The 72089-nt window shown below is 38.9% G+C and overlaps 1 protein-coding gene and 1 long non-coding RNA gene across 2 annotated transcripts in view; one reads left to right on the top strand and one right to left on the bottom strand.

Moving 5' to 3' along the window:
- Positions 1 to 20163: 20163 nt before the first annotated feature.
- On the bottom strand, positions 20164 to 32999 carry LOC104085727 (uncharacterized). Its single transcript, XM_009589841.4, has 7 exons — positions 32649 to 32999; positions 30899 to 31050; positions 29410 to 29658; positions 23352 to 23486; positions 22664 to 22843; positions 21260 to 21421; positions 20164 to 20683 (listed from the first exon to the last, which is right to left on the bottom strand). The coding sequence occupies exons 1-7, from the start codon at positions 32968 to 32970 to the stop codon at positions 20273 to 20275; spliced, it is 1611 nt and encodes a 536-aa protein (XP_009588136.1). The 5' UTR covers positions 32971 to 32999; the 3' UTR covers positions 20164 to 20272.
- A 30211-nt stretch (positions 33000 to 63210) lies between these two features.
- The window catches only part of LOC104085726 (uncharacterized), a 13116-nt gene continuing 4237 nt past the window's right edge, over positions 63211 to 72089 (top strand). Inside the window, exon 1 of the long non-coding RNA XR_011412967.1 lies at positions 63211 to 63375. This is a non-coding gene — a long non-coding RNA (uncharacterized lncRNA). The remainder of the gene's footprint in view (positions 63376 to 72089) is intronic.

The raw sequence follows: 72089 nt of genomic DNA, 5'->3' as shown, positions 1-72089 counted from the left end.
GATGGGGCATTGGTTAGCCCAAAAGACATAACAAGAAACTCATAATGACCATATTTGGTCCTGTAAGTCGTCTTCGGCATATATGGCTCCCAAATTTTCAACTGAAGATATCCTGAACGTAAGTCAATCTTGGAAAATACTCTGGCACCATGTAACTGATCAAATAAGTCATCAATACGAGGCAATGGATACATGTTCTTCACTGTGACATTGTTCAACTGGCGGTAATCAATACACATCTGCATAGAACCATCCTTCTTCTTCACAAATATGACAGGAGCACCCCAAGGTGATACACTAGGCCGAATGAAGCCCTTACCAAGCAATTCCTGTAACTGCTCCTTCAATTCCTTTAACTCATGAGGAGTCATACGATATGGAGGAATAGAGATGGGTTGAGTAACCGACAACAAATCAATGCCAAAATCAATATCTGTGTCAGGTGGCATGCCTGGAAGAACAGCTGGAAACACATCTGGAAAGTCCCTCACTACTGGAACTCGCTCGACTGTAGGGTATTAATACTGACATCTCTCACATAAGCTAGATACGGGTCATACCCCTTCTCAACCATTCGTTGAGCTTTAAAAACAAGAAATAACTCTGCTGGGATTATACTCTAAGGTACCTCTCCACTCTAATCGCGGTAAACCAGGCATAGCCAACGTCACGGTCTTAGTGTGACAATCAAGAGAAGCATAATGGGATGGCAACTAGTCCATGCCCAAAATCATATCAAAGTCCAACATGCCGAGCAATAATAAATCGTCTCTGGTCTCAAAACCACTAAGAACAATCAAATACGACCAATACATGCGGTCCACAACAAGAGAATCTCCCACAGGAGTAGACACATAAACAGGGGAACTCAAAGAATCCCGAGATACGCCCAAATACGAGGCTAAATAAGAGGACACATAAGAATATGTAGAGCTTGGGTCAAATAATACCGACGCATCTCTATGAAAGACCGGAACTGTAATGGCAGAATCAGACGCATCTGCCTCTGTACTAGAAGGAAGTGCATAGTATCTGGCCTAGCCTTCCCCCTAGGGCGACCTCTACCTCTCCGACCTCTACCTAGAGCTGGCTGAGCAGGTGGGGTGGCAGCTGGTGCTGTAATGATAGCCTGAGGACCCGGTGGAGCACGCTGTGGCTGAGAAGTCGGTGGAGGTGCACCCATCCTAATCCTGGGTCAATCCCTCACCACATGGAGAGTGTCGCCACACTCAAAACAAGCTCTGGGAGGGCGTGTCTGCTGTGACTGGCTCGGGCCAGGTCTGCTGGACTGGACACTAGGAACACCCTGTGCAGGAGGCACACTAAATACTGGAGGTGCATAATAAGCCTCATGGGGCCTAGAAGGAGCTGGAACACCACTGGCAGCTGGAAGAGCTGAATGAACGGGGGGAGGGCTCACATAACCCCTACCATGGCGAGCTGCTGGGGCACGAGCTCCAAAATAATAACCGTCCTCTCGAGACCTCTTTCCCTCCCTTTCCTCTCTATCCCGGGCAAATATGCCCTCAAATCTCCTGGCAATACTCACAACCTGCTGATAAGAAATATCCATCTCCAACTCCCTAGCCATACTACACCGGATGCTGGGATGGAGTCCCTCAATAAACCGTCGAACCATCTCTCAAACTGTGGCAACTAAGGCCGGTGCATGTCGGGCCAAATCGTTGAAACGGACTGCATACTCTGACACAGTCATAGCACCATAGCGCAGCTGCCCAAACTCCGCACGCCATGAGTCTCTTAGGCTCTGAGGGACATACTCTCTCAAAAACATGTCCGAGAACTGAGTCCATGTAAGTGAAGCTGCCTCGCCCAGACTACTCAACTCATAAGCATGCCACCACTGATAGGCTGCTCCTCTAAGATGGAATGCAGTAAAAGAAACCCCGCTCGTCTCCACTACGCCCATTGTACGAAGAATATGATGACACTCCTCCAGAAATCCCTGAGCATCATCTATAACCAATCCGCTGAAGGTAGATGGTGGTACTTCTTATACCTCTCAAGTCTGAGTTGCTCCACCTCAGAAGCTGCTGCCCTAACCTCGGGCTGAGCTGGAGCTACCGGCTGCATTGGTAAAATCTCTGGAACCTAGTCGACCTGAACCCGTTGCTCTGGAGTATCGACGACGGGAGTCTGTGCTCCTCCCCCGGCCTGAGATGTGGCAGGAGCAAGTGGAATCAATCTAGCCTGAGCTAAGGTGCTGAACAAGCTCAGAAACTGGGCTAGAGTCTCCTGGAAGGCTGGTGCAGCAACTGGTATCTCAGGTGTCTGCCCTCCAGCTGGAGCTTCTGGGGGCTCCTCTATAGCAGCTTGTGTGGGTGCTCTGGTTGCACCACGTGGATGTCATCGGCCTATATCCCGACCCCGGCCTCTCGCGGCTCTAGACACTTGTACGTGTCCTCACCATCTGTGAGAGAATAGAATACAAAAGTTTAGAATCTTTGAAGTCAACAAGTTTTGCACGATAAGGAATCAAAGTAGTGAAATTTTCCTCACAGTTACATAGCCTCCCGAAGATAAGTACAGACATCTCTGTACCAATCCGTGAGACTCTAATAAACCGGCTTGTGACTCACGACACCTATGAACCTAGAGCTCTGATACCAACTTGTCACGACCCAATTTCCCCTCTGTGTGACATCGTGACGATACATAGTCTCTACAACTAGGTAAGCCTAACATTTTGCGAAATAATGAAATAAAAATATAAGTTTAACCAACTATTCAAAAATACACAATAATCCCAAAATCCGGAACATCGTGAATCACAAACTACAGGAGGAAAATCTAGTGTCTCTATACATCAGAGTCTATCAAAAAAATACAGAAGATAATGGATATGGGAAAGAGTAGAAGGGGACTCCAAGGTCTGCGGACGAGGCAGATATACCTTGAAGTCTCCAAAGCTATCGCGGCTCACTGATAGTGCGGCTAATAAGGAGAACCTGGATCTGCACACGAAAAACATGAGCAGTGAGTAGCATGAGTACACCACAATCGGTACCCAGTAAGTGCCAAGCCTAATCTCGGTCGAGTAATAACGAGGTCAGGTCAGGGCCCTACTGGTAAATATATAATAAAACAAGATAGAGTGTAATACCACAATAAAATAAAAGCTGAAATCTAACAACAATGAAATCATAGAAGGTAACAGCTCAGTACACAGAAACACAACAGGGGATCTCCCGAGATACCGTCTCGTAGTCCCAAACGTAAATGTGCAGTACAGGGGGATCTCCCGGAAAATCGTTCTGTAGTCCCAAGGTAAATATGCAGTGCAAGAGGATCTATCGGAATACCGTTCCGTAGTCCCAAAGTAAATATGCAGTTCATGGGGTAAATATCGCAAAATACGAATACCCATTCACTCACGAGTTCACTCGCACCAAAATTACTCAAATCAGATACCAAAATCTCGATCAAAACCCCAAAATTCGGCCTAAGAACTTTTTTCAAATTTTTACCCCAAATCCGAAATTAAACGATGAATTCAAGCATAGATTAGTGGAATATAACCATAAAGGAGTTAAGAATCGTTACCCAATCGATATCTCTGAAAATCCCTCAATCCTTCTTCCAAAATCCGAGCTCCCAATTAAAGTGTTTGAAAAAAATAGCAAACCCCCCGTTTTTGGAAACATTAATACTGCCCAGACGCTCCTTCTTCGCGAACGCAGCCACACCCTCGCGTTTGCGAAGAACAATTTACTTCTGCCCAAAAATCTTCCATCGTGAACGCGATGCAAATGTCGCGAACGCGAAGATCACTCAGCTTGACCCTTCGCGAACGCGGGACCAACATCGCGAATGCGTAGGCAAAAGAGCCTGGGGACCCAGTTTGCCAATACCTCTATGTGAACGAGGGACCTCCATCGGGAACACGTAGACCAAGTACCTCAGTGCTTCGCGAATGCGGGATCTCCATCCCGAACGCGAAGCACGAAATCTTGACTGCCTCCAGTTCTTCTTCGCGAACATGAGGACCATGTCGCGAACGCGTAGCTTTGAGGTGCCACACCTTCGCGAACGTGAGAACGACATCGCGAAGAGTAATTCACATGCCCTTCCTAGATGCCTTATGCGAACGTGAGAACTCCTTCGTGAACGCGATGAAGAAAATGCCTGCAACAGAACACCAGAAATCTGCTATCTTCCAAAGTCCAAAAGTGATCTGTTAAGCATCAGAAACTCACCCAAGGCCTTCGGGACCTCGACCAAGCATACCAACCAATTCTAAAACACCATACGAACTTAGTCAATCCCTTAAATCGCATCAAACAACGCTAAAATCACGAATCACCCTCCAATTCAAACTTTAGAACTTGAAACTTCAAAATTCTACAACCGATGCCGAAACCTATCAAACCACGTCTGATTGACCCCAAATTTTGCACGCAAGTCATATTTGATATTACGGACCTACTCCAACTTTAGGAATCAGATTCTGACCCCGATATCAAAATTTCCACTACCAGTCCAAAACTCTAAAAATTCGACTTTCGCCAATACAAGCCTAAATAAGCTACGGACCTCCAAAACACAATCCGGATATTCTCCTAAGTCCAAAATCACCTGACGGAGCTAACGGAACTGGCAGAACTCTATTCCAAAGTTGTCTTCACATAGTTTCGACTATGGTCAAAATTCTAAGACTTAAGCTCCCGTTGTAAGGACTAAGTGTCCTAAAACACTCCAAAATTCAAAACGAAACCTCCCGGCAAGTCACCATAGAAGAAATAATTATGGAAGAAGCAGTTAAATAGGGGATCGGGGTTATAACTCTCAAAACAACCGGCCGAGTCGTTACATTGTTTCACTCATATTCCTTGTCAAATATTTATTCTTGAATTCCTACTATAATTGTCACATGTTTATTTGACTTATGTGTCTTAATTTCTATTTGAAATGTAGCATACTAAATATTAAACTGCCTATTTTCTTCACGATTTTCACAATTAATTGCTAATTGTTATTATTTGTTCATAAATAAATTATAATTATTATGTGGCTTGATGCTTAATAGTTTCTCATTGAATGTGGTATTTATTAGAGTAATTTCTATTACATTTAAGAGTTGTTAAAATATATTAGGGGATCGGGTTGCACGCCGCAACAGAAATGAAAGTAAATATATTAGGGGGATCGGGTTCCACGCCGCAACAGACTTATTTAAAAGTCTATATTGGAGATCGAGTTGCACACCGTAACAGACTTATTTAAAGTTTATCTTGGGGGAATGGGTAGCACGCCGCAATGGAAACAAGTTGAGGGATTGTCACTGCTGAATTGATTTCAAATATTAATATTATTTACTGGTCTTACTGCTATTCCTGTTATTATTATTATTATTATTATTATTATTGCGTACAGGTTAATGTAAGTTACTTGCCTTAGCCTCGTCACTACTTCGTCGAGATTAGGCTCGGCACTTACCAGTACATGGGGTCGGTTATACTGATACTACACTCTGCACTTCTTGTGCAGATTTCAAAGTTGGTCCCAGCAGCATACCATAGACTTTCTCGAATTTCAGCTACCCAAAGGAGACTTGAGGTATAACTGCACAGCGTCCGCTATTCTGAAGATCCCGTCTACTTTACTTTAGCTATGTATTTGCTTTCAGACAGCTTTATTTTATTCAGACCCTTATTTGTATCAATTTAGAAGCTCGTACACTTGTGACTCCAGTTCTGGGATGGTATTTAGACATCGCTATTATTATGGATTATTCACTACATTTCTGACTTTACTTCCGCACTTGTTTCTTTGTTATTAATTAATTTAAAATTATTTTAAAATGGCTAATATTATTCTAATGTTGGCTTGCCTAGCAAGTGAAATGTTAAGCGCCATCACGGTCCCGGAGGTAAAAATTTCGGGTCGTGACACAAAACAAGGCAAAGCAAGGCAAATAGGAGATTTTTCAGAGGAGTATAAGTATCAATGTCCTATTTGCTAACCAAACAAGGCAAATAGCACATCTAACTAAACATGTAGTCTTTGTGTTTCAATTTATGTTGGGTGTTGACTCAACATAAATTTAATAAGGAAAGAGTATCACATGAAATGGAACAGAACAGAAAAAGTATGTGTGTATATATATATATATATATATATATATATATATATATATATATATATATAAAGTTAAATCGTTCTTGCGTTTAAAATATATGAAAAGAAATCCAAAGTAAACTCTTTAATTCGACGAGAAACCGTGGAACTGTAGTTGTTCCCGGTGCTAAAAAATGCAATATCGAACAAACACAAACTCTTTCTAAAAGAAACCAACAAACCAAAAGGACCCTTAATGCTCCACTTGGACAATAACACAATAGCTACCCGTATCACTTCGTACATTCAACAACAGTGAGATGCCACCCTTATGCCCCGCATAACAACAATGGTGAAATTTCACCCTTGTACTAGATTCAACGATATCAATATTTTCACAACAAATAGCCCACAACTCAACACAACGTATATAGAATCTTAATAACAATAAAATGAACGGAAAAGTAACTCAACAAGAAACAACACCCCTTTTTAAACACAACTTTGATTAGAATAGATTAATGACTCTCGATAACTTCAATTCCAATTAATTGTTTAAGGATAACCTCGATAGTGATAGTACTTCCATGGAATGGCAAACTTCGAACTCTCGTGTATGAATTAGGCTAACAATGAAAGAGAGGGCACGGACTAGTACTACGTCTAAATGCATGAGAGCAACCCGGAAACAAAGGATATCATGTGACGAAAATTTCAACTAAGAGTAGCTCTACAATAAAAGAAATCACATAATGACACAAAGTGATAACAACTCCCAATAAAGCATATAAGAGCAAAACTCGACAAGTAAAGAATGTGACATGTAACGGCAACTTCAAAAAAAGCATGTGATAGTAGACATGACGAATAAAATATATAACATATGCTAACAATTCCAAATAAGTGCATAAAACATGCCTAAGGGTCTAGACCGGTCAATTTTCACATATAAGCCCGTTTACGTACTCGTCACCTCGTGTACACGGCTTCCACATGACACAAATAGCACAACGACTCAAGTCCTAAGGGGTAGTTCCCCCACACAAAATTAGGCAAGATACTTACCTCAAATAAGCTAAACTGGTACTCTAAAATGAACGTCTCGTGTGAAACAACCTCCGGACGGTTCAAAACTAGCCAAAATAACTTAATATCATAAATAAAAACTAAAGAAAATAATTCCGGATAATATATTTTTCATATTTAATAAAAACTAAAAAGTCAATCCAAAATGTCAACCTCGGGCCCGCACCTCGGAACCCGATAAAATTAATAAAATATGAATACCCATTTCGATATGCGTCTAACCATATAAAATTTATCCAATTCCGACATCAATTTGTCCTTTAAATCATCATTTTACATATTTTAAAGTATTCACAAAATTCTCATTTTTCCCCAACTCAAACCACTAATTTAAATATTAATACAAAGATAAAATCATGAAATAAAATTAAATCCGGGTAAAGAACACTTACCCCAATCCAACACGTAAAGAACCCCTCAAAATAGCTCAAATTCGAGGTCTACAATTCAAGATATGATACACATGGCCAAACCGTTGAAATAGAGTTCTTTATATTTCTGCCCAGGTAACATGGATCGCGATCGTGGAAATTTGTATGTGATTGCGAAGAAGAAAATCATCAGCTGCCAAGGATGTGCTACGCGAATGCGAAAAGGGAAAGGCGAACGTGATGCACCAAAGCCCCAAAGCTACACGGACGCGATGACACTCCGCGAATGCGAAGGCTAACACTCATGGCCTCCCCCTGCCTGGTCACTCACCACGCAATCGCGACCACAATATGCGAACGTGATGAGGTAGCTTCCCAAAGTCAAGAGATCACGACCTCTTCACTGCGAACGCGAAGAAGAAAATCTGCCAGCCACAAGAACATGCTGCGTGAACGCAGCTTGAACCTCGCGATCGCGTATAAGGGAACACCAGATATCAGATCAACAATCTAAAACATAAGAAACTGGCCCGTAGCCCATCCGAAACACACCCGAGGCACCCGGGACCCCGTCAAAACATACGAAGAAGTTTCATAACATAATGCAGACCAGCTCGAGGCCTCAAATCATATCAAACAATATCAAAACTATGAATCGCGCCTCAAACCAAACTTAATAAACTTATGAACTTTCAACTACTACAACTTGCGTCGAATCATATCAAATCAACCCGGAACGATGTCAAATTTCGCATGCAGGTCCTTAATTATATAACAGAGCTATTCCAACTCTTTAAATTGCAATATGAGCTCGATATCCACAAATTCAACTCCCGGTCAAACCTCTCAACCTTCCAAACCTTCAACTTTTTATTTTTTGTCAAAATACATCAAATTAACTTACGGGCCTCCAAATCAAAATCCGGGCATATGTCTGAGTCCAAAATAGTCATACAAAGCTATTGAAATCATCAAAATACCATTCCGTAGTCATATGCACAAAAGTCAAACTCCCGTCAACTCTTACCGCTTAAGCGTTTAAAGAAAGAATCCTTCTTCCAAATCAATCCTGAATCCACCTAATGGAATGCTAGTTTTCAAAATGACCGATCATGTTGTTACACCAAAGAAGTTCACAACTACCCTGGGTCATTGCTCTATATTCTACTTCTACATTGTATCTAGCAACTACACTTTGTTTCTTACTTCTCCAGGTAACTAAGTTCCTTCCCATGAGTATATAGTGATGTAATGACCCGATCAGATATTTTGAGCATTGTAGACCCGTTCCCCCATTTACTTTTTATTTTATGCTTAATTGTTATTATGTGACTTGTCGGGGTAGTTAGTTTGGTCCCGGGGATGTTTCGGAATGAATTTAGACACTTAGTCCCAAGGTTGGAAGCCTAAATAAAGAGTTGACCGGATGTTGACTTATATGTAAATGGCTCTGGAATAGAGTTTTGACGGTTTTGATAGCTCCGTAGGGTGATTTTGTACTTAGGAGTGTGTCCGGATAGTAATTTGGAGGTCCGTAGTTGATTTTGGCTTGAATTGGCGAACGTTGGAAAAATAGAATTTTGGAGAGTTGAGAAGTTTGATCAAGAGTTGATTTTGTGGTTTCCGGGCTCGGATTTTGGTTCCGGAAGTTGGAGTAGGTCCGTTGTGTCATTTATGACTTGTGTGCAAAATTTGACGTTAATTGGGGTTGATTTGATAGGTTTCGGCATCGATTGTAGAAGTTAGAATTCATTAGTTTTTATTTGGCTTGAATTGGGGTGCGATTTGTGTTTTTGATGTTGTTTGATGTGATTTGATGTCTTGACTAAGTTCGTATCGTGCTTTAAGACTTGTTGGTAAGTTCATTGAGGTCTCGGGGGCCTCTAATGGATTTCGGATGGTTATCGGAGTGGAATTGGACTTTGGAGATGGCTGAATTCTGATGTTGCTACGGGTTCTGGTTTCATTCTATGCGATCGCGAGGATAAGTCAGCGATCGCGAAGGGTCATTGAGGGTTGTTGAATTTTTCTTCTTCGCATTCATATAGTGAGGGACGCGATCGTGGAGGTTGTGAAGCTTGTGCATCGCGAACGCGTAGAGTTGATCGCGTTCGCGTACAAAGAAGTGAGGCAGTTGGGGTCACATGAAGTTGTTCTTCACGATCGCGCGGGGATGTTCACCATCGTGTATGTCTGTGAATCAGTGAATCGCGTTCGCGTGCACTAAACCGTGTCCGCGAAGGCCATTTTGGAGGGCAACTTTGTTTTGTTCTTAGCGATCGCGAGGGACTTTCCGCGATCGCGAAGAGGAATCACTGGGCATCAGTGTTAAACACCAAAAATGAGGGCTTGAACCCATTATTTTTTATTTTGAGCTAGAAATCTCGGATTTGGGCGATTCTTGAAAGGATTTTCAAGGAGTTGATTGGGATAAGTGATTCTAACTCGATTTTAGTTGTATTACATGAATCCATCTTATTTTTGTCATAGAATTAGTGATTGGAGTTGGAAAAGTTTGGAAAGCATGGTGAAAGTTCTTAGGCCGAATTTTGTGCCCCGGGTTGACTTTTAGACTTTTGATTAAGAACTTAGCATTTTCATACGGAATATATTTTGATAGATTGTGTTGATTGTATCGAGTTTTCTTTGGCTAGATTCGAGGTATTCGGAGGCCAATTCGCGAGGTAAGGGCTTGCTAGTGGAGTGATTCGATTGTCTTGAGGTAAGTATCTTATTTAAACTCGGTTGAGGCACCAGTTGCTTGAAATATTTTGATAGCCACATGCTATTAGGTGCGCACATGCATGGGAATGAGCCCATGTGTGGGCACCAGGGTAATATATTCATGTTCGGGTTGTGCTCGGGATCTTGTAAGCCTAGAATTGACTGTTAAGCTTTAAACTATGATATCTCGCATGTTGTAATAGTTTATGTGATCTATTTGAGCCGTGCTGAGGCTACATAGAGGTTTAAACCCTGAACGAATTTGATAAATGATTTTCAGTGATGAAATTGTTATTTGAGCTACGATAGCACACTTTGCACATGCCTACGCTTTAACATGTCATTTATACCAGTCCAGGAGCGTGAGAATCTTATTTCATTCATCATATACATGTATACTTGTTTAACTTCTCCTGTATGATATGTTTGGACTAAAGGTTTATGACTTTGCCGGGCGGATTATGTTATTGGCACGTGAGTTATCCGTGCAGCACATGAGTTGTCCGTGCGGATCCATATATTGATATTATTGGCAAGTGAGTTGTTCGTGCGCATCTATATATTGATATTATTGACATGTGGGTTTTCAATGTCACACGTGACTTGTCTGTGTCGCACGTGAGTTGTCCATGCAGGATCTATTGCTACCATGTGAGTTGTCCGTGCAGCATGTGAAATTTGCATTTTCTTGATAATGTTATCTGATTATTATTTCCTTCCTCTACATGCCATGATATTGTCTGAGTAAGGTATTTGAGAAACTGTGCATATGCACACACGGATATTCTTCTTATGAAACTTGATGAGTTAGTTTTAAATATTTTTCTGTGCTGGTTTAAAAAGGCAGAATTGCACTGGAACAACTAGTATCCTCAATAATTTAAGCTTCTCTTACCTTGCCTTCTTTATTGACGATACTTATTGAGTTGATCATACTCACACTACACTCTGCATCGCGTGTGCATATCCAGGTATTTTCGGGCACGGTGTTTGCTGATCTTGGAGTTTATACCCATTCGGAGATTATCGAGGTAGTTGATTTATCGTTCGCAAACCTTGAATCTCCTCTTTTATCTCTCATTTTTACTTATATTGTTCTACCCTCTTAGACAATGTTCCAGACTATGTTATTGTATAGATGTTCATGTACTCAGTGACACCCGAATTTTGGAAAATTTTGTATTCGAGTCGCAATTGTTCATATCGGCTATTTATGAGAGTTATTGTTGTTAAACTTGCTTCATCTTATTTTTTATATAAAAATGCCTAGTTTTATTGTGATTGTTGGTTTGCCTAGTTCTGTGATAGACACCATCATGACATGTTGATTTTTGTATCGTGACAAGTTGGTATCAAAGCCTAGGTTACATAGGTCTCACGAGTCATGAGCAGGTTTAGTAGAGTCTTGCGGATCGGTACGGAGACGTTTGTACCTATCTTCAAGAGGCTGCAGAACTCTTAGGAAAACTTCACATTCTTGTATTATTGTCGTGCGAATTTGTTGAATCCGGACGGCCACCAGTACCCCAACCTGGGGCCACGAGAGGCTGGGGCTGCGGTAGAGGCCCAGATGCACCTCGTACAGCAGCTAGAACAGCACCTATAATCACACCAGTTGCTCCGACTCATGAGCAGTTCCAGATGTGGTTGAGCCGGTGGGACCAGTTCAGACACCAACTGTACCCATTGTGATTCCAGTCCTTGAGAAGGCTTTGGCCCAGATATCGATTGTTTGCACTAGCCGTGCTCAGGCGGTTTCAGTCCAGGCCGCACCAGCCACTTCTCAGGCCGGGGGAGATACTCAGACTCCCGTCACCTGTAATCTAGAGCAGGTAATGCAGGGACTCCAAACGACGGGGGTACTACCAGCCTAGCCGGTTGCAGATGCTTAGGCCTAGGTAGGTCCCGTTATGAGTTATGAAGAGTAGAAGAGACTAGAGAGGTTTGGGAGGCTCAAGCCTCCAACATTCAGTGGGGCTGAGTTAGAGGACGCTCAGGACTTCTTAGATAGGTGCCAGAGGATTCTTCACGCGGCGGGCATTTTGGAGACTAGCGGGGTCTCATTTACTACTTTTCAGCTGACGGGGGCAGGATTCAGATGGTGGGAGACCTATGAGAAGGTCAAGCCAGCTGGTGCTGCGCGACTTTCATGGCACGAGTTCTTTGTTATCTTCTTGGAGAAATTTGTGCCACCGACCCGATGAGAGGAGTTACGTAGGCAGTTTTAGCAGCTATGCCATGAGGGTATGTCTGTGACCCAGTACGAGATGAGATTTTCAGAGTTGTCTCGTCACGCGATCTGGTTGGTTCCCACAGAGAGGGAGAGGATTAAGAGGTTCATTGATGGCCTCGGTTATCAGTTGCATTTTGTTATGACTCGGGAGAATACATCAGGTGCTAGGTTCAACGAGGTGGTTGATATTACTCGGCAGCTAGAGTTGGTCCGCAGTCAGTATCGTGAGGAGAGGGAGGTAAAGAGGCCTCATGGTTCGGGTGGTTTTAGCAGTGTTTCTTTTGGGGGTCAACCCCACCACAGCAACGGTCGTCCTTATAGGCCCGCTCAGACGGCTCGACCAGTTCATCATGGTGCATCAGTTAGCCACGGTCCATACAGTTCTCGTTCAGGTCAGTCATCATTTAGTGCATTACCACTGCAGAGTTCTTACCATGCCTCATCTTCTCAGGTTTCTGCAGGCAATTCCTCGGGTTATCAAGAGCAGCAGCCCTGTCAGAGGAGGGGTTATTTCTAGTGCAGGGACTCTAGTCATCTCGAGAGGGATTGCCCTATACTTTTGAGTGGAGTTCCACAGTAGAGTTCCCGGCCGATGATACCAGCACCAGCAACTACACCACCCGCTCAACCAGCTCGGGGTTGGGCTCAGGAAGCTAGAGGTCGCCCTAAAGGGGGAGGCCGATTAGGTGGTGGTCAGGCTCGATTCTATGCTATTCCTGCTAGGCCAGAGGCCATTGCTTCAGACATAGTGATCACAAGTATTGTTTCAGTGTGCCACAGGGATGCTTCCACATTTTTGACCCTGGTTCTATTTATTCATATGTATCATACTATTTTACTCGTTATTTGGATATGCCCCGTGAGTCCTTGGTTTCACCTGTGCATGTATCTACGCTGGTGGGCGATATTATTGTTGTGGACCGTGTGTATCGGTCAAGTGTGGTGACCATTGGAGGATTGGAGATTAGAGTTTATCTCGTATTGCTTAGTATGGTTGATTTCGATGTGATTTTGGGTATGGATTGGTTGTCCCCATGTCATGATATTCTGGATTGTCACGCTAAGACTGTGATGTTGGAAATGTCGAGGTTGCCAAGGTTCGAGTGGAGAGGTTCACTGGATTATCTTCCCAGCAGGGTAATTTCATATTTGAAGGCCCAACGTATGGTTGGGAAGGAGTGTCTATCATATTTAACTTTTGTGAGAGATGTTGGTGCTGATACTCCTACTATTGATTCTGTTCCGGTAGTACGAGACTTTTCGAATGTGTTTCCTGCAGACCTGTCGGGCATACCACCCAATAGGGATATTGATTTTGGTTCTATTCCTCCGTATTGTATGGCACTAGATGAGTTGTAAGAATTGAAAGAGCAACTTCAGGAGCTTCTTAATAAGGGGTTTATTAGGCTTAGTATGTCGCCTTGGGGTGCACCGGTTATATTTGTGAAGAAGAAGGATGGTACTATACGGATGTGCATCAACTATAGGCAGTTGAACAAAGTTACAATCAAGAAAAAATATCATTTGTCATGTATTGATGATTTGTTTGACCAGCTTCAGAGGCTAGAGTGTTCTATAAGATTGATTTGAGGTTTGGGTATCACCATCTGAAGATTCGGGACTCGGATATTCTGAAGACGACATTCAGGAGCCGCTACAGTCACTATGAGTTCCTTGTGATGTCTTTTGAGCTAACCAACGCCCCGTAACATTCATGCATCTGATTAACAGTGTATTTTAGCCATATCTTGATTCATTTGTCATAGTATTCATTGATGATATCCTGGTGTACTCGCGTAGCTAGGAGGAGCATGCCCGACATTGGAGGATTGTACTACAGAGGTTGATGTAGGAGAAGCTTTATGCCAAGTTCTCCAAGTGTGAGTTTTAGCTTAGTTCGGTGGTGTTCTTGGGGCACGTGGCGTCCAGCAAGGGGATTAAGGTGGATCCAAAGAAGATAGAGGCAGTCCAAAGTTGGCTAAAACCGTCTTCATCTACTGAGATTCAGAGTTTTCTCGGCTTGGCCGGATATTATCGTCGCTTCGTGGAGGGTTTCTCGTCTATTGCAGTGCCTTTAACTAGGTTGACCCAGAAGGGTGTGCCATCAAGTGGTCAGATGAGTGTGAGGAGAGCTTTCAGAAGCTCAAGATTGCCTTGACCACATCTCCCATTCTAGTTTTGCCTTCAGCATCGGGTTCTTATATAGTGTATTGTGATGCTTCTCAGATTGGTATTGGGTGTGTCTTGATGTAGAAGGGTAGAGTGAATGCTTATGCTCCACACCAGTTGAATCCCCATAAGAAGAACTACCATGTTCATGATTTGGAGTTGGCAGCCATCGTTCATGCATTGAAAATTTGGAGGCATTATCTCTACAGTGTGTCTTGTGAGGTATTTACGGATCATCGGAGTCTCCAGCATTTGTTCAAACAAAAGGATCTAAATTTGAGGTAGCGGAGATGGTTGGAGTTGCTTAAGGAATATGATATTACCATTCTGTATCATCTCGGGAAGGCCAATGTAGTGGCCGATGCCTTGAGTAGGAAGGCGGTAAGTATGGGCGGCCTTGCATTTATTTCGGTAGGTGAGAGACTACTTGCATAATATGTTCAGGCCTTGGCCAATCAGTTCGTGAGATTAGATGTTTCTGAGCAAAGTCGGGTTCTAGCTTGTGTGGTTTCTCGGTCTTCCTTATATGATCGCATTAGAGAGCGTCAGTATGATAATCCCTATTTGCTTGTCCTTAAGGACATGGTTCAGCACGGTGATGCCAAGGAGGTTACTACTGGGGACGATGGGGTGTTGCGGATGCAGGGTCGGATTTATGTACCCAATGTAGATGGGTTAAGTGAGTTGATTCTTGAGGAGGCCCACAGTTTGCGATATTCTATTCATCCGGGTGCCGCAAAGATGTATCAGGACTAGAGGCATCACTATTGGTGGAGGAGGATGAAGAAATATATAGTGAGGTTTGTAGCTCGGTGCCTAAATTGTCAGCAGGTGAAGTACGAGCACCAGAGACCGGGCGGATTGCTTTAGAGGCTTGAGATTCCGGAGTGGAAATGGAAGTGTATCACCTTGGATTTTGTAGTTGGGCTCCCGCGGACTTCGAGGAAGTTTGATACTATTTGGGTGATTGTGCATTGGTTGACCAAGTTTGCATATTTCATTGCAATCGGGACTACTTATTCTTCAGAGCGGTTGGCTGAGATCTACATCTGCGAGATTGTTCGCCTTTACGGTGTGTCGGTGTCGATTATTTCAGATCGGGGCACGCAGTTTACATCACAGTTTTGAAGAACAGTGCAGCGAGATTTAGGCACACAGGTTGAGTTGAGTACAATATTCCACCCTCAAATGGATGGACAGTCTGAGCGCACTATTTAGATATTGGAGGATATGCTTCGCGCTTGTATCATAGATTTCAGGGGTTCTGAGGATCAGTTTCTACCACTTTCAGAGTTTGCCTACAACAACTACTACCAATCGAGCATTCAGATGACTCCGTATGAGGCTTTGTATGGGAAACGGTCTCGTCTCCTGTGGGTTAGTTTGTCGGGTGAGGCTAGGCTATTGGATACTGACTTGGTTCAGAATTCTTTGGACAAGGTTAAATTGATTCAGTATCGGCTTCGCACGGCGTAGTCTAGACAAAAGAGTTATGTCGATCGAAAGGTTCGTGATGTTGCTTACATGGTAAGGGAGAAGGTACTACTCAGAGTTTCACCCATGAAGGGTGTCATGAGGTTCGGGAAGAAGGTCAAGTTGAGCCCTCGGTATATTGAACCTTTTGAGGTACTTGAGAGGATTGGAGAGGTGGCTTACAAGCTTGCATTACCGTCTAGTCTGTCGAGTGTTCACACAATGTTTCATGTTTCATGTATGGGTTGTGCTTGGGCTCTTGTAAGCCTAGAATTGACAGTTAATCTATAAGCTATAATATCTCACATGTTGTAACAGTTTATGTGATCTATGTGGGCCGTGTTAAGTACATAGAGGTTTAATCCCTGAACGAACTTGATAAATGCTTTTGAGTGATGAAATTGCCGGTTTGAACTACGATAGCACACTTTGCACATGCCTACATTTAGCATGTCATTTATACCAGTCTAGGAGCATGAGAATTTTATTTCATTCATCATATACATGTATACTTGTTTAACTACTCTTGTATTATATGTTTGGACTAGAGGCCTGTGACTATGCCGGGTGCATTATGTTATTGGCACGTGAGTTGTCCGTGCAGATCCATATATTGATATTATTGGCACGTGAGTTGTCCGTGTAGCATGTGAGTTGTTCGTGCGGATCTATATATTGATATTATTGAAACATGAGTTGTTCGTGTCGCACGTGAGGTGTCCGTGCAAGATATATTGTTAGCACATGAGTTTTCCGTACAGCGTGTGGAATTTGCATTTTCTTGATCATTTTATCTGATTTAATTGTTTCCTTCCTCTACATGCCATGATATTGTTTGAGCGGGGTATTTGAGAAACTGTACATATGCATACACGGATATTCTTTTCACGAAACTTGATGAGTTAGTTTTAAATATTGTTATGTGCTGGTTTAAAAAGGCAAAACTGCATCGGAACAACTAGTATCCTCAATAATTTAAGCTTTGCTTACCTTGACTTGTTTATTTACGATACTTATTGAGTTGGTTATACTCACACTACACTCTACACCCCGTGTGCAGATCTAGGTATTTCCAGGCACGGTGGTTGCTGATCTTGGAGTTTTTACCCGTTTGGAGATTATCGAGGTAGCTGCTTTGGCGTCCGCAGACCTTGACTCCCCTCCTCTATCTCTCAGTTTTACTTATATTGTTCTACCCTCTTAGACAGTGTTTCAGACTACGTTATTGTATACATGCTCATGTACTCAGTGACACCCGGATTTTGGGAAAGTCTGTATTCGAGTCGCAATTGTTCATACCGGCTATTTATGAGAGTTATTGTTGTTAAACTTGCTTCATCTTATTATTTTATATAAAAATGCCTAGTTTTATTGTGATTGTCGGCTTGCCTAGTTCTGTGATAGACGTCATCACGACATGTTGAGTTTTGGCTCGTGACAAGTAACTAGATGTAGATCTTCTATCATCTAGATATCCAACCCATCCGCATATGTAAAAGCTTCTATATGGAGGTGAACACGTTTAAAAAAAAGTAGACCCTTCCCTAGAACAGACTTCAGATACCGCAAAATGTAAATGACAGCTTGCATATGAGGATTTCGGGGATCATGCATGAACTAACTCACCAAGCAGAAATAGCCTCATCGTCTTCATCTTCACCTATCTGCTCACCATTATTCCAATTTTCCTCATCATCTTCTTCTTCATCTAACTGCTCACCATTATTCCAATATTCCTCATCATCTGCATTCTGGGACTCCCTCTGCATCATTATCATTTTCATTGATCTCATTAACCATTCCATTGTTTGCATTCGGATCATCCATAATCCCTCCACCATTCTCATCATCTGATATCTCTTCTTCACCATCCATAGCTAGGACCTGCTCAATGGCTCCCACTTCGTTCATAGCTGGGACTGCTGCAATGTGTCCCTCTTCATTGTTTTCGCCGTCGGCTTCTTCCTCGTTATTTATCACTTCACCGTCAAGGGTGAAGTGTTCAAATTCATTATAGTCTTCTGCATGTGCAAGTTTATTAAAAAGTTCTCTTTTTTTCTTTTATGAAGCTAAATTAATAAACTAGTGAAGAAACCGAGATTCTTAGGGCATGAAGAAAATCTCAAATTAGTTGTCTAAAAGATCTTTAGCTTGACTAAATGAGTCGATATAATCTCGATCATACACACTCACCGTTCTTATAGATTAAATGGGAAAGGGAAAGAGAAACCAAACTCCAGTTATAATTATGATGGAATATGTGAGAGAAACTCAAGCTCCTCGTCAACTCTCCTATGAAAATGTGTAATATCTCGTTTACGGTAAAGAATGCGATATCGTGGAAACCCTCGCTCTACACTACTCCATATACTCTGATTTCACTCGTGTTTGCTATTTCTCTTGGAACCACGAAAAGATTGAAGCGGAATTATCGAAACATATTCATCATATCACATGAAAAAAGATTTGAAGAGGGGGCGGCGGGAGCTGGTAAGTAGGCAGTGTTTATAACAACAACAAAAAAAATGCATCGTTAGAGCACCTTTCTAATATGGATTCAGCAACCAGTTAATGTGTTTATTAAAAAAAAAAAAAATTCTTTTTTCTTTTGTGAAGGTAGATTTATAAATTAGTGAAGAAACTTTATTGGGCAAATATCACTTTTAGCCTGCGCCAGAAACTATTTACATTCGGTGTCATTTTGAAAGCGGTTATACATTGTCATTTTCTCAACTTTTTTATACGGCGAGGAAACAAAGACCAGAAGGCCATCCACCTAGAAACTGGAAGTCCAATACCCTAACAAAGAAAGCCGATGGACTCGGTATAAGAAACCTGAGAACTCACAACCAGAGCTTACTGATGAAGTGGCTTTGGAGATTTCAAAATGAAGAAGGTACTCTTTGGAGACAGGTTATTGAAAGAAGTACGGACGGGATAGGAGTTTGGTGTAGAACTGCTGTACTGTACTGATTTGAAATGGTATAAAGAGTTCCTATTGGCATGATAATTGGATTGGTGATGGTCCACTGAAAAACAATTTCCCTGATTTGTTCGAATCATCACTTCAGAAGGATTGCCTTCATCTCACAATGCAGATCTAACAACACATAGAGCTTGATTTTCAGAAGAAACTTGAATGATTGCGAGTTGAAACAACAATGCAGACTAGGAGTTCTATCAAAAGTGATCATACTCATGGATATTATGGATATCCATATTATATGCCGGTTGATCCATTTTTTTATCCGTTTTTGCATTATCCGTTTTTGACCTGTCCTTATCCGACCTGACCCAACCCGCCCGTTTGTCATCCCTAAAGCAACCAATGGATATGGAGATCCAATGCATCCTAAAACTCACCTGCTTTACATGGTTGGCAACTAAAGGTGCATGTCTAATACTAGATGCATTTGTAAAGAAGAGGGCTCCAGCTTTGTAGTAGATGTTTTTTGTGTGGGATACAGTGAAAGCTCTGTAACACCTATTCCTACATTGTAAATTGACACTCCAATTGTGGCAGATGTTCTTTTGCATCATGGGATTACAGTGGGTAATGCCCAAGTCCCAACTTGAAATGCTGAAATGCTGGAACATAAAAATTAAAGATACGAAGGTTAGAAAGAAATAGAACACAATCGCGGCTTGTATATGGTGGATTTGGAGGTAAAGGAACCAAAGATGCTTTTAAGTATTAACAAACCCAAACTGGAAGATCAAATTTAATTGTTTTGTTTGCTTCTTGGTTTAAAATGTAATACATAGGGGGAGCTGGGACAATTCTAGAGGTTTTTGAAACTGACATTTTATAAGAAAAAGTCCCCCCTTGTAAAAAAGGCTATATTAGTCAGCCTAGTCTAATATTTTGTTCTTTTTATTTCTTTTTTGGGGCTCTGGCATATGATGTTGTAAATAGTTCAGCACGCACTCAGTTCTCTTTCGACATCAAAGAAAAAACTTTTACCTTCTCTCAAAACAAAAAAGATATTTTACGTAATTACAAGTCGCTTAAATTGGTGGGAAAAACTATGCGTAAACGTACAGCATGCATCATTACACATGTTTAACTAAATTGTGTACACAACAAACAAAATGATAGTTTGCAAGAGCTGGAATACTTTCAACAGATGGAGTTGTTTCAGGCAACCTTTGACTGCACTTTAGGAAGAAAGCTATGAGCTAATGATAAGATATGACTCTTTAGGCTTGCCACTAGAGAAAGCTCCGGTTTTTGTACACTATTTATTAGCCATTTATAATCGGACAGTGCATTTTCTGGCAATGGCTCTAAAAGTTCACATTTAGCCAAGATATCAGATGGAGGGACTCCAGCAATAAGGTTTGTCTCAAGTTTTGGTCTACCCCTAGTAAGTTTTTCGGAGACTTTAACCGGGGATTCAAGGGCGTTAGGTGAAGCACCTGGAACAACGTCGTCTTTGAACCTTTCAGCTTGCAAGCAGAATTCTATCCACTGATGCACTACTGGTGATGGTCCTCTAACTCTTCCTCCAATTTGATCAGTTGCAATTCTCGAAGCAGCAGGTATTGCCTGATAAAGACATTTTTTGCAAAGTTATTTGCAGTAGAAGAAATGATCCCATCTCTAATAAATCTCTATACCAGCTGCATTTCCTAACACGTAGTATTATTTACATTGGTTTTGTTCCAAGCATGTTTGGGAGATTTAATAGATAAGTCCAGAAATCTATTCAGCGGAAAAAGAATGCCAAAGTTTGTTGTCTTGACTCAAGTGTCTTTTTTTTGTTTAGTCTAGATTTTGTCTACTTTATCAAAAAGGAGAGTTTTTCTTACACTTGGTAAACTAATGTAAAGTGTTTGATGGACTTACTTTAAAATTTCAAACTCATAAAACTTCATCAATAATTCATTGAAATTCAAGAGAGAAGATATTTTATTCTTGTCTGGACACGTGTACTCCAAACACTGACAATAAAGAGTAAACCAAGGGAAAGAAAAAAAGAGAAGCTGTCAAAATGGAACTTTTAGATCTGTTGTACCTTTCAGGAATTATCGATCAAAAGAAAACAAATAAATAAGGCCAATAAAAGAAGATTAGTCCGAAGCAATTTAGGATGTACATAGAGGGAGAAAATTCTGGACGTACCCAGCAATCAGCCCACAGACTTGCACCAGATTTGGGAACAACTACAGCAATATTTGACATCCGCTTTGCAGCAGGAATAACATCATTGCTCCATCCAACAGCTACCCATACATCTCCAACTCCGAAGGCTTTAAGATAGTGGCCGCTATCAAATAGCCGGACCTTTTGAGAGATACAAGTATTTAGATATCCAAATACTGAAGCATTTGGCGCACAAATGTTACTTTTCATGTACATAGAGGTCTCACATAAAAAATGCGAACATACATGAATCCACCTTTAAAGGATTCTAAATCAAGTCAATATAGATATCATTTTAAATCCTAACATATGTTTGACTTAGAAGATGAAGGACTCAATCAATCAACTCTTTTATATAATCGAGGACTCATTTAACCATCAGAACTATGTTTTTGCAAGTCTCCATACGTTTATAAGCGTTTGAATCTATCAATCCAAGCGCGACCTTAAATATTGGGAAGGGAAGTTGCAACTTTTAAGCACATGACAATACGAAAATAATAAAAAAAGGAAACAACCATGTACCTGAAAAGTTTAGAGAAGTTACTAACTGCAGATATGGTACTTGGCAGGAAAAATGAATGTACTAGATAGTTGGATAGATCTCTTGGAAGCTCAACACAAAAATATTTACTTATTAATTTTTGGCAGCAGCTTGGTGCAATATCAGTGAAATTACTTTCTGAATTACCACAGAAATCTTCAAAAGTTGACAAGAACAGAACTTGGCTTAAGTTTTGTATGACTAACGAAAACACTTTAAGCATGGCTGTAAATCTTGCATTAATAACTCCACATCTTTTTCCTATATCTGTGCATAATATAAGTTCATATTAAAATTCTTTGTACCACTACCTTAAACCATAAATCACAACTCAAGTGCTCAAGATCAGTTATGAACTAGCTGAATAACCTTGGCATGCATAGCTCATACCAGTATTTTTCAAACTTATACAGAGATGCATCTAGAAAAATTCAACAGGTTCGTGGAATCATGTGTAGACATCATACTAATAAGTTGGAATTATTTTGCAGCAGTGCTATGTCGGCTAGGAAATTCCGGTTGCACCAGTTTTTGCCGACTATAATAATTTGAATCCCTGCCCCTTATTTCCTTTGACTGTTGCATCCTTAGAGATTCAGGTCCTCTTCCAGAATATTTTGTAGATTTTCACTCTTGTTCTTCTTCTTTTTTTAATTTATATTTTTTGTTAAAGAACACTAAAGCTGATAAATTGGTGGAAGATTCATTGAGGTTATATTTTGCTCCGGACAGAGTACACAGCATTGAAATTGTTCAATTCAAAGAACAGAAAAGACACCCCACAATCCACCTTTAAGGAGGCTCAAGCCTAGAAAATTTTTACAATTTCTTTAAATTACCTGTTTAACAAGTGATGCAAGATTCTGCTGCACAGCCTCTCTCCCACCAGCGACTTCAGACATGTTAGTTGTGTTGTATGATGCCCCCATATACTTTAACACTGCACCAACAATCTCTCGTGGTGAATCAACCATTGAAATTTTTCCAGCAAGCTCTGGTCGCCACAGATCAGCCCAGTCCTGCAGAGGTGGTTTACAACCCTGAATAAGCGAGCTATCACGCAGAATGTAACTTTTGAAGAAGACATTGACAACACAGACACAGGGGTCTGTGAACTTTAACACTCGTTCGATACAAGCATGTCAAAGACAAATGAAGAATCCATATAACATAGTTGATGGTAAAAAGTAATATTATGCAAATAAAAGTCATATTCTCATTGGAATAACATTCAGCAATTAGGGAACTTCATCAATGAATTGTGGAAAGAAAATGGTGTAAAGGTCAAGAACGACACGTTCAAGAACTTCCCCTTATGGATGTCGATCCTCTTGGTCTTTCTTCTCCAAGTGGGTTCAGACTTCCAGAATCTATCTATTTCTATCCAAGTGGAATAAAACACATGCAGTAGTAGCTAGAAAGACAACATGACTATTTTAAAATTGCAAGCAATGAGCATAAAATTAAAGCATCAGCCTTCGTGGTTCCATTTTAAATAGAGATACTCTAAATATAGAGCCAAGTTACCTTTATAGGAGCCATTTTACGCTTTCGAAATTCGGTTTTCTTGTAAGCTATCACTATGCTTCCCCATCTATATGGAGCCGCCCAGATCCTACCACGAGAATCCAATTTCCCTTCATCGCTCCTGCGCAAATATACCTGGCATTATTTTAAAGTCAAAGGGAACTATCAAAGGGATCCGAGTACAAGATAGATGCCAAAGTAAACAAGACGACATTTCCAATACAGAACTATAGGAGAAACACACACTTTTTCTTTTTCCACAAAAAGACAATTTAGTAATATATAATTTACCAGCATGCATGGAAATTTTGGTGAGATATAAGGTATCATCTAAATAAAATGAATAAAACAAATATAAATTAAATGGTTTAGGCCTCAAGACGAAGTGATCTACTCCTGTTCAATATGGGACTCGGACTAATTACATATTAACTATATAATAACTATCTAACACTCCCCCTCAAGCTGGTGCATACAAATCATATGCACCGAGCTTGTTACATATGTAACTAATACGAGGACCAGTGAGGGACTTTGTGAAAATGTCTGCAAGCTGATCATTCGACTTCACAAACTTTGTAACAAAATCTCCTGAGTATCTTTTCTATGATAAAATGACAGTCAATCTCAATGTGTTTACTTCTCTCATGGAACACCGGATTTGATGCAATATGAAAGGCAGCTTGATTATCACACACAAGTTCCATCTTGCTGATCTCACCAAATTTCAACTCATTAAGCAAATATTTGATCCAAACTAGCCCACATGTTGCCACAGCCTTTGCTCGATAGACCGAGCAACCACATTCTATTTCTTGCTCTTCCAAGATACCAAATTACCTCCTACTAAAACATAATATCCAGACGTAGAACATCTATCAAAAGGTGATCCTGCGCAGTCAGCATCCGAGTACCTAACAATTTGCTCATGGCCTCGATCTTCAAACAATAATCCTTTGCCTGGAGCTGATTTTATATATCGAAGAATGTGGACAACTGCATCCCAATGATTATCACATGGAGAATCCAGGAACTGACTTACCACACTCACAGGAAAGGAAATGTCAGGATCCATAGGAGTGTCAACAGGTCTACAGCCTGTCATTCCCGTCTCCTCAAGAATGTCTAAGACATACTTCCGTTGTGAGATTAAATTACCTGAGCTAGATTGAGCGACCTCAATACCTAGAAAATACTTTAATCTGTCAGATCCTTAGTCTGAAAGTACTGAAAGAGATGTTTCAACTTAGTAATACCATCATGATCATTGTCGGTAATAACAATATCATCAACATAAACCACCAGATAAATATTGAGATTTGAAGCAGAATGCCGATAAAACACAGAGTGATCTGCTTCACTACGAGTCATGCCAAACTCTTGAATAATTGAGTTGAACTTAGCAAACCAGGCTCGAGAAGACTGCTTTAGACCATAGAGGACCGGCGCAACCGACATACAAGGCCACTAGACTCCCCCTGAGCAACAAAATCAGGTGGTTGCTCCATATAAACCTCATCCTTAAGGTCACCGTGAATAAAAGCATTCTTAATGTCCAACTGATAGAGAGGCCAATGGCGAACAACAGCCATGGATAGAAAAAGGCGGACTAATGCTATTTTAGCCACGTGAGAAAGTATCACTGTAATCAAACCAAAATATCTCAGTATACCCTTTAGCCATCTAGACCAACTTTGACTGCATACACCCCAGTGTTGTCAAAGGCGAAAAGCTCTAAAAAGCGCTCTAGGTCCATTGGGGCTTTAAGCGCAAAGCGCAATTTAAGTGTGGGCTTTAGTTATAAAAGGCGCAGTGCAAGAAAAAAATAAAAATATATATGTAATTCAAGAGAAAAGTAACAAACTCATTCATATTGTTCTCATTAACAACTAATACACTTATTTGCCAATTATATTTGTAGTTTAGTATTGCTCCATTTAAGATAGAACTCATGGGCAATAAGGGGCACGTCTTGGTGCCCTGCCTACACTGAAGCGCAACTTAAGTGACGCAAAGCGCCCTCTCTGAGCTTTTTTGAGCTTCAGGGATTAAGCTCTCCTTAAATGAGCCTTTGACAACACTGATACACCCAACGACAACCAGCAGTCGATTTACCCGAAGGAAGACGAACAAGCTCCCAATTACCACTCGTATGTAAAGCAGACATCTCGTCAATCATAACTTATCGCCACCCTGGATGAGACAGTGCTTCATCTGTAGACTTAGGGATGGAAACAGAGGACAAAGATGATGCAAATGCACAATAGGGTGATGACAGACGATAGTAACTTAAACCAACATAATGGAGATTAGGATTAAGTGTGGACCATATACCTCTTCGTAGTGCAATCGGTTGACTAAGAGGAGACAAGTCCGCAATATTAGCAGGGTTAGGTGCAGGACGTGAATCAGCTGGGCCTGATGCTGGGCGTGGACGACGATGATAAGTCAGGAGTGGTGGAGCTGTTGAAGGTTGAACTGGACTAGGTGGTGAAACTAGATCTATAGATGGTGGAGCTGCAACTGGAGTTGTAGGTGGTGAAGCTGGAGTTATAGAGGAAGTTAAATGGGAGATAGTGACTTAATCTCCAAAAGATGGAACTGGTAGCACCTCAGAAATATCTAAGTGATTACCTGGATTTGTTAAGTATGATTGGGTTTTAAAGAAGGTAACATCAGCAGACATAAGATACCGCTGGAGGTCAGGAGAATAGCATCGATATCCCTTTTGCGTTCTCGAGTAACCTAAAAATACGCATTTAAGAGCACGAGGAGCTAGCTTATCTTTTCCTAGATTAAGGATATGAATAAAACACGTGCTCCCAAAGACACGGGTGGAAGAGAGAACAAAGGCAAGTGGGGAAACAGGACAGAGAATGGAACTTGATTCTGGATGGCTGAAGATGGCATACGATTAATAAGATAGCAAGATGTAAGAACTGCATCCCCCAAAAACGCAACAGAACATGAGATTGTATGAGTAGGGTACGAGCAGTTTTAATATGATGTCTATTCTTTCTTTTAGCTACCTCATTTTGTTGGGATGTGTACGGACAAGATGTTTGATGAATAATCCCATGAGAGTTCATAAACTGCTGAAATGGATTAGACAAATACTCTAGGGCATTATCACTACGAAATGTGCGGATAGAAACCCCAAATTGATTTTGAATTTTTGCGTGGAATATCTGGAAAATAGAAAACAACTCAGATCGAATTTTTCATCAAAAGTATCCAAGTGCACCTGGAACAATCATCAATGAAACTGACAAAGTAGCAGAATCTAAAGGTAGAACTGACCCGACTAAGACCCCAAACATCTGAATAGACTAAAGTAAAAGGTGACTCTAATCGATTATCAAGACGCCGAGGGAAATAAGAGCGGGTATACTTACCGAGCTGACATGACTCACACTCTTGAGTGGACAAGTAAGATAAACCAGGTACCATTTTCTGAAGTTTTGACAAACTGGGAAGTCCCAACCGTTAATGTAATAAATCTGGTGAATCGGTAACATGACAAGTTGTTAAAGGAAGAGAAGATGTGAGTCCATATGATTTTGCAAGGAAAAGGTAATAAAGTTCATATGATTCACGTCTGTTACCAATGATCCACCTCGTACTGCGTTCCTATATAAAAACAAGGTCATCAAGAAATAAAACAAAGCATTTAAGTGATTTGACTGAGCGACCAACGGCTATGAGATTAAAAGGACTACCAGGAACATAAAGAACTGAATCTAAAGGTAAGGAAGGAAGTGGTCTTGCTTGACCTATTCTAGTTGCCACGGTTTGAGACTCGTTGGTCATCGTGACTGTTGGAAGAGATTGAGAACATGAAATAGTAGTGAAAAGAGATTTATTACCAGAAATGTGATCAGATGCACCTAAATCAATGACCCAAGACTCGGAGATTGAAGATTGGGAGATACAAGTCACGCTACTACTTGTTTGAACAACGGAAGCTATCTCTGAAGATGTCGGCTTACATGCTTTGTATTGAAGGAACTCAATATAATGATAAAGAAACCATCTGGATTGGATTCAATGCATTGGATCCAACGGATTGTGAGTCAAAGGCTTCTGATACGAATGACATTATAATGTTCACGCGGGCAAAATCAGAAACCCTTCTGGAAATTACTATTCACGAAAGAAAAACCAGAAATTTTTCTGGAAATCACTGTTCACGCCAGAAAAATATTAAAGTGGTCGGAATTTGGTTTAAATTGGGTGGGTAGGCTCGGAATTGTAAGGCGATGAGTAGAGGCGTATCTAGGATTTTAAGAGTATGGGTGCACTATACTACCTACTAGCTTGACTCCATCAAAATTTTGCTATGACAACAACTTATCGAACAAACCATGGTTAATACTATTATCACAAGGAAATATTATTCAGTTTACAATTGTTCTTAACAAATTTCATACCTTAAAGTGATTAATAATAGCATCGTTATTTGAAGAAAACTCACTTCACAAATCAAAGAAAAATTTGAAGGAAAATATAAATGAGAGAAATGATAAAGAAACTAGTTAGAGGATGACTGTTGTTCGTAAAAAAATTGAGATAGAAAGAGAGGTAAGGAGGAGATGTGAATTTTAATTTTTTAGGAATTTTAAAACTCAAGAATGAACCAAAAAAGAAAAGAAAAAAGGGAGAAAAGAATAAACATAAAATAAAGAAAAGATAAAACAATAAAAGAAGAACAACAAAATGAAACCAAAAAAGAAAAGAAGGAAAAGGAAGACAAGAAACAGAAAAAGAAAAGACAAAAAGTATAAAGGGAAATAGGGGAGAGGGGATTCGAACCCCTAACCTGGAGTATCAAAGGGACACACAGCCACCAATGGACCAAAGTGGCATCATGTGCATGGGTTCACACAGATCTAATTAAGTATTATACCAGAAAAGTTACAGTGTTATATGCAGTTTAGGGAGGGGAGCATGGGTTCACGTGAACCCATACCCCTCCCTGTAAATCCGCCCCTGGCGATGACACTGTCCAACAGAAAGTTTTTCCAATTTTGACCGGAGCAAACCTCACGGTAGACGCGCCGCCGGAGGCAGATCTCCGACAGGCGCGTGGGGGCACATGAGTGGGTTTTTTTAGGAGAATCTTTCTGGGATTTGGTCGCCTCTCTTGGGAACCTTGTGGTGCTGTTGAATTTCGCACAACACTGATAATTAGTGAATTTGACGCAAATAGTCACTTAGGTCACCGGAAAATCGGACGGTGACTAAGTTCTTTCTTCCCGGATGTCGCTGGAATGACGCACAGAGATCTTTTCTCACCGATGCTCTGATACCATGTGAGAAAGCACGGGAGAAAATATATATTATTGATCAATTAATTATAATACAATGAGCCCTATTTATAACTATACATAATACAGATCCTACTCCTGTTCAATATGGGACTCGAACTAATTACATAATAACTATGTAACTATAAAACAGTCAACAAGCAGCTAATGATGCAAGCGCTCTTTTTCCCTTGTGCTGTCAAGAAAATGGTATGTTGGGTTTTGGACCCTATGTCGAGTAAGGTTCCAAACCTTCCAAGAGTGATAGGTGTGTAATTTCTAGGCAATCTCTTTCTACATTTTGCCAACCTAAACAGAATGATGAAATATGGATTTCAGGCTCAATAGAAAGTAGTAGCTAAAGTTATGTAAATCTTAATATTGCTTTCAAGTTTCAACAGCCTGGCATGAAAATAGGAGACTATAGATAAGTTTATTTCCTAGCACTGAAGTGAACAGATTCTCATGTAATAGTTGATTTGAGAGACAAGGCATTGTCAGAAACATCAAGGCTATGATTTAAAATCAAAAAAAAATATCAAAGCCTTGTTCGGTTTTCTGCTGTAACAGTTAATTTTCATTGGGACAAGGCAATCTGGAAATTCTCAGAAACAGACCATCTCTTTAGAAGATGAAAAAGAAAAAGGAAAAAGAAAAGTAAAGGCAAAAAGCACCAGGGATGCTACCGACAGCCTGAAAGACAACAAAATGCAAATGTCACTCCTCATCAAACAAAAGAAGATGGTTCTTACCTTCCATTTGTTACTTAAATTCTTAAACCAATCTTGATCTTCTAAACCATGCATCGGCTCGATTAACCTCTTCTCAATGGCATAATTGAGCCAGGTATCACCAAGAGTGACAATATCAGCTGCCAAAGCAGATTTAGGATTAACTTTTCCTTTCTGATTAGGCATACAAAGTTCATGAAAGATGTCTTGCAGGCTTTGACGAAACTCAGAACGTAGTCTCACTCTCTTCCCTTGAGATCGCAAGAAATCCTACACATCAATGAGCAAAGACCATTATTCTCCAGACTGTACACAGAGTTGTCATCATTTGAATGACAACTAAAGCGGCTAATTAATGCACAATAGATGACACAAGTCCAGTGAGCTTGATTTCTTTTTCGATAGGAGTAACAGCGATGTGATGTACATAAAATAAGTGTTTTGGAGGGAACATAGGGAAAAGCCTTGAATGGAAGCTAATAAGTGATATCTAGCAATATCCTAAAGTTCTTGATAAGAACTCAGGGTCATTTGCAAACTACAGTACTTATATTATAAAAAGACCTCAAAAGCGCATCAACTTGGACTTCAATTTAGAAGCTAAGCAGAAATGACATCAAAGGAAAGAAAACTGAGAGAAGCATACAACCACTAGGATGCAAATGATAACCGCTTCTTAAAGTAATGGAGACATAATTATACATTTCCTAGTATTTTTGGGTTTATATAGCAGTGAGGACAGTAATAATACAGTTGCGTTTCTTGTGTTCTTCTTTTTCCAGTAGCTTATATATAGAAGAGATTCATTTTAATCTACCATTTGACATTACATACAGCAATCAATTAATGTCTTTTTTGCTAATATTCTTTTATTATCTAAACTAGAATCAGGAGATCAGTAATCTCTAAAATTTAATGTGAACATCAATATGAAAACAAGTCATTTTGATACCGGAATTTTGAAAACATATAGAAGATATTTCCAACCCTCTTTCCTTGTTTTTCTTCAATTCCTTTTAATTTGGTGGTCTGCAAACTAACTCAAATACTAGTCTTCTACCCCCATACTACTCTTCGCTCATCTTTCCTAACTTTACACCTAAGGCAACTAGTACAATATTTCTCGTTTGTAACTTGCAACCTTGAAGCCACTAAATTCTCACTTTTTTCTCCACATGAATAACTCTTCTCCTTGATTATACGCACTCTAAATTTGTTTTGTTATTAAAGTCAAGGAGCGGCATAAAAAGTACAATAAATTTGTGGCTAAAATACTATAATCGACGACCGTGGCGCACAAAATATTGGATCTCCAACATAGGAATTCATTGGCCAAGCCAGGGCTAGTAGAATAGCAAGAGAAGACCAAGATAACATCATAATCTCTCTTTGATCCTACATATAGAAATATCTACTTGCAACTTATTAAAACAACCTTTACACCACACAAGGTCTGAAAGGATCATATCCTGGAAGTAAAAAAGTGAGATATGGAGCAGAGTTAACAGACCTTGAGCCATACAGGAGGAAAAGAGTTACTAAGAGAAACAACCCTTAGAGGGACAGTCAAAGCATACGTCTTAGACTTCCATTTCTCAAATGCTGCTTGAATTTCTTCATCATCGATATCCTCCACATTTTCCGAATTTCCAACTCCAGTGCCTATGTAATCCAAAGCCCATAAGTAAAATAAACAGTAAAAAATAAAAAGGGACAGAGAGAAAATGAAACTCTGGTCGAGATCCTCATGCAACATTCATATATCAATACTATCAAAGGCCAATCGCAAAAATGGTGAAACTTGCAATATCACTAAGAAGAGTGGCATTAAAAGTAATCAACAAGAACAAAAATAAACGTTCATCTTTTCACACTAAACATCATGGATTGACTTGATAAAGCTTAACCTTTCTCTGTCTCACTACCAATATTTAAGCCAAACAAAGCTACATTGATCTTTGCATAATCCCTCTCTCTTCCTCTCTTCCCATCTATCTCTCTCTCTTTCTCGCACTCTCACTTTCAAACCTTCCACAAGCTACTTGCATTTTCACAGCTTAATACCTACATTTTGGATAACAACTCTCAATCCGGTGTTTTTATTCACCTACGGTTCATTTACTCTGTTTACTTTAGAGGACATTAGTCCTCCCTTTCCATACTATATAACACGACATTCAAGTGGATACACGATTTAAGCTGTTAAATGGCATATATCTTACTTATATACGTATAGCAATAGTGAAAAATTAGTTTGATAGAGAAATATCATGTCAAAGTTTCAAATTTGAATAGTTTAACAAATTTGAATTCGAAACCCTGAAAATTATGAAAGTTCTATAGAAATGTCAAACAGGAGATGTGCAAGAGGTAAAATTGTCATATATATATATATATATATATATATATATATATATATATATATATTGGGCGGGAGGAATGGTAAAAACTTACTCGCTTAATTTTTACCCGCTATGGTTACTTAGAGGCCGTTTGGATTAGCTGATATGAAGTAGCTAATAAGCATTAGGTGCTGAAAAGTACTTTTAAGTGCTGAAACTGATTTAATAAATAAGCAGTTAACATAAGTTATAATAATTAATAAATTGATAAAAGTTTCTCAGTAAAAAATAAACCTAAATAGGACAAAATATTTAAAGAGAAACAAACACTGTCTTTATCACCACAACATTTAGAAAGCAACACACCAAAAATTTGATATGTCCTCATTTATTACATACAGTTCAAAGATTAATACACAATCACATAGATATAAATATGCAAAGGAATAAAGAATTTGCTTATCTTAAATAGTCAATGGACATTGCAGACTTGAAGAGAGGGGGTTAGGTTGAAATAGTACTTGAAGTAGTGAGTATCGATGTAATAGTTTTGTTCTAAAAAAGAATATTTTAAGGATAAAATAGTAAAAATTTTGGTCAAACTTAAAGTGCTTATAAGCTAAAAATTTATAAGGGGTGACCAGTTTACGGCTTTTGACTTATTTTTGACTTATAAGCACTTGGCTTATAAGCACTTTTAACTTTACCAAACGCGTAGATAAGCCGAAAAGTGTTTATAAGCTAGTTTGACCAGCTTAGCCAAACACCCTCTTAGTCTAGCCTAAACACCAGGTGTTGGTAAATGACACTACTAATGCTGCCATAATATACTTTAAAAATTGTAATCGTAGTTAATTTGATCCAACATGTTCAACCATTATCCATAAATAGAATTTTCACAAAAAAAAAAATTAATACCTTGAGATTCTTGGTCCTGAAGCTGAGTTAGAGAAGGGACTTGAGGAGGAAAGTGAGTAGAAGAAGCAACAGCTGGAAAGGCAAAAAGGGCCGAACCCAAACTGATAAAAAGAACGGTAGAAGAAGCTATTTGACGGAGAAATTCGCCGGACGCCGGAAAAGTTGCCGAGTTACGGTGAACGGGGACGCCGGAGGCCCAAACGGAGAGCCTAAGGTTTTTGTGGAAGTGGAAAGTTCGAGAATTGTGCTGACGAAAAGTGTTGTAATGGGGTTTAGAGCTGTGGGGAATTGGGATTGGGAGAGGAAGTGAGAGCAAAGACATTTTATGTGTGGGATTGAGATGATCAAGGAACTTAAGGATTTATACTCGAGACAAATATTATATTGGAAGTTAAATCATTTTTCTTCAATTACTATTTTTAAATACTTTTGAGTAATTATATTTTTATATAGTTTTCAACTATACTCTATAATTTTTTAACTTTTTTTCAAAAAATAAATAAATAGGAGATCTGATGTTTAGATGAACAAACACGGGGGTATAAAAGAATACAAGCTAGCCGAGCCAAATTAACGGTATAAATTTATTCTATGACTAAGTTTATACTATGTTTGATGGACGGGATAAATTTATACGGTCAATCAAACATAATATAAATTTAATATCATATTTTATCCCACGCGTGCCAAACAACCCCAAATTTAGAGCTTAGTGCAATCAGTAGACAAGAAGAAAATTTTGTTAGCCACAAGATCATATCCAATTAAGAAATTCATTTGTGCCTAGTTCGCAAAAAAGAGCAAAATACTCATTTGGCACTGTTGTAAAGCAAACCAAACCTTCATCCACTTCCATAAAATATATTCATTGACGACAACTCTACGTCTGCATTAGTAAAATGGACGACAGACGTGCGCAAAACACAGTACAAAATTGATGCTCACTGGCCAAAGATAGTATAGTTTAATTATCGTCTTCATAGAGATTGAATTTAAACAATGCTCAAGTAATTTCTAGCTTAACGCTATTTAGGATGATTAACACTTTAGTTGGGATGATTAATAACTAAATTAACTATGAAACTAAAATAATTAATAATTGATCACAGAAAGATAAGAGTTGAGCAACACCGAAATATCAATGGGAGAAATAAAGGTCATGACAGAATAAGTGCAAGATAGCTATTTGGGATCTAACTCTAGTTCAATTCACTCTAAAGTTCTAATGATTCTCACGAATTCACTCGATGATTAGTTCAAACGTGTAGTCAAGACTTCTCTCTCGATTAAATCTTAACTCTACGAGATGAACTAATATAAGCACTATGAACATATGCAAGCATGCGTTGATGGATTAGTTTTCAGGAAAACGTCTCTCGAATATTCTCCTAACTTGATTTAATTAACAATTCAACAAGCTCTTTCGATTACTTAAAAGAATCACTAAATTAAACCAAACAAAATAATGCAAAGATAATTACCAAAATATTCCTCTTTCGATTAATTAAACTGGTGAATAAAGTTGCAAAGCTCCCAAAACCTACTCACTTACTCTAATTCAAAGGCCAAAGATATTACCTTTCCTTCGAAAATCATGTACCCTCACACTAAAGATAGAGAGTAGTTCCACATACAATAAAATTCAAGAACAAATCGAAACTCAAGATAGAAGAATTCACTCACTCTTAGAAATAAAATTCATGTGCCACAGAAAACGTACCCTAGGCTCGCCCGTAGTGTAATACTCTACTAATTGAGCTTATTCAGTCAAATATCAAGTAGGACTTTATTTTGGTTGTAATATAGGCTACTGGACGGGTAAGATACATTTAGATATAGTGACTACACCTCTCTAAGAATTTTAATACATATACATTAACATTTCAAACCCCACATTTATATGGAACCAAACCCCAACCTTCACCTTTAATGACATCAAGCTCCTAATTTCTTTAACCACGGACAAGATGAGAACTACCACTAGCAAGGTATCAATTTTTTTCTTTTCTAAGTTCTGATTTTTTTTTTTCTTTTCATGAAAACTTATTTTTTTTTCAATTCCCTACAAGTGGCTCTCACAATTTTTCAAACAATTCGCCTTTCTCCTTTTTCAATAATTCCACTCAAAAACCTGACCATACCTTAACTTAGCTTTTACAAGCTCATAACAAATTCAAGTGCTCAAGAGAGGTAAAGAGTTCAAACAGATAGTCAATTCAAATAAAATGGACCAGGCTTATAGTGTGGTTGTAAAAGAAGTAGGATTACAGGCTCAAAGGGGCTACTAGGATACACAACAGTTAGGCGGGCCATAAACATATAATTGGCTCAACAAAAATAAATGCCTATATCACTTTCTAGACTGAACAAGACTACTATTTTGCTTTGCAAACACACGGAAAAAGTTTTAGACATCAACTGACATGTACAGAATATCAACAAAATCTCACACACACATTGGCACATAACTCACTTAGGACTGGATCTATCCCATCTCTCTAGTCAAAGCAGTTAATCAACATCAAAATCAACCAAATTCAGGCACTTATACATGAGTCAAGAATTGGGCCAAGGCACTCACTACTCTCAAGGAATAACAAAGTCAAGAAAAGTCATCTCCATTTAATACCATAACCCAGGACTTCACTATTCTTAATGAAAAAAAAACTAACTACACTTGGTTCAAGCAAAACGCTTGAAAAAGAACCGCGACACAAAGAAAAATTAAGGGGAAATTGTTACACTACCTAAGAGAAACAAAAATATATTTTTTTTCTTCGACTTTGATCCCTCAAGAAGACAGTCGAGGAAATCCATCGTCGGGAAAAGTCAATTTATTTTGCCAAACAAAACACGAGAAAACAAACATACATGTACATATTTACATCCCCCACCGCACATTATAAATTGTGACATGTCCCCATGACATACAAATAAAAAGCAAGAGGTAAAGAAAAATCCCCTGATTCATCTAGTCGGGGTCTGAATCGAAGTCGGGATCTCCTTTGCATGCCCGACCCAGTGCATACATCCATGCTTAGAGCTTTTCTTTTTGCCTTTTTTGGGTAGACCCCACACTTATCATGCTTACTCTATCCAGCTAGTTCTTTTAGGGCCCCCATTGCTCCTTCCATCTTAAAGACCACCCTTTTCCCCCCGCTCTGAGCATAAGCTTCCTTGCTTGAATGTCCAGAATCGCTCTGGCAGTGGCCAAGAAGGGTCTCCCTAGAATCAGAGGGACTTCCCTATTATCTTCCATGTTCACCACGATAAAGTCCACAGGGAACACACATTTATCTACCCGAACACATATTCTATATTACTTCAGGTATGATTATGGTCTGATCTGCTAGCTGGAAAGATACATGTATAGATCTAATTTCTCTAATATCTCCCTCTAATTTCCCGAAAATAGACAGAAGCATAAGTGTTACACCCCGTGCGTCCCAATATGACGTATAATGAATATGAGACTTTTTAATCATGATTTAAATAAGTTTAAAGTTATAATATGACTATTTATGATGTTTGGATAGAAAATATAAAGTTTGGGAAAAGTCGGACTTAACTTGCGAAAAAATCGACTAAGGATTTGCCTTGTAACGGAGCGTTTTAAGAAATATATTTTGTGTGCTATATGGGATCGTTTTTGGGATATAATATATACCAAATTGAAGGTCTTGGAATGTAGTTTCCAACGCTCTTAACCATTCATTCATACGACATCCGGATAAAAAGATATAAGCATCGGAAGATGGGCCAATGATAGGGTGCCAAGCTAGCACCTCTTTGACTTTCCGCACTTGATATATATAGGTCTTAGGCCGTCTTTATCTTCATTTTTTCATAGAACACGATCTGCGAACATCCATAAGCTCTCTTCTAGGGTTTCAAAGGAGATTAACATCCCGGATACGAAATCAAGAAGCGATAACATTAGAACGATCCCTACGAAGTAAGTATCGCTATATCGCCTCTCTTTTTCTTTGGTGTTTAAGTTTTGGAAGGTACTTCATAGTTAAGAAAATACTTACTTTCTGTATTTAAGCTTTAAATATCATGGAAGGTTGATAAATTTGTTTCCTAATAGTTAGAACTCACGGGACGACGATAGGAAGCCGTGAGTTCGATTTATTTTACATTTAGTGGACTGTTTTGTAGTCCACTCGTGATAGCCTATTATGTTGCTGGTTTATAGAGTTTGGAAGGATAAAAGGGCATGGATAAATTCCACATGTGGTAGGGTAATAGGCTGGTCGCTCGTCGTTGCAATTTCAGGCCAATTGATAATTTGTTGATTGGGTGTGTTATGGTATATTTGGGGTTTTATTGTATTGAAGATCCCGAATTGTAGTTGGGCTATTTTTGAGTTGTTGATTGTATTATGTTTTTATATAGCCTATATAAGGCTTGAGGGAGCAGTAAAATCGGGGGAAATGCTGCACGTTTTATTTTAGAATCGAGTTATCGTTTGAGATACATGATATACTAGCACCATCTAAGTTGTACATGTATTTCTTTGTTATAGGGTTGGTGCGCTAGTTGTCATAAGCTTGTTGTTGAGTTGCATTGACGACTTGAGGTGTAACGACCCGACTTGTCGTTTTAAATATTTACGCCCTGTTTACTAACTTAAGGTCTCAAGCAGCTTTGCAATATGTATTATGACCCGCGGGTATGGTCGAGTTTGATTTACTAAAAATTCGGAATTAAATTAAAAGAACAATCCTTAATTTGAAGCTTAAATGGAAAGAGTTGACTGGAGAGTTGACTTCTGAGCAAACGACTCAGGAATGGAATTTTGATAATGTCAATAGCTCTGTATGGTTATTTTGGACTTAGGAGCGTGTCCGGAAAATTATTTGGAGGTCCATGGTGGAATTAAGCTTGAAATGCCGAAAGTTGAATTTTTGAAAAGTTTGACCGGGGAGTTGACTTTTTGATATCGGGGTCGGAATCCGATTCTGGAAGTGGGAGTAGGTCCGTAATGTCGAATGTGACTTGTGTGCAAAATTTGAGGTCAATCAGATGTGATTTGATAGGTTTTGACATCGAAGGTAGAAGTTGAAGTTTCAAAGTTCATTACGTTTGAATTTGGTTGCGATTCATGATTTCGATGTTGTTTGATGTGATTTGAGGCTTCGAGCAGGTCTTTATTATGTTATGGGATAGGTTGGTATGATTGGACGGAGTCCCGAGGGGCTTGGGTGTGTTTCGGGGTAGGTTTGGACCAAATTGGAGCTGTTTGGACTACTGTTGCTGAAGTTTGGTTTCCTTCTTCGTGAACGCGAAGGGAGTCCCGCGTTCGCGAAGAGGAATTTGAGGGACTGATGGTTTACCCATCGTGAACGCGAAGCTGTGGACGCGAATGCGAAGAAGGAGCAGGGCAAGCCTTTGTGAACGCGGCCCACGCAACGCGAACACGAAGAAGAAAGGAAGATTAGGGCCTAGGGTCGTTTGGCCTTCGCGAACGCGAAGAGTGGAATGCGAAGGAGTTGGTCAGCTGGTCATCGCGAAGACGATGAGGGGTTCGCGAACGCGAGGAGGAAATGATGGGGCAGAAACAATTGGCCTTCGCGAACACGACGAGGAGGTCGCGAACGCGATGAAGGATTTGAGGCAGTTCTATTTTGGCCTTCGCGAACGCGAAGAAGGCCTATTTGGGCAGAATTAAAAGTCCCAAAAACGGGGGTTTGAGTTCATAACTCAAAATCAAATTTGGAGCTCGGTAGAAGGCGATTTTTGGAGAGATTCTTGCGTGGGTATTTGGGGTAAGTGATTCTTATCCAGTTTTGATAAATTTCCGTGATTATGCCTTTAAATCCATCATTTAATTCGGATTTAATGGAGGAAAAATCAAGATTTTTGTAAAATCTTCCAAAAACGAAAATTTAAGATTTGGAAGTCAAGTTGTTATTGGAATTCGATAAAATTGGTATGGTTGAACTCGTATCGGAACGGGTGTTCGGATTTCATGAAAATTTTGCCGGGTTCCGAGGGGCGGGTCCCGCGTTGACTTTTGTTGACTTTTTGGAATTAAGTACGTACTTGGAATATCTAACTAACTTTAAAAAGGTAAGTGTCTTGCTTAACCTCGAGTGGGGGAATTACCCCTTAGGTATCGAGTCTTATGTGCCAAATTGTGTAATTAAAAACCATGTACGCGAGGTGACGAGTACGTACTTGGTTTATATCTGTAAATTTCATGGATTAAAAATCCTTAGACGCCCTTATGTATTAAATTGGAAATTATTGGAAATTATTAAATCCTCTATTTGTCATGCCTAGATTCTTGTTTGTTGAAATTATTTTTACATGATGATTTGGTGTGATTGCCACCTTGATTTTTATGTGAAATATTATTTTGTTGAGATGTTCATTTCCGGATATTTTGTTAAGATTTTTGTGCATATTATGGTCGAGCCATGGGCTCCTTATTGTAGATAATAATATATTATTGATTTCTGTGGCAAGTTGTAATATTTGAGCACCTGATGTGTAATTTGTGATATGTTGTAAGATTTGAGCACTTGATGTGCAATTTGTGATATGTTGTAAGATTTGAGCACTTGATGTGCAATCTGTGATATGTTGTAAGATTTGAGCACTTTATGTGCAATTTGTGAAATGCTGTAATATTTGGGCACTTGAGGTAAAAATTATATTATGCTGTGATATTTGGGCACTTGGAGTGCAAGTTATATTATGCTGTGATATTTGGGCACTTGAGGTGCGATTTGTAAAATATTGTGATATTGATACGCATGCGGTGAGATAAGGGTGGCTTGAAACGTGTGGCTAGTAGGAGAACTACTAGAAGTCATGCGGTGATATAAGGTCAGGGTGTTGAAACGCATGCGTGAGATAAGGGTGGCTTGAAATGCGTGGCTAGTAGGGGAACTACTAGAAGCCATGCGGTGTGATAAGGGTGGATAAAATGCGGGATGCTATTTCGAGAAAATGATTTATTTAAAATTTAATGTGAAGGCTCCCGCGGTGATATAAGTAAATGAGATATTGTGAATTTATTTATGATTTGGGACTATGATGCGGTACCTCAGGAGTGCCGTGTTGATATTTCTTTATTCATGTTCTTGCCTTGGGTGATTTTGTTTCATTTAATATGTAAATTCTTGCCTTCTTCCGTGATGTACTAGTTGACTTTATTATTATGTGTTTTGTGCTCCTAGTTGTATTGTGTTGACTTTGGCTTTTTAGCACGAGACTCTGAAGAAGTATGTTTCTAGTTTTTCTTACTGATTTTCGATGATTGAGTTGATTTAAATAAAAGAAATTATTATTATGTTTTAAATTAAATAATTTTACAACCAAACCAGTAGTTTATCTGATGCTTTGATATAAGTGCAAAGTTATTTTCTTCACCCAAATGATTTCAAAAAAATAAATTCAATTCTTTGTTGATTTCTTACTTGATTTAAAAACTTTTAAACTTACTTTAGTGGAAATACATTGATCATGTGGGTCTTATATACATTGAGGATATTGGCATGTGAATTGTCCGTGTGATTGTGATATGAAATGTGGGCACGAGGTGCTGTGATTAAATGATAATGATATTTGGCACGTGAGTTGTCCATGCAGTTGAGATATGAAATGAGGGTATGATGTGCCGGAGAAATATAATGATTTAATAATGGGCTGAGACTCGTATTTATGAAAAATATAAAAATGGGCTGAGACCCGTATTTTTATGATTATGAAATGAGGTGTCACATGGTGACTTTTTAATTGAAGAATTATATTCAAAATATTTATTTGGAAAGATTTTTATTATGAAAGAATTATATTTGAAAGATATTTATTTGAGAAAAATTTTATTTGAAAGAGAGTATTTGGTAGAATTATATGCGAAGGACATTATTTGAAGAATTTGATTTAATTGGGTTTACTTGTATTATTATTTGTTGAGCGATATTAAATGGTGTTGTGTTGTCTTGCTGTGCATATCACTAGTTATTTTATGACATCCTTATTGTTATCTGTTTTCTACTATCCTGTACATTATACTGCACGGGCTATTAGACTAGTGAGTGTCTTGACTGTACCTCGTCTCTACTCCATTGAGGTTAGTCTTGATACTTACTGGGTACCGACCGTGGTGTACTCATACTACACTTCTACATATTTTTGTGCAAAGCCAGGTATTGGAAATATCAGACTTGAGCAGAGTTAAAGCGGGATCGTAAGGATTCAATGTAGAGCTGCTTGGTCGTCGCAGTCCCTTGAAGTCTTTTCATTTCATTGTACTGTTAATTTTTAATCAAACAGTATTATATATTCGGTCCTCGTGATCATTCTATGTATTCAGTTAGAGTTTGTGACTCAGTATTACCAGTCTTGGGAGGTTGTATATTCATATTTATTCCGCTGTTAGTTTCAAAAAAATATGGCTTCAAAATGTAAAAGAAATCGGCTTACCTAGTCTTAGAGACTAGGTGCCATCACGACGCCTGTGGTGGGATTTTGGGTCGTGACAAGTTGGTATCAGAGCTCTAGGTTCATAGGTTCTACGAGTCACGAACGAGTCTTGCGGATTGGTACGAAGACGTCTGTACTTATCTTTGAGAGGCTACAGAACTGTTAGGAAATTTCCATTTCTTTCATTCCTGTCGTGCGGAATTTGTTGAATTTGGAATTTGAACCTTTGTATATCCATTCTCTCACAAATGGTGAGGACACGTGCTACTGGGTTAGCTGAGCAGGCATCCGCACATACTGCTAGGGCTGCAAGAGGCCGGAGACGAGGTAGAGGCCGAGGAAGGGCACGTGCTACGACTAGAGCACCTGTCAGAATGACAGTTGAGAAGCCACCATTAGTTCCAGTTAGGGGACAGGTACCAGAAGCACATGTTGTTACCCCCGGACTTCAGGAGACTTTGGCACAGTTCCTAAGTATGTTTGGTACATTAACTCAGGCGGGATTGATCTCTGTTGCACCAAATATTTCGCAGATTGGGGGAGTAACTCAGACTCCTACCACAACTACAAAGCAGAAGGCTCACGTTGTTCAGGTTTCGGGTGTAATACCGGTACAACATGTTATTCAAGTTCTACCTGAGGTCAGGCCAGAGTCATCAGAAGAAGAACAAAAGAGACTTTAAAGGTTTAAGAGGTATAGTCCACCTACTTTCAGTGGCACAACTACAAAGGATGCCCAAGGATTTCAAAAAAAAAATTGTCATCGTATTCTCCGCACCATGGGTATTGTGGAAGCGAGCGGAGTTGTCTTTACTATATTTCAACTGTCAGGCACAGCGTATCAGTGGTGGCAAATCTATGAAGAAGGTAGACCAGCCAATGCAACACCACCAATTTGGGCTCAATTTTCGGAAATGTTCTTGAAAGAGTTTGTTCCCCAGACTCTCTAAGATGTGTGGCACACAGAATTTGAACGGTTGCGTCAGGGCACTATGACAGTATCAGAATATGCTATCAGGTTCAGTGAATTAGCCCATCATGCACCTATCTTGGTTCCTACAGTTAGAGAACATGTCCGCAGATTCATTGAGGGGCTCGATTATGATATTAAAATATGCATGGCTCGAGAGTTGCAAACTGATACTCCATTTCAATAAGTAGTGGAGATTTCAAGGAAGATTGAGGGTGTTTTAGGCGAGGAAAGGGAGTCTAAGGAGGCAAAAAGTTCTCGAAGATCTGGAGGGTTCAATGGATTTTACTCTTCAGCTAGAACCCATTATAGCGAAGACTCGAGCAGTCAGTCAGCTTAGTCCGCACATCATATTACTCGGAGTGCTCCAGTTTACAGTGCACCACCGACACGAGATTCTTATAGTAGTTATTTCAGTTATCTGGCACAGATTTAGTACGAGCAGCCGCGACCTCAGAGGGGTTGTTATGAGTGTGGTGATACTAGGCATATCATGAGAGATTGTCCCAGACTTGGGAGGGATGGATTTCATCAGAACACTCCAGCTATAAGCTTTATTCCAGTTAATACTCCACATGCACCGTCAGCAAGAGGTGGAGGACAAGCGGGTAGTGGGCACCTAAGAGGTGGAGGCCCGACCTGTTGATATAATCACTATGATTTGGCTGAGGCCGATACACCAGATAGTGTCGTTACAGGTACGATCTTGATTTTGTTATAACATGATATTTTTTCTTTAATTTGATTCGGTTCTAAATATTGAGGTGAGTCCTCCTATTATGCTCCGCTTATGGGTGAGCTTTGTAAATTTGTGACCCACTTATATGTTTATCTCTGTTGGGAGATTTGAAGATGTGAGCCCGTGTCTATCATTTTATTTTTGTACACCATTGAGGGCTCTAAGTCCAAAAGTAATTAATATTATTCATTATAGTGGGTTTAATGTGTTTCGGAATGATCGATTCCAATTATTATGAATTATATGCCCTACCGGTATGAGTGTTCATTATGTGTTGTAAAAACTATTTATGAAATTTATTGAAAAGAATAAAGAAAGGAAATTAAAAATTTTAGTTTGCACAATGTGCAAAATACTTGTGATACGGAGTTGAGGACGAGATCCTCGCATTTTTACATGATGTGAAATATTTAAACCGGGCTGCAAGCCGCGGTGGAAGTTATGTAAGGACGAGGTCCTTGTGGTGAAATATTTATGAGTTTAAAATTATCCCTTTATGAAATTAATTTGTACAATAATATTAATAGGGAGTCATGCCTGTTAGGCTTATTTGAAAATTCTTGTGTATTTTTCTTTTTATATTCAGTCATTTTTGTGCTGTAAACATTGAGTTTTAGCCTATGAGTTGAGTGCCCAGGTGGCATTAAATGTGACTCATTAATCCGAGTAAGTAATCATGAGGTCTTCATGCCTCACATTCTGTTGTCAGTATTGTGAAAATTCGAAATGAGGTGGTGGTTAATATGAGATTAATTGGTGATGCTGGAATTAATTATGAACAGCTTTTAAGACCAGAGATATGGTGATGAGCATACATATGATGTGCTTCATGTCCTGATATCATTATGATAAGGAAATACTGAGATTAATGTTATTGATATATACCCTATGGTATTTTGTTGAGTTGTGGATATGTTGTTAGGAGTTGTTTGGGTGTTACTCTGGCAGGTGGATAGGCCCAATTACAAGGGAGACTCTGCCGAAATTTCTGAAAAATTTAGGAGTTAGTAAAATTTGGAGGAATGAGAATTTGCAAAAGAAGAGATAAATATGTTATGTGTTTGAGGTCGAATGATCCTAAGCGGGGAATAATATAGCACCCCAGAGAAAGTTTTGAATTACTTCAACACTATCGAGAAAACTGATGTGTGCATAGGCACGAGTTGCTATAGCCAGTTGAGACTAATACTGTGCGTTGTTATGAGAAATCAAGCCTTTTGAAAATATTAGAGCGTAAGAAAATGGCCTTAAAGTTTTCAAGTATGGATAAAAGAAATAATCTCAAATGAGATGATGTTGTCATGCTTATCTCAAATGCGGTAGCGTGGAATCAACCGTGAGTATATGTGTAAAAGTAAAATCATCAATTTGGTAATCTCAGAATAATTCTTAGAACGTTCGAGGACGAATGTTTGTTTAAGAGGTGGAGAATGTAATGACCTAACTTGTCGTTTTAAGAATTTACGCCCTGTTTAGTGACTTAAGGTCTCGAGCAGTTTCGCAATATGTATTATGACCCGCGGGTGTGGTCGAGTTTGATTTACTAAAAATTTAGAATTAAATTAAAAGAACAATCCTTAGTTTGAAGATTAAATGGAAAGAGTTGACTGGAGAGTTGACTTCTGAGCAAACGACTCCGGAATGGAATTTTGATGATGTCAATAGCTCTGTATGGAGATTTTGGACTTAGGAACGTGTCCGGAAAATTATTTGGAGGTCCGTAGTGGAATTAAGCTTGAAATGCCGAAAGTTGAATTTTTGGGAAGTTTGACCGGGGGGTTGACTTTTTGATATCAGGGTTGGAATCTGATTCTAGAAGTGGGAGTAGGTCCGTAATGTCGAATGTGACTTGTGTGCAAAATTTGAGGTCAATCGGACGTGATTTGATAGGTTTCGACATCGAAGGTAGAAGTTGAAGTTTCAAAGTTCATAACATTTGAATTAGGGTGCGATTCATGATTTCGATGTTGTTTGATGTGATTTGAGGCTTCGAGCAGGTCAGTGTTATGTTATGGGACAGGTTGGTATGTTTGGACGGAGTCCCGAGGGGCTCGGGTGTGTTTCGGGGGGGTTTTGGACCAAATTGGAGCTGTTTGGATTGCTGTTGCTGAAGTTTGGTTTCCTTCTTCGCGAACGCGAAGGGAGTCCCGCATTCGCGAAGAGGAATTTGAGGGACTGATGGTTTACCCATCGCGAATGCGAAGCTGTGGACGCGAACGCGAAGAAGGAGCAGGGCAAGCCTTCGCGAACGCGGCCCAGGCAACGCGAACGCGAAGAAGAAAGGAAGATTAGGGCCTGGGGTCGTTTGGCCTTCGCGAACGCGAAGGAGTTGGTCGGCTGGTCATCGCGAATGCGATGAGGGGTTTGCGAACGCGAGGAGGAAATGATGGGGCAGAAACAATTGGCCTTCGCGAACGCGACGAGGAGGATTTGAGGCAGTTCTATTTTGGCCTTCGCGAATGCGAAGCAATGGTCGCGAACGTGAAGAAGGCCTATCTGGGCAGAATTAAAAGTCCCAAAAAAGGGGGTTTGAGTTCATAACTCAAAATCAAATTTGGAGCTCGGTAGAAGGCGATTTTTGGAGAGATTCTTGCGTGGGTGTTTGGGGTAAGTGATTCTTATCCAGTTTTGATTAATTTCCATGATTATGTCTTTGAATCTATCATTTAATTCAGATTTAATAGAGGAAAAATCAAGATTTTTGTAAAATCTTCCAAAAACAAAAATTTAAGATTTGGAAGTCAAGTTGTTATTGGAATTCGATAAAATTGGTATGGTTGAACTCGTATCGGAATGGGTGTTCAAATTTCATGAAAATTTTGCCGGGTTCCGAGGGGCGAGTCCCGCGTTGACTTTTGTTGACTTTTTGGAATAAAATTTTAAGTCGACGTATTATTATCCGAAATTGTTTCCGATGAATTTTAATGAAGTTATACAATTAATTTGGATAGATTTGAGCTGTCCGGAGGTCAATTCAAGCAAGAAGGCTATTTTGGAATATCGGCCTAACTTCAAAAATGTAAGTGTCTTGCTTAACCTTGAGTGGGGGAATTACCCCTTAGGTATCGAGTCTTATATGCCAAATTATGTAATTGAAAACCATGTACGCGAGGTGACGAGTACGTACTTGGTTTATATGTGTAAATTTTATGGATTAAAAATCCTTAGACGCCCTTATGTATTAAATTGGAAATTATTGGAAATTATTAAATCCTCTATTTGTCATGCCTAGATTCTTGTTTGTTGAAATTATTTTTACATGATGGTTTGGTGTGATTGCCACCTTGATTTTTATGTAAAATATTATTTTGTTGAGTTATTCACTTCCAGATATTTTGTTAAGATTTTTGTGCACATTATTGTCGAGCCATGGGCTCCTTATTGTAGAAAATAATGTATTGTTGATTTCTGTGGCAAGTTGTAATATTTGAGCACCTGATGTGTAATTTGTGATATGTTGTAAGATTTGAGCACCTGATGTGCAATTTGTGATATGTTGTAAGATTTGAGCACTTGATGTGCAATCTGTGATATGTTGTAAGATTTGAGCACTTGATGTGCAATTTGTGAAATGGTGTAATATTTGGGCACTTGAGGTGCAAGTTATATTATGCTGTGATATTTGGGCACTTGATGTGCGATTTGTGAAATATTATGATATTGATACGCATGCGGTGAGATACGGGTGGCTTGTAACGCGTGGCTAGTAGGGGAACTACTAGAAGTCATGCGGTGATATAAGGTCAGGGTGTTGAAACGCATGCGGTGAGATAAGGGTAGCTTGAAACGCGTGGTTAGTAGGGGAACTACTAGAAGTCATGCGGTGTGATAAGGATGGCTAAAACGTGGGATTCTATTTCGGGAAAAATGATTTCTTTAAAATTGAATGTGAAGGCTCCCGCGGTGATATAAGGAAATGAGATATTGTAAATTTATTTATGATTTGGGACTACGAGGCGGTACCTCGGGAGTGCCCTGTTGATATTTCTTTATTTATGTTCTTGCCTTGGGTGATTTTGTTTCATTTAATATGTAAATTCTTGTCTTCTTCCGTGATGTAGTAGTTGACTTTATTATTATGTATTTTGAGCTCCTAGTTGTATTGTGTTGGCTTTGGCTTTTTAGCACGAGACTCTGAAGAAGTATATTTCTGGTTTTTCTTACTGATTTTTGATGATTGAATTGATTTAAATAAAAAAATTATTTTTAAATTAAATAGTTTTACAACCAAACCAGTAGTTTATCTGATGCTTTGATATAAGTGCAATATTAATTTCTTCAACCAAATAATTTCTAAAAATAAATTTAATTCTTTGTTGATTTCTTACTTAATTTAAAAATTCTAAACTCACTTTAGTGGAAATAAATTGATCATGTGGGTCTTATATACATTGAGGATACTGGCATGTGAATTGTCCGTGCAATTGTGATATGAAATGAGGGCACGAGGTGCCGAAAAAATATGATGATTTAATTATACACACGAAGTGCCGTGGAGATATTAAAAATGGGCTGAGACCCTTGTTTATGAAAGATATGAAAAATTGGCTGAGACCCGTATTTATGAAAAATATGAAAATAGGCTGAGACCCGTATTTTTATGATTATGAAATGAGGCGTCACACGGTGACTTTTTAATTGAAGAATTATATTCAAAATATTGATTTGGAAGGATTTTTATTTAGAAAGTATTATATGAAAGAATTATATTTGAAAGATATTTATTTGAGGAAAATTATATTTGAAAGAGAGTTATTTGGTAGAATTATATGTGAAGGACATTTATTTGAAAATTTTGATTTAAGTGGGTGTACTTGTATTTATTATTTGTTGAGCGATATTAAATGGTATTTTGTTGTCCTGTTGTGCATATCACTGGTTGTTTTATGATGTCCTTATTGTTATCTGTTTCCTACTATCTTGTATATTATATTGCACATGCTATTAGATTATTAATTGTCTTGACTGTACCTTGTCTCTACTCCACTGAGGTTAGTTTGATACTTACTGGGTACCGACCGTGGTGTACTCATACTGCACTTCTGTACATTTTTGTGCAGAGCCAGGTATTGGAGATATCAGACTTGAGCAGAGTTAAAGTGGGACCGTAAGGATTCAAGGTAGAGCTGCTTGGTCGTCGCAGTCCCTTGGAGTTTTTTCATTTTATTGTACTGTTAATTTTTAATCAAACAGTATTATATATTCGGTTCTCGTGGTCATTCCATGTATTCAGTTAGAGTTTGTGACTCAGTACTACCAGTCTTGGGAGGTTGTATATTCATATTTATTTCGCTGTTAGTTTCAAAAAAAAACATGGCTTCAAAATGTAATAGAAATTGGCTTACCTAGTCTTAGAGACTAGGTGCCATCACGACGCCTGTGGTGGGAATTTGGGTCGTGACAAGTTGGTATCAGAGCTCTAGGTTCATAGGTTCTACGAGTCACGGACGAGTCTAGTAGAGTCTTGCGGATCGGTACGGAGACGTCTGTACTTATCTTCAAGAGGCTACAGAACTGTTAGGAATTTTCCACTTCTTTCATTCCTGTCGTGCGAAATTTATTGAATTTGGAATTTGAGCCTTTGTATCTCTATTCTCTCACAGATGGTGAGGACACGTGCTACCGAGTTAGCTGAGTAGACATCCGCATATACTGCTAGGGTTGCAAGAGGCCGGGGCCGAGGTAGAGGCTGAGGTAGAGGTCGAGGAAGGGCACGTGCTGCGATTAGAGCACCTCTCAGAACAACAGTTGAGGAGCCACTAGTAGCTCCAGTTGGGGGATAGGTACCAAAAGCACCTGTTGTTACCCCCGGACTTCAGGAGACCTTAGCACAGTTCCTGAGTATGTTTGATACATTCACTCAGCCGGGATTGATCTCTGTTGCACCAAATATTTCGAAGATTAGGGGAGTAGTTCAGACTCATACCACAACTCTAGAGCAACAGGTTCACGTTGGTAAGGTTCCGGGTGCAATACCGGTACAACCTGTTATTCCGGTTCGTCCTGAAGTTAGGCCCGAGGCATCAACAAAAAAGACTTGAAAGGTTTAAGAGGTATAGTCCACCTACTTTCAGTGGAACAACTACAGAGGATACCCAAGGATTTCTAGAAAATTGTCACCGTATTCTCCGCACCATGGGTATTGTGGAGGTAAGCGGAGTTTCCTTTACTACATTTCAACTGTCAGGCGCAGCGTATCGGTGGTGGCAAATCTATGAAGAAGGCAGACCAGCCGATGCCACACCACTAACTTGGGCTCAATTTTCTGAAATGTTCTTGAAAGAGTTTGTTCCCTAGACTCTCAGAGATGCGTGGCACACAGAGTTTGAACGGTTGCGTCAGGGCACTATGACAGTGTCAGAATATGCTATCAGGTTCTGTGAGTTAGCCTGTTATGCACCTATCTTAGTTCCTACAATCAGAGAATGGGTCCGCATATTCATTGAGGGGCTCGATTATGATATTAAAATATGCATGGCTCGAGAGTTGCAAACTGATACTCCATTTCAACAAGTAGTAGAGATTGCAAGGAAGATTGAGGGTGGTTTAGGCGAGGAAAAGGAGTCTAAGGAGGCCAAAAGGTCTCAAAGATCTGGAGGGTTCAATGGATTTTACTCTTCAGCTACAACCCATTATAGCGGAGGCTCGAGCAGTTGGTCAGCTCAGTTCGTACATCAGATTACTCGAAGTGCTCCAGTTTACAGTGCACCTCCGACACGAGATTCTTATAGTGGTTATTCCAGTTATCCGGCACAAACTCAGTACGAGCAGCCGCGACCTCAGAGGGGTTGTTATGAGTGTGGTGATACTAGGCATATTATGAGAGATTATCCCAGACTTGGGAGGGGTGGGTTTCATCAGATCACTCTAAGTACAAGCTTTATTCCATTTGATACTCCATGTGCACAGTCAGCTAGAGGTGGAGGACAGACTAGTAGTGGGCACCTAAGAGGAGGAGACCCGACCCGTTGATATAATCGCTATGATTTGGCTGAGGCCGATACACCCGATGGTGTCGTTACAGGTACGATCCCGATTTGTTATAAAATGATATTTTCCTTTAATTTGATTTGGTTTTGAATATTGAGGTGAGTCTTCCTATTATGCTCCGCTTATGGGTGAGCTTCGTAAATTTTGTGACCCACTTATATGTTTATCCCTTTTGGGAGAATTGAGGATGTGAGCCAGTGTCAGTTATTTTTATTTTTGTGCACCATTGAGGGCTATAAGTCCAAAAGTAATTTTTAATATTCATCACAATGGGTTTAATATGTTTCGGAATAATTGATTCCAATTTTTATAAATTATATGCCCTACCGGTATGAGGGTTCATTATATGTTGTGAAAAATGTTTACGAAATTTATTGAAAAGAAGAAAGAAAGGAAATTGAAATTTCAGTTAGCACAATGTGCAAATACTTGTGATTCGGAGTTTAGGAAGAGATCCTCGCATTTTTATATATGATGTAAAATATTTAAACCGGGCTGCAAGCCGCTGTGGAAGTTATATAAGGACGAGATCCTTGTGGTGAAATATTTATGAGTTTAAAATTCTCCCTTTGTGAAATTTAATTTGTACAATAATATTAATAGGGAGTCATGCCTGATAGGCTTATGTGATAAATCTTCTATGTGTTTCTGTGCCATAATTGTGCTGTAATTATTGAGTTTTAGCCTACGAGGTGAGTGCCCAGGTGGCGTTAAATGTGACTCGTTAATTCGGGTAAATAATTATGAGGTATTCATGCCTCACATTCTGTTGGCAGTGTTGTGAAAATTTGAAATGAGATTTTGATTAATATTAGGTTAATTAGCGATGTTGTAATCGATTATGAACAATTATTAAGACCAGAGATGTAATGATGGGCATACATATGATGTGTTTCATGTCCTGATATCATTATGATAATGCAGTGCTTGTAATGCTAAGATTAATGTTATTGATATATACCTTGTGGTATTTTGTTGGGTTGTGGATGTATTGTTAGGAGTTGTTTTGGTGTTACTCTGGCAGGTGGATAGGCCCAAGTACAGGGGAGACTCTGCCGAAATTTCTGGAAAATTTGGGAGTTAGTAAAATTTTGGGGATTGAGATTTGCAAAAGAAGAGATAAGTTATGTTATGTGTTTGGGGGCGAATGATCCTAAGCGGGGGATAATGTAACACCCCGGAATAAGTTTGAAGTACTTCAACACTATCAAGAAAGTTGATGTGTGTGTAGGCACGAGTGGATATAGCCAGTTGAGACTAATACTGTGAGTTGATGTGAAAAATCAGGCCTTTTGAAAACGTTTGGAGTGTAAGAAATTGGTCTTAGAGTTTACAAATATGGATAAAAGAAATAATCTCAATTGAGATGGTATTGTCGGTCTTATCTCAAATGCGGTAACGTGGGATCAACCGTGAGTAAATGTGTAAAAGTAAAATCATTAATTTGGTAACCTCAGAATAATTCTTAGAACGTTCGAGAACGAACATTTATTTAAGAGGTGGAGAATGTAACGACCCGACTTGTCGTTTTAAAAATTTACGCCCGTTCAGTGACTTAAGGTCTTGAGCAGCTTCACAATATGTATTATGACCCACGGGTGTGATCGAGTTTGATTTTCGGAAGATTCGGAATATAATTAAAAGAACAATTCTTATTTAAAAAGCTTAAAAGAAAAGAGTTGACCAGGGAGTTGACTTTTTGATATTGAGGCTGGAATCCAATTCTGAAAATTTGAATACCTACATTATGTCATTTATGACTTGTGTGCAAAATTTGAAGTCATTCCGGATTGATTTGATACGTTTCGGCACAAAACATAGAAGTTGGAAGATTCGAAAACATATAATTCGATTCGAGACGATTTTTTGTGGGTTTTTCAAGAAATTCATCGGGGTAAGTGATTCTAAATCGGATTTGGTTATTATACATGAGTATATCACTGATTTAATCATTTAATTAGTACTTTGAGATGGAAATTTGGAAAAAATTGTAGAAACTTCATAAACCACAAAGTTAAGATTTGGAGGTCGATTTGTTATTGGAATTCGATAAAATTGGTATGGTTGAACTCGTATTGGAATGGGTGTTCGAATTTCGTGAAAATTTATTCGGGTTCCGAGGGGCGGGCCCGCATTGACTTTTTTGACTTTTTGGAATAAATTTTTAAGTCGACGTATTATTATCCAGAATTGTTTCTCATTAATTTTAATGAAGTTATACAATTAATTTGGATAGATTTGAGCGGTCCGGAGGTCAATTCAAGCAAGAAGGCGATTTTGGAATATCGGCATAACTTCAAAAAGGTAAGTGTCTTGCTTAACCTCGAGTGGGGAAAATACCCCTTAGGCATTGAGTATTATGTGCAAATTGTGTAATTGAAAATCATGTACGCGAGGTGACGAGTATGTACTTGGTCTATATGTGCAAATTTCATTGATTAAAATCCTTATACGCCCTTATGTATGAAGTTGGAAATTATTGGCACTTATTAAATCCTCTATTTGTCATCCCTAGATCCTTGTTTGTTGAAATTGGTTTTATATGATGATTTGGTGTGATTGCCACCTTGAATTTATGTGAAATATTATTTTGTTAAGTTGTTCACTCCCGGATATTTTTGTAAAGATTTTATGCACATTAGGGTCAAGCCATGGGCTCCTTATTGTGAAAAATAATGTATTGTTGATTTCTGTGGCAAGTTATAATATTTGGGCACTTGATGTGCAATTTGTGATATGTTGTATGATTTGAGCACTTGATGTGCAATTTGTGATATGTTGTAAGATTTGAGCACTTCATGTGCAATTTGTGATATGCTATAAGATTTGAGTACTTGATGTGCAATCTGTGATATGTTGTAAGATTTGAGCACTTGATGTGCAATTTGTGAAATGTTGTAATATTTGGGCACTTGAGGTGCAAGTTGTATTATGTTGTGATATTTGGGCACTTGAGGTGCGATTTGTGAAATATTATGATATTGATACGCATGCGGTGAGATAAGAGTGGCTTAAAATGCGTGGCTAGTAGGGGAACTACTAGAAGTCATGCGGTGATATAAGGTCAGGGTGTTGAAACGCATGCGGTGAGATAAGGGTGGGTTGAAACGCGTGGCTAGTAGGGGAACTACTAGAAGTCATGCGGTGTGATAAGGATAGCTAAAACGCGGGATGCTATTTCGGAAAAAATGATTTCTTTAAAATTAAATGTGAAGGCTCCCGCGGTGATATAAGAAAATAAGATATTGTGAATTTATTTATGATTTGGGACTACGAGGCGGTACCTCGGGAGTGCCCTGTTGATATTTCTTTATTTATGTTCTTGCCTTGGGTGATTTTGTTTCATTTAATATGTAAATTCTTGTCTTCTTCCGTGATGTACTACTTGACTTTATTATTATGTGTTTTGTGCTCCTAGTAGTATTGTGTTGGCTTTGGCTTTTTAGCACGAGACTCTGAAGAAGTATATTTCTGGTTTTTCTTACTGATTTTCGATGATTGAGTTTATTTAAATTAAAAAAATTATTATTATATTTTAAATTAAATAGTTTTACAACCAAACTAGTAGTTTATCTAATGCTTTGATATAAGTGCAATGTTAAATTCTTCAACCAAATGATTTCTAAAAATAAATTCAATTCTTTGTTGATTTCTTACTTGATTTAAAAATTCTAAACTCACTTTAGTGGAAATAAATTGATCATGTGGATCTTATATACATTGAAGATATTGGCATGTGAATTGTCCGTGCAATTGTGATATGAAATGAGGGCACGAGGTGCCGGGATAAAAAAAAATTTAATTATGGGCACGAAGTGCCGTGGAGATATGAAAAATGGGCTGAGACCCGTGTTTATGAAAGATATGAAAAATGGGCTGAGACCCGTGTTTATGAAAAATATGAAAATGGGTTGAGACCCATATTTTTATGATTATGAAATGAGGTGTCACATGGTGACTTTTTAATTGAAGAATTATATTCAAAATATTGATTTGGAAGGATTTTTATTTAGAAAGTATTATATGAAAGAATTATATTTGAAAGATATTTATTTGAGAAAAATTATATTTGAAAGACAGTTATTTGGTAGAATTATATGTGAAGGACATTTATTTAAAAATTTTGATTTAAGTGGGTGTACTTGTATTTTTTATTTGTTGAGCGATATTAAATGGTGTTTTGTTGTCCTGTTGTGCATATCACTGGTTGTTTTATGATGTCCTTATTGTTATCTGTTTCCTACTATCTTGTATATTATATTGCACATGCTATTAGACTAGTAATTGTCTTGACTGTACCTCGTCTCTACTCCACTGAGGTTAGTCTTGATACTTACTGGGTACCGACCGTGGTGTACTCATACTACACTTTTGTACATTTGTGTGCAGAGCCAGGTATTGGAGATATCAGACTTGGGCAGAGTTAAAGTGGGACCGTAAGGATTCAAGGTAGAGCTGCTTGGTCATCGCAGTCCTTTGGAGTCTTTTCATTTCATTGTACTGTTAATTTTTAATCAAACAGTATTATATATTCGGTCCTCGTGATCATTCCATGTATTCAGTTAGAGTTCTTGACTCAGTACTACCAGTCTTGGGAGGTTGTATATTCATATTTATTCCGTTATTAGTTAAAAAAAAGGCTTCAAAATGTAATAGAAATTTACTAGGTGCCATCACGACGCCTGTGATGAGATTTTGGGTCGTCACAATACCTATGCATGATATGACATTTTTACGTATATACATGACATTATAATTATTTCATGATTCACAGAACATGACATTTTTACTCTATGTTTCTTTCATGTCTTTTATATATTAAATTTTATACCTTACATACTCGGTACATTATTCGTACTGACGCCCCTATTGCATGGGGGAATGCGTTTTACTCCCGCAGGTACAGGTAGAAAGGCTGACGGTCCCCAATCTTAGGATCCTATTCAGCGAGAGTTGATGTGCTCCATTTGATCCAGAGCTGCTATTGAGTTTTGGTACGATACATTTGTATACATATAGGTATGACGGGACCCAGTCCCGTCCTTTATACAGTTGAACACTTTGTTAGAGGTTTGTAGACAGTCATGTATAGTTCCTTGTCGGCTCGCCCTACCATATATATAATATATATGTGTGTGTGTGTGTGTATGTATGTATGCATGTATGTATGTATGTATGTATGTATGTATGTATGTATGTATGTATGTATGTATGTATGTATGTATGTCCTTTGGACATGTTTTCCCACATATGTTGTTCATATGAATCAATAGTTTATTTCCAGACGTTATGCATAACCTACACTTATTTCATGTTTATATCTTTGGCATATGCTTAGGGGTGTTCAATAGGTAGAACTCGAGCACTCGTCACGACCCATCGATTTGGGTCATGACAAAAGTGGTATCAGAGCAGTTCCATCCTAGGGATGTCTACAGATCGTGTCTAGTAGAGTCTTGTTTATGAGTGTGTTGTGCACCACACTTATAAAAAGGAGGTTGCAGGACATATAGGATGTTATCCTCCCTTCTTATCTTAGATCGTGTGATATACGGATTCATTCTTCTAATGATATGTTATGTTTTCAGCGATGATGCCCAAGAAGGCTACAACCGCCCAGAAGGGCAAGTCTGTGGGTGATGAGACTACAAGTCGAGCGCCATGAGTTACCAGGGCTCGGGGAGAGTCGCATACTAAGACTCCATCTCAGACTTCACATACCCTGCCCTCTCCAGAGAATATCCGAGGGGCACTAGCTCCAGCGCCCACTCTAGTACCCCCAGCTCCTCAGCCAGATGCAATGGGTCAAGACATATGAGATGATATTCAACTACTGACTCGATTAGTGGCCGCACAGGCTCGGCACCAGGAGATAGGTATTGGTCATGCAAATAATGCCATCAGTGCGAGGGTTTGTGATTTCATTAATTTGGACTCTTCGATATTCACTAGAGCAGATCCAAACGAGGACCCTCGGGTATTTATTGAGAGGATGCAGAGGACTTTGAGGGTAATGAAGGCCACTGCAACTGAGTCAGTTGAGCTAGCTTCCTATAGACTTCGGGATGTTGCAGTTAATTGGTACGAGTCTTGGGAGTTGTCCAGGGGTAAGGATGCCCTTTCAGCAGTATGGCAGGAGTTTACAGAGGTTTTTCTTCGTCATTATTTGCCACCAAATCTTAGACGGGCTAGATTTAATAGGTTCTTGACCCTTCGGTAGGGTAATATGAGTGTTCGGGAGTACAACCTTCAGTTTGATTCTTTGGCTAGGTATGCTCCCACTATTGTAGCTAAGATGGAGGATCGGGTTCACCAGTTCGTGAAGGGGTTGGAGCTGCACCTACTTAATGACTGTATGTCGGTCTCACTTCATCCAGGCATTGATATTTCTCGTATTCAGGCATGCGCTCAGGGTATAGAGGAGCGTAAGTAGAAGCAGAGGTCCGACCGTGATCATGATAGGGGCCAATGTAAGAGAGCGAGATCTTCAGGTCCTTCTGGTGAGTTTCGAGGTAGTCAGAGACAGAAGTACCCTAGGTATCCAGCCTAGCTATCGGCTAGTGCACCCCCTCAGTTTTCCGGTAGAACATTTGATCGTTCCACCTATCCAAGGCCTAGTCAGAGTTATAGGGCCTCTAGTTCTCAGTATAGGGGTGAGTCAAGTCAGATGAGGCCACCCTTGCCACGATATGCTCAGTGTGGTAAGCAGCATGTCGGGTAGTGCCTTGTGGGGTTGGGTGTTTGTTATACTTGTGGTTTTCCAGGCCACTTTATGAGAGAATTCCCGACGAGAGGTGGTGCAGGTATAGTTCAGTCAGCGGGATCTGTAGTTGGTTCATCATCATCAGTACGCCCCCTGGGAAAGGTTCACAGGCACCAACCAGTCGTGGTAGAGGTAAGAGTGGAACATCTAGCTCGAGCGATCCTCCGAACCGCGTTTATGCATCAACGGGTCGACATGATCAGGAGTCGTCACCTGATGTTGTTATATGTATATTATAAATCTCCTCATATGATGTATATGCATTGATTAATCCAGGTTCCACCTTATCGTATGTCACTCCGTTGGTCGCTAGCAAGTTTGGGATAAAACCTAAGTTGATTAAACCTTTAGAGGTGTCTACACCTGTTGGGGATCCAGTGATAGCTAGACGGGTATATATAGATTGTATAGTTGTAGTACATAATCGTTCTATAGTAGCAGATCTGATTGATCTAGATATGGTAGAATTTGATGTTATAATGGGTATGGATTGGTTGACTTCTTGTTATGATAATGTTGATTGTATACCAAAGATGGTTTGGTTCCAGTTTCTAGGGGAGCCATTTCTAAAGTGGAAAGATAATACTGCATCGCCGAGAGGTAGGTTTATTTCCTATCTCAAGGCAAGGAAGATGATAAAAAAGGGCTATATTTATCACTTAATTCGGTACAAGATGTGACAGCAGAGTCACCGACCCTTCAGTCAATCCCAGTCGTTAATGAGTTTCCCAATGTTTTCCCGATGAGCTTCCAGGCCTTTCGCCAGAGCGGGAGATTGAGTTTGCTATTGACACATTACCAGATACTCAGTCGATATCTATTCCTCCTTATAGAATGTCACATCCAGATCTGAGAGAGTTGAAAGAACAGCTGAGGGATTTGCTAGAAAAAGGCATTATCAAACCCAGTACATCACCGTGGGGAGCACCTGTGTTATTTGTGAGAAATAAAGATGGTTCCTTGCGGATGTGTATTGATTACAAGTAGTTGAATAAGGCGACAATTAAGAATAAGTACCCGCTCCCGAGGATTGATGATTTATTTGATTAGTTACAGGGTACTAGGTGTCTCTCAAAGATAGACTTAATGTCTGGGTACCATCGGGTAAGGGTTAAAGAGAAATATTTTCCAAAGACAGCATTCAGGACCAGATATGGGCACTTTGAGTTTCGTGTTATGTCGTTCGGTTTGACCAATGCCCCAACAGTATTCATAGACTTGATGAACAGTGTGATCAGACCCTTTCTAGATCTGTTTGTGATTGTATTTATAGATGATATTTTGGTTTATTCTCGTTCAGAGGCTGAGCATGCAAATCATTTGCGTACTGTGCTCACAGTTCTACAAGAAAGGAAGCTGTATGCAAAATTCTCCAAATGTGAATTCTGGTTGAATTCTGTAGCTTTCCTTGGACATATTATTTCAGGTGAGGGTATCCGGGTTGATAGACAGAAGATTGAGGCAGTGAAGACTTGGCCTAGACCCACGACACCGACGGAGGTTCGTAGCTTCTTGGTTTTGGCAGGTTATTATAGGATATTTGTAGAGGGCTTTTCTTCTCTTTTAGCACCATTGACAAAGTTGACTCAGAAGGCAACTAAGTTTCAGTGGAGTAATGCTTGTGAGCGGAGTTTCCAGGCATTGAAGGACAGATTGACTTCAGCACCGGTTCTGACTCTCCTAGAGGGTACCGATGGTTATGCTATCTATTGTGACGCTTCGGGCATTGGATTGGGTTGTGTACTGATGCAACATGGTAAGGTTGTGGCTTATGCTTCTAGACAACTAAGAATTACCCGCTCCATAATTTAGAGTTATCCGCGGTGATTCATGCACTAAAGATATAGAGGCACTATTTGTATGGCATTCATGTTAATATCTATACGGATCATAAGAGCCTTCAGTATGTATTCAAGCAAAAGGAATTGAATTTACGTCATAGGCGATGGTTGCAGCTATTGAAAGACTATGATGTTGATATTTTATACCATCCAGGGAAGGCGAATGTAGTAGCCGACGCCCTGAGCCATAGATCTATGGGTAGCCTATCATATTTATAGCCATAGAAGAGTGAGATAGCCAGTGAGATTCATCAACTAGCTAATCTTGGAGTTCCATTACTAGATTTATGTGATACTAGAATTACTATTCAGGACATGACAACATCCTCTTTAGTAACTGAAGTGAAGGAATGCCAGTATGAGGATCCTATGCTAACTCATTATAGAGATACAACCCCTCAAAAGGATAAGACACTATTTGAGATTACATGAGATGGAGTCCTTAGATATCGAGGTCGATTATGTGTTCCTAATGTGGCAGGACTATGCCAGCAGGTTATGGGAGAAACTCACTATTCTCATTATTTTGTTCATCCAGTAGCGACGAAAATGTATCATGATATCAGGGAAATATACTGGTGGGACGAAATGAAGAAGGATATAGCAGAGTTTGTTGCTTAGTGCCCTAATTGTCAACATGTTAAGATTGAACATCAGAAACCTAGTGGATTATTGCATGCTATAGAGATTCCGACTTGGAAATGGGAAGTAATTAATATGGATTTCATCATAGGCTTATCTCGTACCCAGCGTAAGTTCGATTCTATATGGGTTATTGTTGATAGACTTACATTAAGGAGATAATATGACTTCATGGTGTCCCTATATATATTATCTCAGATAGAGGTGCTCAATTTATAACTAATTTCTCGAGGTCCTTCCAAAAAGGATTGGGGACTCAAATAAGTCTTAGTACAACATTTCATCCCCATACAAATGGTCAGGCTGAGCGTACTATTCAAACACTAGAGGATATGCTACAGGCTTATGTGATAGACTTCGGGGGTAGCTGGGATGATAATCTTCCATTTATTGAGTTTGCATATAATAATAGCTATCATTCCAGCATTCAGATGGCTCCATATGAAGCTCTTTACGGACAGAAGTGTAGTTCACCTATCAGATGGTTCGAAGTTGGGGAAACTAAGTTAGTAAGACCAGAGTTGGTACAACAGGCAGTTGAGAAGATTAAGCTTATATGGGAAAGGCTATTAGCAGCTCAAAGCCGTCAGAAGTCCTATGCAGATAATCGACGACGAGACTTGGAGTTTCAGGTAGATGACTGGGTATTCCTAAAGGTATCATAGATGAAAGGAATTATGAGATTCGGTAAGAAAGGAAAGATTAGCCCTCGGTACATTAGACCTTATAAGATCATACACAGAGTACGCCATGTAGCATATGAGTTAGACTTGCCTTACAACTGAGAGTCAGTACATCCATTTTTTCATGTGTCTATGCTCTGCAAGTGTACTAGAGATCCTTCTAGAGTCATTCCAGTTAACGATGTTCAGGTCACAGAGCAACTATCATATGAGGAAGCTCCCATTGCTATACTAGATAGACAAGTTCGGAGATTGAGAACTAAGGACGTAGCTCCAGTTAAAGTACTTTGGAGAAACAAGAATGTGGAGGAGATGACTTGGGAGGCTGAAGAAGACATGGAGTATAGGTATCCTCACTTGTTTCCACTTCCGGAGGAGGATCGTACTGAGACATCACAGCCTTTAGGTATGTATATGGCACTTGATTCTTATGTTAGTTATTGTCATTGGTCGTGTGAGGCCATTGGTGTTATTGATGATTGTGGCCCTGTGTGGCTTTGTATTGTTGGATTTTCTGTCTGACAGGTTGGTAGTAGTACCGTTATAGAGGAGACTCTGCCAAAATTTCTATAGATCTCTGCTAGTTTAACATTCGAGGACAAATGTTTCTAAGGGGGGAGATTGTTACACCCTATACGTCCCAAGGTGACGTATAATGAATATGAGAATTGTTAATCATGATTTAAATAATTTTAAAGTCATAATATGACTATATATGATGTTTGGATATAAAATATAAAGTTTGGGAAAAGTCGGATTTAAGTTGCGGAAAAACCGACTAAGGATTTGCCTTGTAATGGAGCTTTTTGAGAAATATTTTCATGTGCTATATGGGGTCTTTTTTGGGACATATTATATACCAAATTGAAGGTCTTGGAATTTAGTTTCCAACTCTCTTAACCGTTCGTTCATACGACATCCGAATAAAAAGATATAAGCGCCGGAAGATGGGCCAATGATAGGGTGCCAAACTAGCACCTCTTTGAATCGTTTTCCCATAGAACACGACCTAAGATCATACATAAGCTCTCTTATAGTGTTTCAAAGGATACTAACATCCCGGGTACGAAATCAAGAACCGATAATATTAGAACGATCCCGACGACATAAGTATCACTATATCATCTCTCTTTTTCTTTATTGTTTGAGTTTTGGAAGGTACTTCATAGTTAAGAAAATGTTTACTTTCTGTATTTAAGATTTAAATATCAAGGAAGGTTGATAAATTTGTTTTCTAATAGTTAGAACTCATGGGACAGTGATCGAAAGTCGTGAGTTCGATTTATTTTACTTTTAGTGGACTGTTTTATAGTCCACTCGTGTTGGCCTATTATGCTGTTGATTTATAGAGTTTGGAAGGATAAAAGGGCATGGATAAATTCCACATGTGGTAAGGTAGTAGGCTGGTCACTCGTCATTGCAATTTCAGGCTCATTGATAACTTGTTGATTGGGTGTGTTATGGTATATTTGGGGTTTTGTTGTATTGAAGGTCCCGAATTGTAGTTGGATTGTTTTTGAGTTGCTGATTGTATTATGTTTGTATCTATCCTATAGTAGGCTTGAGGGAGAAGTAAAATCAGGGGAAATGCTGCCCGTTGTATTTTAGAATCGAGTTATCGTTTGAGATACGTGATATACTAGCGCCATCTAAGTTGTACATGTATTTCTTTATTATAGGGTTGGCGGGCTAGTTGTCATAAGCTTGTTGTTGACTTGCATTGATGACTTGAGGTATGCTAAGGCTATCCCTTCTTTCTTTTTGGTATGATCCATATGATACAAACGAAACGAGCAAGTGCACAACTTTCATAAATGATTTTATTCTTAGAGGTACTAGAGTTGCCTATGTTCTGGATTCCCCATATGTCCTACTATCATATCGTCTGTTCATGGGTCTCATGACATTTCGAGAGATCTTATTGACTTATTTCATTATGCATTGCATCTATTTATACATGTATACTGACCCATGACCAGATGGCGTTACATACGCGTATAGTATATATATATATATATATATATATATATATATATATATATATATATATATATATATATATATATATATATATATATGTGGGGGGGGGGGGGGAGGGGGGTATGAGGAAAGGCTATGGCGTTATATATGCACTACCACCTGATCAGCTGGTATACGTTTATGATTTTGCCCACAGAGCCTCAGAGGCTTAATGATGTTATGTACGCATATACCTATGCATGATATGATATTTTTACGCATATACATGATATTATAATTGTTTCATGATTCACGGAGCTTTTCAGACTTACAGGTTTAGTCCTTTACTCTATGTTTCTTTCATATCTTTTATATATTAATTTTTATGCCTTACATACTCGGTACATTATTCGTACTGACGCCCTTATTGGATGGGGGCCTGTGTTTCATATCCGTAGGTGCAGGTAGACAGGCTGACGGTCCCCCATCTTAGGATCCTACTCAGCGAGAGTTGGTGTGCTCCATTTGATCCGGAGCTGCTATTGAATTTTGGTATGATACTTTTGATACATATGGGTATGACGGGGCCCTGTCCCGTCCTTTATATAGTTGAACACTCAGTAAGAGGTCTGTAGACAATCATGTATAATTGGATAGTATGTGGCCTTGTCGGCTCGCCCTACCGTATTCCATATATATATATATATATATATATATATATATATATATATATATATATATATATATATATGTGTGTGTGTGTGTGTGTGTGTGTGTGTATGTGTGTGTGTGCGCGTGTATGTTCTTTGGGCATGTTTTCCTACATATGTTGTTCATATGAATCTGTAGTTTATTTACAGACGTTATGCATGACATACACTTATTTCATGTTTGTATCTTAGACATATGCTTAGGGGTGTTCGATAGGTAGAACTCAGGCACTCGTCACGGCCCATCGATTTGACAATAAGATTAATAGAAGCACCAGAATCACACAAAGATTTTTCAAACTTAGTACTTCCTAAAGAGCAAGGTATGGTAAAACTCTCTAGATATCCACACTTTTGAGGGAGCTTGTTTTTGCAGAATGGTACTACGATGCTCTGTAAGCTTGACAACCAATGTCTCTTCTACTTTTCGCTTTTTGGACAATATATTCTTCAAAAATTTAGCATAAGCTAGCATATGTGAAAGCACCTACGTGAAAGGTATAGTCACATGCACTTGCTTCAGGGGTGGGCATAAAATCTGAAAAACCGAATTACGAACCGGACCAAATTAATTCGGTATTTCAGTTTTGATTTTTTCGGTATTTTGGTCTAATTCAGTATTATATTTTCGGTATTTCGGTATACCGGTATGGTCCTCGGTATTAGGATCTTGAAATTTCGGTATACCGAAATACTGAATTTTTAAAGACTTTTAAATTGGACCTATATCTATACATACTGCCCAACACCCCAGCCCAACCCAATAAGGCCCAGCACCCCAGCCCAACCCTTATCTCTAGTATTTCATTCAATTAGGGATTAGGCATTAGGGAGTTTAGAAAGGGGGATAGTTTCAGAAAGTCAGAAACGGCAAACGACAATAGTTTCAGCCTTTCAGGCTTTCAGCCACAACGAAAACTTCAAACTTCAAAGAGATCGGCTGCTGTGAGAATACTAAGAGATCAGCTGTTGTGACTTCAAAGAATCAAAGGTATATTTCTAGTTTCTTCAAATGTATCATGTTTTTATTAACAAATTTTCGGCGGTGACCTTAATCTCCGGCGGTGACCGTAATCTCCTCCGACGTTAAACAAAAGTTTCTGACGTTAACCAAATCTAAAAGCATTCTCTCCATCCATTCCTTTGGTTTTTCTTATTCTCTCCATCCATTCCTTTGGTTTTTCTTTCTATCTCTGAATATCCAATTTGATTGCCATATCCAATTTGCAACTTGGCTTGAATCTTAAATAGTTTTGATATTTTGGGCATTTGAGTTGTATACATTGATTTCCTTTTTACTTGTTTATACTTAAAGTGATTAGCGAATTATGAATCTTAGAGTGTTTTATCAAATAATTTTGGTTTTCTTGATTGGGAATGAATGGATTATTAGTTTCATTAGACCCATTCTGAAGTCCTTTCTTAATTACTGAAATTAAGTTTCAATTATTCTTTTTTGTAAAATATCCACTAATGAAGGCTTCTTCTCTCTCTTAGATTTTCTTTTTATTTAGGACTAAGTTACATATACTGCCTACTTTGGTGTTAACTTTTTAATATATAATTATTAGAATTAATTTGGATATAACAAACTATCACTCTATTTTCATGTTACAATATCAAGCATGCTATAAAGACAAATGTAATTTGATTATATAATTATTTTACACAGCTTACCAGTATACAAGACTTAAATTCTTTTATCTTATCATTTCATTTCCAACATTATAGAAAAAATCTATTAAGGATATTAGAGATTCATTTAAGCAATAGAAACTAGTAGCAACTCGAATGAAGTTATGAAATATAAGTGTTAATTTGTGTTTATATTTGTTTTAATTTTATATAGATGGCAGATAAAAGTAGAGTAAGTGATGCCGGTTCAACTGAAAGTTTACCTATTACTGAAGATAGCAACACCAACACAATTGATACTCAAGATTCTAAGAAAAGAAAAGCAATGCAACCTAGATCTGAAATTTGGCAACATTTTGATAAATTTGAGGTAAATGGGGTCGGTAAAGCAAGGTGTACATATTGTAAGCAAGCTTATGCTGCTAATTCATCTAGGAATAGAACAACAGGATTGAAAAATCATTTGGCTAGATGCAAAGAATACCCACTTAACATTGATAAAGATAATAGTTAAACAAAGATAAATTTTCAATCTTGCAAAAATTATGGAGGATCACTTTGGAAATTTGATCAAGAAGTGGTTAGGAGGGCCTTAATTGAGATGATAGTTATTGATGAACTACCATTTAGCTTTGTAGAAAAGGAAGGCTTTATGAAGTTTATGAGAATAACTCAATCACTATTTCATCTTCCTTCTCGTAAAACAATAACAAGGGATTGTTATGAAGTTTACGGTGAATTGAAGCAAAATCTAAGAAGGTCTTTTAGAGAAGCACAACCAAAAACTTGCCTCACAACAGACACATGGACTTCATTACAAAGAATAAATTATATGTGTTTGAAAGCCCACTTCATTGATAGGGATTGGAAGTTGCATAAAAGAATACTAAATTTTTGCCCTATCACTAATCATAAGGGTGAAGAGATGGCTAAAGCTATTTCTAATTGTTTGCTTGAATGGAAATTAGACAAGGTGTTCACTATTACCGTGGACAATGCTTCTTCATATGATGTCACAGTCAAAGAATTGTCTAAAATATTAGATATGTGAAAATCTAATATGATGAGTGGTAAACATCTTCATGTGATATGCATGGCTCATGTACTAAATCTAATTGTGCAAGATAATTTGAAAGAAATTGATGTTTCTATTACACGTGTTAGAAATATTGTGAGGTATGTGAGATCTTCGTCTGCAAGGACCTTAAAGTTTAAACAGTGTTGTGCACATGTAAAGGTAGAATATACCAAAATATTGTGTTTGGATGTTCCTACTAGATGGAATTCCACCTATTTAATGTTGGATACGGCACAAAACTTTAAAAAGGCCTTTGATAAGTTTCATCTTTTTGATAATGGATTTTCTGCTTATCAATGTTCTCATCATTGTGAAGATGGTAGTAGTGCAGGTCCTCTTGAATCTGGTGATTGGGTGAATGTGAGAAATATGATAGAGTTTCTTGCAAGATTTCATGATCTCACCAAAAAAGTTTCAGGTTCACGTTATATCACTTGTAATTCTCATTTTAAGGATGTATCTGAACTTTATTGTCATTTAAAAATGTGTTTAATTAGTGAGGATGAGCATTTGAGAAATATGGCTGAGCGGATGCAAGAAAAGTTCAAGAAGTATTGGGGTGAGCCTGAAAAGATGAATAAAATAATTTTTATTTCTTTTGTCTTGGATCCACGTAACAAATTTGAAAATGTTAGCCTTGAACTTGAAGAGCTTTTTGGGGAGGAAAAAGGGAAGAAAATAAATGCTGAGGTGTATGCTTATATGAATTCTTTGTTTGAAGAGTATCTAAAAAAGTATTCAACTAGATTTTGTCCCCAATCTCCATCTAGTTCTACTTCATCTAATAACGCATCTAATACATCTAGTGGGAGTGTTATAACTGCATCATTAATAAGGATGAAGCTTCACTTGTAGAAACAAAAGGAAGACAATGGAAGTGGGGGTGCTAAATCGGAGTTGGATAAATATATTAGTGAAGAACAAGAGCCTTTTAGTGAATAATTTGATATCTTAAGTTGATGGAAAACACATGCTCCTAGATTTCCTATTCTTTCGGAGTTGGCTCGTGATGTGTTGGTCACTCCAATTTCTAGTGTGGCATCGGAATGTGCCTTTAGCACCGGCGACCGTATTCTTAATTCATTTAAGAGTTCATTGACTCCTAAATGTGTGAAAGCTCTTGTTTGTGTTCAAGATTGGCTTAGAAAAGAGAAGAATCCTATTAGTACTGAAAATGACTTGGAGTATCTTGAGGAACTCGAGCTTGGTAAGCTTTAATATTTTGTGTGTATTTTAGTTCAAAATACTTGTTTATTTGTATGACATATTTGGCCGAATTATCTTTAGATATGGAAAATAATGGAAGCACCACTACTAGAAATTCGCTAAAAACCGACCAAAAATACCGACCAACGTTGGTCGGTTATGAAAAATTACCGACCAAAACGCAACCATTACGGTGTGAACGGTGTTTTGATGGTCGGAATGGCTTACCGACCAAAGTTGGTCGGAAATTACCGACCAACTTTGGTCGGTATATTAAAATGACCATCTGACAAGTTTAATTACTTACCGACCAACTTTGGTCGGAAACATATTTTATTAATTTAATTTTACCGACCAAAGTTGGTCGGTTTAACTAAATTATGTTTTTTTATTAATTATTAAAATTAAAAAAAACCGACCAACTTTGGTCGGTAATTGAAAATATATATTTTTTAAAAATAATTAAAATTAAACATTACCGATCAACTATGGTCGGTAATCTCAACAATGCAAGCAAAATACCGACCAAAGTTGGACGGTAGTGTTGAATTCTGGGAATTCGATGTTCATTAACCGACCAACTTTGGTCGGTATTTTAGAATAATTTATTTTTTTTATTAAAAATCGACCAACTTTGGTCAGTTTTTCTGGGTTTAATTTTGGCATAAAATGCCTGTTTTGGCAGCTTCACCACCTGCCAGCATACCAATACAACAACACAACAATAACAACAACACAACAACAACAACAACAACAACAACAACAACAACAACAAAAACACAACAACAACAACAGCAACAACACAACAACAACACAACAACAACAACCAAAACATTCAATAAATACTTTAAAACTAACAAATTAAAGTTCAATTGAACATAAAAATCCAAAACCAAGTTAAAACTAATTACAACTAGTTCAAAACTGGTTCTATTTGTCTAGTTCAAAGTATATAAAAGTCAAGGGGTATTTTCTACAACATCATCATCACCGTCTGATGAACTTTCATTTACAAGACGATATAGAGAACATTCTTGTGGAGGACGGGAAGCACGATCACGGGGAGGACGGGAGGAACGATCACGAGTAGGGCGGGAGGAACGATCACGTGGAGGTCGACCCTCTGGAGATGACTCACGAGATCGGGGCAACGGAAAAGCTCCACTAGATAGGAGAGTTCTGATCTGAGCTTGCATGCCAAGGAATTGAGCATCTCTAAGCCTTTCTCTTTCCTTGGCCGCTTCTAGCTCTGATGTGAGCTTTGTCACTGTCTCCCGCATAGCGGAGAGGCTCTCCCTATTAAGTTGCTCGCCTTGCGAGGAAGTCCCTATTCCTCGCATTCCACACTTATAGCGATGGAAGTTTTTAGTAGGAAGCCCGTATACCTTCCCCCATTTTGGACCGCCAACAGACTCCAACCATATTCTTTCAGCATCCTCGTCCGAAGGTTGGGTTGGCTCACCCGATTCACCAGCTGGATGACTACGGATGAATTCCTCCACGTTACTTTGGTAGCGACCCTATATTATTTTAAATTAAATCAGTATTTCAAGTTTTTTATAAAAGTAAATTATAATACTTAAATAAAATTGAAAGCTTACATATGCAGTCGAGGCCCGGTCCTCGACCCACCTATCTTGATCCCCCTCTTTCTTCTTCTTCACAATATGTGTCTCCTTGAATAGCTCATCATGACTCATTGGACGCCCATACTTCTTTTCCTGAAAACAAATTAATTTAGTTAATAAACAGAATAGATATACTTAGAAAAGTAAAATAATTTAAGCAATTACGTACCAATCTTCTTTTTATTGTCCCTAGGCTGATCGCACCTCCAGTGTGTAAGGAGCCTCCCTTCTCGGATGCGCGATCTTTCTTTCCTTTTTCGCTCCTCTCTAAGAACTCTGCGGTAAGCCATTGCCTTTGCAAATCATTCCACAAATTCTCAAGTAACCAGCCAGGCCTCTTGTTCTTCTTTCTAGCATCCGAGAAAGCATCCGCCAATCTCTTGCGAGCTTTATGATGAAAATTTGTAGCCACTTCCGCGCTATAGCGGTCTTCCCATACACACTTGCTCTGTATTTCAAAAGTTAAATATTAGATGGAAACATCATAAATATAAATTATTAAACTGTTTAAAAGAACATTTATACCTTAAATTGATTGAAAATTTGCTCCTTCAGTGAGAATGGGCAATCAGTCCAAGTCGCATAAGGGCCATCATAAAGCTTTCTAATGGCATTGGTGATTATCCTCGTAGTCTTATTACCCGGCTTGAACCTACAATTTAACAATAAAAACACATTAATATCTTAGTAAAAATGTTACAAATCAATAGACGCAAAAATAATGAATAACACTTACCCATCACCCTCAGGGACTATGATGATCCTGCCATATCGATCATAATGCACTACCTCGTCATCACCATCCGAAGCATGTGTATCAGAGGCATGTGAAGACGGTGTAGGCGGGTCAGAGCTAATGCCTCGCAGGCGAAGGCCTGCAATAGATGGAGTCGATGATGAAGATGGTTGCGATCCCTGTGACTGCGACATAGCTGGATGCGACCCAAGTGGATGTGATACCAATGGCTGTGACCCGAGTGGCTATGACCCGAGTGGCTGTGACATGGGTGGATGCGATCCATGTGGCTGTGATATGTAGGGATGTGATCCATGTGGATGTGATGCAGATGGCTGTGAGGCAACTGGACTGTATGTCAGACGTATAGTCCTGTGGCCCTGTGATGGAAGACTGGGTGTCTGAATGAAGGTGTACGGCTCGTGATGCTGTGGCAGCTCAGTATAGCCGTGTGGTGGAGGATAAGACATAGGCATCTCTGAAAAGGGTGGACAAGAGGGAGTATTATTTTCTACCCTCCTCTTTCCCTTCCTACCCTTTTCTCGACCCCGAGAACTAGTAGGGTCATTGTTACCTTGACCCTTGCCTGCCATCTGCATAATATAATACACATTTAGATTGAAACATATAAGAAACTAGCTATAAAACGAGAGTGCTTTAAAAACCAACTTTTTAATCCTCATCGACGTATTGTTCCTCGTCTGAGAATTCTTCGTCCTCACTTGTTTGAGCTTCATCAGTTGATTCTTCGTCCTCATTTTCTATAATTGTTACTTCATTTATATCAACTTCTTCCAATATGCATTCAGGATGTTCCAAATCATTTTATAACTGATCGTCCACTATTTGGTGAACATTGGAGATATCGTTTTGATATGCAACATCTAACACATTCTCGACTTCCACCCTACCTACAGGCTTAGTTTTTATTACAACCCACCAATCGGACTTATTCCGCCGCAATGGATAAGGAGCATAATACACTTGCCTAACGTTATGTGCAATTATGAAAGGATCATAGCGATCATACTCCCTTGTATGATTAACCTCAATTATGTTGTATTGGTTGTGTACTCTTGTACCTCTTGTTGGATTTGGGTCAAACCACTTGCATCTAAAGAGTATCAATTTCTTATATGGCCAACCTGTATATTCTAGTTGTAATATTTCTTTGACCACACCATAATAATCAATATCTCCAACTTGGTTGCCATCACCACCTTGAACCCACACCCCGCTGTTGTTGCTATTTTTATTTTTAGAGCAATCCTCTGTATGAAACTTATAACCATTCACTACGTACTTAGACATTGTTGTGACCTGAAGCCCAGGTCCCCAAGATATATCTTTCAAAAATTGATTTACACCATTATTTGGATTATTTACCTACATAGAGTTAAAAAAAATTCATAAGTTAGCACAACTTATGAATCAATTTTTATACATTCACTACATATGTATATATATATATATATACACTTACAAACTGTTTGAACCACGTATCAAATCTCGTATATACAACATCATAGCCAAATTGACCCACGAAGTGACTGTGACATATCAAATATTTTTAGTAGTTGCATCAATATGTAGTCACAGTAAATTTTACATTTTGATAACTAATAAATCAATACTTACTTGAGAAATGGTACAACTTCGGGACAATTTAGCAACACATGAAGTGTAGCTGACTTGTACTCCATATCACTCAAACTTCTCTTTCTAACATCCTTAGAACATCGGCCTGGTTGATTGAATATGGACATTGGTGGATATAATGGATCATTCACACATTCGACCGTGTGCCTATTGGGCCTATTCCTAGAACATGGCACGTTACTCTCAAAATAATAAGAACAAAAATGTGCAGTTTCCTTTGCAAGATAGGCTTCGCATATAGATCCTTCAATCTTATTCCTCTGCTTAACAAATTGTTTGCATTTGCCAATTGTCCTACATAATCTCATGTTAGCCAAGAACATTCAAATAAAATAGAATATTACATCAAACTTATAATATTACCTCTCAAAGGGATACATCCATCTGCATTGAACATGCCCTCCAAGTCATGCCTCGTGTACAAGGTGTATTGGAAGGTGTTCCATCACATCAAAGAAATCACATGGGAATATTTTTTCCATCTTACTAGAAATTACACGGATGTTCTGGTCCATCCGAAGTAGGTTTTCTTCCCTTAATGTGGTAGAACACAAGTCTTTGAAAAATAAACTAATCTCTGTGATGGGTTTCCAGATTCTTTCAGGCAAACCACAAAATGCAATAGGCACTAAGGTCTCCATGAAAACATGGCAGTCATGACTTTTCAAATGGCTCAACTTCCCTACCTCCATATCTACTTTTTTTCCAAGATTCGACGCATAACCCTCATGCATCTTTAATTTCGTAACCCAATCACAAATTTGTCGTCTTTCCTCCAAAGTGAATGTGTAACTTGCTTTGGGCTTGAACACCTTACCATTGTTTGCTGTCTGCAAGTATAATTCAGGCCGCCTGCAATATTCTTGTAAGTCCATTCTAGCCTTCGGGTTATCTTTTGTCTTACCTTTAACATCCATCACTGTGTTGAACAAATTATCAAAATAATTCTTCTCAATATGCATGACATCAAGGTTGTGTCGGAGAAGATTATCCTTCCAATAAGGCAACTCCCAAAATATACTCTGTTTCGTCCAATTATGATTAACACCATATCCGGGGAATCTATAAGGTGGAGCCTCAGTAACTTTACTGAAGTTCTGGACCCTCTCCCAAATTTCTTCACCTGAAAGTATCGGAGGTGGAGAATCATATTCCACTTTATTCTTTTTGAATGCATTTTTCATCCTTCTAAACTCATGATCATCAGGCAAGAATTGACGGTGACAATCAAACCATGATTGCTTTCGGCCATGTTTCAAAGTGAACGCTTTACTATTTTCCATGCAGTAAGGACAAGCTAGCTTCCCAGCAGTCATCCACCCAGACGACATTCCATACGCAGGAAAATCATTAATAGTCCACATTAAATTAGTACGCATATTAAAATTCTGCTTGGTTGATATGTCATATGTTTCAACACCATCATACCACAATTGTTTTAGCTCATCAATCAAAGGTTGCAAATATACATCAATTAAACTTTTCGGATTACGTGGACCGGGAATAATACAATTTAAGAATATATATGGACTAGTCATACACAACTCAGGTGGTAGATTATAAGGTGTAAGAAAGACAGGCCAACATGAATATGGTGTCGCAGATATAGAAAAAGGCGTGAAGCCATCGGCACACAGACCTAACCGAATGCTCCTTGGTTCACTAGCAAAATCTGGATATGTCCTATCAAAGTGCTTCCAAGCTTCTCCATCTGAAGGATGACACATAACACCATGTGGTCTTCTATTTTCAAAGTGCCATCT

This window comes from Nicotiana tomentosiformis, chromosome 12, assembly GCF_000390325.3.
Source record: "Nicotiana tomentosiformis chromosome 12, ASM39032v3, whole genome shotgun sequence".
Classification (NCBI taxonomy): domain Eukaryota; kingdom Viridiplantae; phylum Streptophyta; class Magnoliopsida; order Solanales; family Solanaceae; genus Nicotiana; species Nicotiana tomentosiformis.
This window is presented reverse-complemented; position numbering and strand designations above follow the sequence as displayed.

Coding starts and splice junctions, on each gene's coding strand:
- LOC104085727 (XM_009589841.4), bottom strand. CDS start 32,970: ATGTCTTTGCTCTCACTTCCTCTCCCAATCCCAATTCCCCACAGCTCT. Junction 31,051..32,648: donor TCAGGACCAAGAATCTCAAG/GTATTAATTTTT, acceptor TGGATTACATAG/GCACTGGAGTTGGAAATTCG. Junction 22,844..23,351: donor GTAAAATGGCTCCTATAAAG/GTAACTTGGCTC, acceptor CCACCTCTGCAG/GACTGGGCTGATCTGTGGCG.